The sequence below is a fragment of the Ruditapes philippinarum genome, unplaced genomic scaffold (genome assembly GCF_026571515.1).
Source record: "Ruditapes philippinarum isolate M1 unplaced genomic scaffold, ASM2657151v2 ctg2021_1_1_1_1, whole genome shotgun sequence".
Taxonomy (NCBI): domain Eukaryota; kingdom Metazoa; phylum Mollusca; class Bivalvia; order Venerida; family Veneridae; genus Ruditapes; species Ruditapes philippinarum.
In genome coordinates, this window is record NW_026854452.1 from 47,126 (window position 1) to 119,214 (window position 72,089).

The 72,089-nt window shown below is 33.0% G+C and overlaps 5 protein-coding genes across 11 annotated transcripts; 1 reads left to right on the forward strand and 4 right to left on the reverse strand.

Annotated features, from left to right (window-relative positions):
- Positions 1 to 2,197: 2,197 nt before the first annotated feature.
- LOC132740168 (dnaJ homolog subfamily C member 16-like) lies at positions 2,198 to 19,777 on the reverse strand. The gene is made up of 13 exons (XM_060728021.1): positions 19,539 to 19,777; positions 16,747 to 16,813; positions 13,829 to 14,034; positions 13,033 to 13,166; positions 11,537 to 11,721; positions 10,910 to 11,173; positions 10,444 to 10,574; positions 9,333 to 9,531; positions 7,999 to 8,184; positions 7,058 to 7,125; positions 4,990 to 5,136; positions 3,292 to 3,456; positions 2,198 to 2,888 (listed from the first exon to the last, which is right to left on the reverse strand). Exons 1-13 carry the CDS (start codon positions 19,691 to 19,693, stop codon positions 2,501 to 2,503), a joined length of 2,295 nt encoding a protein of 764 aa, XP_060584004.1. The 5' UTR covers positions 19,694 to 19,777; the 3' UTR covers positions 2,198 to 2,500.
- Positions 19,778 to 19,986: 209 nt separating this feature from the next.
- LOC132740169 (ATP-dependent RNA helicase DDX19A-like) lies at positions 19,987 to 45,192 on the forward strand. The gene is made up of 12 exons (XM_060728022.1): positions 19,987 to 20,045; positions 22,714 to 22,785; positions 23,537 to 23,747; positions 24,352 to 24,490; positions 24,979 to 25,071; positions 25,796 to 25,898; positions 26,332 to 26,446; positions 27,341 to 27,518; positions 31,000 to 31,240; positions 38,283 to 38,445; positions 43,425 to 43,619; positions 44,367 to 45,192. The coding sequence occupies exons 2-12, from the start codon at positions 22,729 to 22,731 to the stop codon at positions 44,426 to 44,428; spliced, it is 1,557 nt and encodes a 518-aa protein (XP_060584005.1). The 5' UTR covers positions 19,987 to 20,045; positions 22,714 to 22,728; the 3' UTR covers positions 44,429 to 45,192.
- On the reverse strand, positions 32,395 to 37,016 carry LOC132740165 (uncharacterized). The gene is made up of 2 exons (XM_060728017.1): positions 35,676 to 37,016; positions 32,395 to 35,114 (listed from the first exon to the last, which is right to left on the reverse strand). The coding sequence occupies exons 1-2, from the start codon at positions 36,637 to 36,639 to the stop codon at positions 32,395 to 32,397; spliced, it is 3,684 nt and encodes a 1,227-aa protein (XP_060584000.1). The 5' UTR covers positions 36,640 to 37,016.
- A 4,242-nt stretch (positions 45,193 to 49,434) lies between the features above and the next one.
- On the reverse strand, positions 49,435 to 52,613 carry LOC132740170 (uncharacterized). 2 transcript variants are annotated; one of them, XM_060728024.1, is made up of 4 exons: positions 52,506 to 52,613; positions 51,650 to 52,110; positions 50,590 to 50,697; positions 49,435 to 50,377 (listed from the first exon to the last, which is right to left on the reverse strand). In XM_060728024.1, the coding sequence occupies exons 2-4, from the start codon at positions 52,103 to 52,105 to the stop codon at positions 50,213 to 50,215; spliced, it is 729 nt and encodes a 242-aa protein (XP_060584007.1). In that variant the 5' UTR covers positions 52,106 to 52,110; positions 52,506 to 52,613; the 3' UTR covers positions 49,435 to 50,212. The 2 variants fall into 2 exon arrangements, with proteins under 2 accessions (XP_060584007.1, XP_060584006.1); XM_060728023.1 differs by lacking the exon at positions 52,506 to 52,613 and having other exon boundaries at positions 51,650 to 52,474.
- A 2,970-nt stretch (positions 52,614 to 55,583) lies between these two features.
- LOC132740171 (basic leucine zipper transcriptional factor ATF-like 3) lies at positions 55,584 to 70,937 on the reverse strand. 6 transcript variants are annotated; one of them, XM_060728027.1, is made up of 4 exons: positions 70,808 to 70,937; positions 69,972 to 70,432; positions 56,406 to 56,513; positions 55,802 to 56,086 (listed from the first exon to the last, which is right to left on the reverse strand). In XM_060728027.1, exons 2-4 carry the CDS (start codon positions 70,425 to 70,427, stop codon positions 55,925 to 55,927), a joined length of 726 nt encoding a protein of 241 aa, XP_060584010.1. In that variant the 5' UTR covers positions 70,428 to 70,432; positions 70,808 to 70,937; the 3' UTR covers positions 55,802 to 55,924. The 6 variants fall into 6 exon arrangements, 5 of the variants coding, with proteins under 5 accessions (XP_060584012.1, XP_060584010.1, XP_060584011.1 ...); XM_060728028.1 differs by lacking the exon at positions 56,406 to 56,513 and adding an exon at positions 67,606 to 67,713 and having other exon boundaries at positions 55,803 to 56,086; XM_060728025.1 differs by lacking the exons at positions 55,802 to 56,086; positions 56,406 to 56,513 and adding exons at positions 65,473 to 65,938; positions 67,606 to 67,713 and having other exon boundaries at positions 70,808 to 70,935.
- Between the last annotated feature and the right edge of the window lie 1,152 nt (positions 70,938 to 72,089).

Sequence of the window (72,089 nt, forward strand, 5' to 3'; positions counted from 1 at the left end):
CTGGTATTTACATATCCTGAATAGGGGGTGTGGGAAAGGTGTGAGAGGGGAACCAAATCTCTTTCACATATTAGAACCTGATAAATAAAAATTAATAAAAAAAAAATAACTAATAATAATAAAAAAACAAGAAACATGGCAATGCCATGAAACCAGGTTTTCAATTATCACCATTGTAGATAAATATGTTGTATTTGAAATACAAATACAAGCAACAAACAATGTAACTATGTGCAATGTAAAACATGAATAATGTAGGAGGAATTGCCACTGAAGAAGTGTTCACTATATATTATGTAAAAGGAAAAAAACAAAGGGCCATAATTAGGTAAAAAATTATCCAATCACAAAACCCCGACAATATGTACCAGGGTGCTTGATGACAAAGCTTCTGTGAAAGTTTGAACAAAATCCGTTGAGAAATGTAGGACAAGTTCAGCACAGAAGAATTTGTTCACTATAATTATATTGATAATTCTGTATAATGAAAAAAAACAAAGGGCCATAATTAGGTCAAATATTATCCAATCACAAAACCCTGACAATATGCGCCAGGGCACTTGATGACAAAGCTTCTGTGAAAGTTTGGTCAAAATCCTTTGAGAAATGTAGGAGAAGTTGCGCACGATAGAAATTGTTCACTATATATTCTGTATAAGGAAAAAAAACAAAGGGCCATAATTAGGTCAAATATTATCCAATCACAAAACCCCAACAATATGCGCCAGGGCACTTGATAACAAAGCTTCTGTGAAAGTTTGGTCAAAATCCTTTGAGAAATGTAGGAGAAGTTGCGCACGATAGAAATTGTTCACTATATATTCTGTATAAGGAAAAAAAACAAAGGGCCATAATTAGGTCAAATATTATCCAATCACAAAACCCTGACAATATGCGCCAGGGCACTTGATGACAAAGCTTCTGTGAAAGTTTGAACAAAATCCATTGAGAATTGTAGAGGGAGTTCAGCACAGAAGAAATTGTTCACTATATATTCTATATAAGGAAAAAAAACAAAGGGCAATAATTAGGTCAAATATTATCCAATCGCAAAACCCCGACAATATGCCCCAGGGCACTTGGTGACAAAGGTTCTGTGAAAGTTTGGTCAAAATCCGTGGAGAAATGTAGGAGGAGTTGCGCACAGAAGAAATTGTTCACTATATATTCTTTATAAGGAAAAAAAACAAAGGGCCGTAATTAGGTCAAATATTATCCAATCGCAAAACCCCGACAATATGCCCCAGGGCACTTGATGACAAAGCTTCTGTGAAAGTTTGGTCAAAATCCGTTGAGAAATGTAGGAGGAGTTGGGCACAGAAGAAATTGTTCACTATATATTCTATGTAAGGAAAAAAAACAAAGGGCCATAATTAGGTCAAATATTATCCAATCGCAAAACCCCGACAATATGCGCCAGGGCACTTGATGACAAAGCTTCTGTGAAAGTTTGGTCAAAATCCGTTGAGAAATGTAGAAGGAGTTGCGCACAGAAGAAATTGTTTACGCCCGCCCGCCCTTCCATCCGCCCGCCGACATACCTCAATCTAATAACCAGTTTTTTCCTTCGGAAAACCTGGTTAAAAAACAGAGAAGACAAAAATGAGAGAGACTTTAACCCTATTTAAATGCTACCTGTTGAAAATAACAAAACATTGCTAGCAAAAAAAAATGAACTAATGAATTTAATGACATCAAGCCGATTCGTAAAATGTATCCACAAATTTATCAAAATTTCCAAATTTAAAAACACATCCAAGACCTTTTACCTTATTTTTTTCAGTGACCTACTTGTAAAGAAAAATACTGACATTTCAGATTTGTTTAATGATTTGTTAAAAAAAATCTTGTGACTATACAATATTGTTCATAAAATACAACAGCAATAAAACAAAATTTGTATCAATTATAAAATTCACATGGGTTGGCAAGAGTTGTGTTTTTTCTTGATTTTTTTGCCCTCTCAATAATGGCTAAATACACTTGAAGCAGCATGCCTTCAGATTCATGCTCATTTTCATGAACATTTTGAAATGTATTTAAATATAAAATATTGTAATGTGAATTAAGAAAGAGATTTACATACTGCAAACAGTACTTAAAATTCACATAATTTACACACATAAATAGCCCTTACTGCTGTAGTCACGCAGAAGAAATAAGTTAATAAATACTACAAAATTAGTCATTAGTAAATCATTACTTGAACCTTAAATCTTTTTACTGTTCTTAAAACCTTAGTACATGTACATTTTTCTCAAGTTTGACTTTCTTGAAATATCCTTGCTCATCTGGAGGCATGCAGCTTTAAGACATATTTGAGTGTAAAATAGCCTCCCTGTCCTAGGTTTAGGAATCACTGAAAATTCTGTGCATCCTTAAAAAATATCCCTCAAAACAGTGTAAGTAAAGCAAAAGAGAAATTCGATACTGTAAACCATTATCATAACAATAATTTTTCTGAATACATTCCGGTGTTATATCGGTGCCACTCATTTTCTCAGCCGGTCATTTCTGGCCAGTTCGTTATTCTAATCCTTTTGATTGAGCCATCGAAAATCTTATCTAACCAAATCGTCAGTCCGTCCAAAACCTCATCAAGGAAAAAATAATCCTTGATATCGTCTTCCTCGTCAGATTTCTCGTCAAGATCGTGAAGACCGAGCGCCTCGGACACATTATTCCTGTGACGTATAAACTGCCGTGCTTTTTTTGCGCTGTATATATAATAGTATTTTCTGTAACCATTTAGGGCCAGGACGGTTCCTATACAGTTTTTAATGTTAATCTGGTCAAGTTTTACGTCGTCTATAGATTCCTCAAGAAGTGTGCGATACCAGTTGATATTGTATTCTAGTTGTAAGAATGCAAAAGTTAATGCACTGTACCTGAAAAACATTCAAAACAGACAATATGAACACAAAAATCATGACTTAAAAACAGTTAACTTTTTTTTCCATGTTTTACGTTGAACCAACACAGTATACATGTAGGTCATATAGCGATTTTCCAGCTTTCTGGTGTGCCGCTCTGTACATATTTTTGGCACAAACAGGCACCCGAGTAGAAGCAACTATGTTCCATAAGCTGGATAGCTTTTTATCATGTAGAATCCCACGACACATACATGGTTTGGACCTACAGTGGTTAGAGGCATGTGGTTTGAAGTCAACAACCTTAACCATTTTGCAAGGATGCCCCCTATCCCCTTCCAATCTGACAAACTGGACTGAAAATCTTTGAAACCAATTAAATATCAGACATTTTTTATTCTCATTTTAGAAACCTCACCTTGAGTATGGGTGTACAATTTTAGCAAACTGTTTCACAATCCTATCCTTGGTCTCCTTGTCTACAAGTATAGCTATAGTAAGTCCAGTATCTGCCTCGCTAACTAACTCCGCGTACGTTCTGTAGTCCAGCTCATACATATTGAGGTTCTTCGCATCATATGATCTGTAATATAAAATCATTAAACCTAACTATGTGTTGATTAAATATATTTTTAGTTAAGCTGGATAATGATGAAAGTTTATATTAATTAAAGCACTTCAAACTCAGTACTGGTGAAGTACGTGTATGAACAAACTCAGCCCTTAACAAAATTAGACTTGTAAGTACTACCTCAAAACTACTCACACTACAGAGTAAATAGGACACACTAACAGGACCTCAAACATGGGAAAAATATTCTTCACAATATTAAGTGTCAAAGGAGAGCTTTAAGTGAGATAAAAACTATTTCTTGAAATTAAAATTTCACTATGGATGATAGACTATATATTATTATATAAGTTGTACATTTCATTTCAAATAAATTTTACTAGAGACTCCTAAAACAAGAGCTGTCAGTAGGACTTGTCTTTACTTTGAATAGTCAAGCTGAAAATCTTTTTGTTTCAAAAGAGGGCATCATTATGGGGAACTATCTTAATGGGGTCAGATATTTATAGGAAAACCTTACATGCAACACACTGTCAACATAACTAAATCCTTACTAGATATGCTGAATACCTATCATATCCCCACCAATGTGCTTTAAGTATAAACTAAGTTTGATATATGTATAATTAAAGTTAATTCAAACCAAGAAACATTTCAGAGCAGCTAGTTAACTATGTTTGGTGAGGGTAGGAATACCGTAGGATTTAAGCTTACTCAAACCAAGGGACAAGTCAGGTAAAAGATAAATAGCTAGTTTCTGGATGTAAACAGGCTATAAATGTAAAAGGTCAAGGGTCATTACATTACATCTTAGGTTGTTAGGAGATGTGAAAACCTGTCAGTGGGTATGACTAAGTTTAAGGAAAATGTATCAAAAACTATTGCAAGATACTGAAGACAGTGTTAATATGTAATGCATAAAACATATGACTACATAGCCACCTCTGCAGAATGACCCGCTATACAGCACCAACCTCTTTACAACAATAGTATCAATTCTTCCAAAAGTAAGAATGAATGACTAAATTTAACCTGTCCAAAACAACCAAAATTATCGTCTCTCAAAGGACATTGCTCTGCAGAGGTTGAACTGTAATATTCATTTCTACAACTTTTTCAACAAGCATTCATCAATGACATGCAAACTCAGTCAAAAGAAAACCCAAAACAACTTGAAATTTTACTTGGAACTATTTATATTCTCAGATTTGTTTGATCTGAAAAATAAATACAATATTGTATTTATTATTTAAACTGTATGAAAAATTTCTATGTTTATTTGATATTATGAATGATACTTTTAATTTTAAAGGAAAACTGCATGATCTTAAATAATTTTCCAAAGGGGGTAGCTACCCTTAAATTGCCCCTACTGCATTTGGATTAAAAGCCCTGCAAAAATAAGCACAATTTCTCTTTAAGAAGAAAACATTTTACAATAATAACTACCTTTGGCAAAATTAGTAACACTTAGAAACTTTGTCAAAGAGCCAAGAAAATATATGGACTACAGAATAAACCAAAAGGAAAGAATATTTTACTGACCTAGATGAAGGTCTAGGGCGTGTTTTCTGTGGTGCAGTACTCTGTACCTGTATTTCCTCCAGGGAAGCCAGCTTGTGAACGAAGTATCCCATACCAAATACAAACATGAGAGATAGAATTGATGTCACCCATGTTGTACTGTCCACACTGAAATTACATTATAATCTTAGCATACATGTATATAATAAAACATCCCTGCAGTCCTACCAGACTCTATACTGTTGGTAACTCAGTTTTTGTACTTTGATCCTGAAATCCCTACAACTTTGAATGAACTGTTCCAAATTCAAAGCTGGGCCAATCCATTACCCAATGTCAGCAGGTAACGGGTTAATAACTAGCATATATATGATATAAATTCTTTAATATTTTCAATAGAAAAGTTGTAATGACAAACTTTGTGCATCATTTCAGGCACTAGTGGACACAGAGTTCAAGCAGAGGGTTCTAAAGCAAGCTGGATAGCTTCCCCACATGAAACAAGAGGGCCATGATGGCCCTGAGGTTGCTCACCTGTATATAGCCCCCCCCCCAACCCCCCCAACGTTGCAGAGCCAATTTAACCCAAGGGCTTTTATTTGCACAAACTTGGTAGACACCCATAAGAAGATGTTTCATGCTAAACATTTAAGCTCTAGCTCATTGGGCTTTTTAAAAGAAGATTTTTTTTAAGTTTTTACTATACACAAATAGTTAAAAACAATGACACCCCTGGGGCCGGGCCAGTTTTGACCCCAGGGCTTTTATTTGAACAAACTTTGTAGAAATTTACTAGAAGATGTTTCATGCTTAATATCTAAACTCTAGCTATTTGGGTTTTTTCAAAGAAGATTTAAAGTTTTTGCTAAACACATATAAAGCAAATCAATGACCCCCGGGGCGGGGCCAATTTTGACCTCTGGGCTTGTATTTGAACAAACTTGGTAGACACCTATTAGAACATGTTTGATGCTCAATATCTTAGCCATAGCTCTTTGAGTTCTTTAAAAGAAGATTTTTTAAGTTTTTACTATATGCATATAGGGAAAATCAATGACCCCCCGGGGCGGGGCCAATTTTCACCCCAGGGCTTTTATTTGAACAAACTTGGTAGACACCCATTAGAACATGTTTCATGCTAAATATCTTAGCTCTAGCTCTTTGGGGGTTCTTTAAAAAAGATTTTTTAAGTTTTTACTATATGCATATAGGGAAAAACAATGACCCCCAGGGGCGGGGCCAATTTTGACCCCAGGGCTTTTATTTGAACAAACTTGGTAGACACTCACTAGAAGATGTTTCATGCCAAATATCTAAGCTCTAGCTCTTATGGTTTTTTAAAAGAAGATATTTAAAGTTTTTTCTTTTGGTTGCCATGGCAACCAGAGTTTTGCATGGAATTAAATTCTTTGAACAATTTTTAAAGGTGACCACCAAAGGAACATTCCTGTGAAGTTTGGATGAAATTGGCTTAGTGGTTTATGAGGAGATGTCATTTAAAGTAAAAGTTTACGGACGGACGACAGACGGACGGACGGACGAAAAGCGATCACAAAAGCTCACCCTGTCACTTTGTGACAGGTGAGCTAAAAATCCAAAGTCCTTGTCGGGATTTAAACCTACAGCAGTGAGGGACAAGTGGTTTGAGATTAACAAACTTAATCACTCTGTCATACAGATAGCATGCACTACTATTCTTAGGGTGCCAGGTTGTAAAACAAAGGTTATGCAGGAACTTAAAATCACAAATGGAAATAATTTAGCAAAGATCAACGATAAGAGTTATGGATATATGAATATACAAGATATTAGTAGTATATAAGAAGTATTAGGCTATGGAATACAGAAATAGGTATGCTAGCTTTTAAATAATCAAAAATATTCTACTTACTCCCTTAAACTTGAAAATTTTCTGTAAAGGCTTCTGCCAAATAACTCATATTGAACAGAAATGTCAGGCAAAACAAATTATCTGACCTCTGTTTCCAATAACAAAATACTGCATTTGAAGACTAAGACAAATTTTATCTAATCTTTAAATGAATTAATTTTATTCTGTAAAATAAACAAACTTCAATATACAACTTACTAGGATACATAGCTCCACATTCTTTCACCCCAGTGTAATAACTTGTGACCTATTCGTGTAAACAGACCCTGAAAAATCAAAGAAAGAAATTTGTAACTTTACCTAATGATAAAAAGAACAGTGTACCATTCCATGTGGGTATGCATATTTAAAAAATTATTTTTAACTCTTAATCAATTTCCTCCTATAAAATCTTAGTCAAGATTATTTTTCTCATTTAAAGGCAAGAACCATGCAGATCTTTGAAGAGAAAGTGGTCGAAATATGGACTCAATGTCTTTCTCTCAACCATACTGTAGATCCCAAATCAGAGCTCATCCTCTACAAAAGCCATGGCTTTTTCCTTAATTATTTTGTCCAGTTAATTATACAGCCACACTGAAACTTTTAAGATAATATGCAGCTTTTTATTGTTTCAGTTGAGGATGAACCTCGATATCCTTCCCTCCCTGCATTATCTGTGGCATATGCAGAAAAACAAGTAAACAACTGATATTTTCATTTTAATTCTTATTTGTCTTTTTTATTGGGTTTTATGTGGCACCAACTCAGTAAGTAAAGGTCACATGACAGCTTTAGTGGTGGAGGAAGACCTCAGTTGCCCATACGTGCATTATTTCAGGCAATTGAGTAGAACAACCGATGTTCTATAGGCTAGCTTGATAGCTTCCTCACATGAATGAATCCAAAGTCCATTTCAGGATTCAAACCCATAGCAGTGAGGGGCAAGTGGTTTGAATAACCTTAACCACTCGGCCACAGGTGCTTCATTTTAATACTTTATATGGCTTTTGTACTAAAAGATATTAAGGAATCTATGTCAACATTTTAGAGTTACATTTATCTAACCCAATCGATGTTTATACTACAAATATAACATTGCATGGATTTGTACATCTAAAAATAACACATCTCTATATAATAATAATAAGCTATTATACCAGGCCATGCTCATTGAACAGTTGTGGTGGGGTAACTTTATATGGCATCACAGTATCGGTGGTAAGGAGTAGATTTAAACGTTTCTCTAGTGTAGATCCACAATGCCTCTCATTTTCCGGTTCCCAGCCCGTTTCCAGCCACTCATACTTCATCTGGTACTTCTCTATACGCCATAATATAGCCACCTGTAGAGAAAACACCTGACAAGTTTTAAAACATAGATGTCATTGTCTTAAATAACTAATGTAATTACAATTTAATTTGGTTGATTTTGAAAATCTGACTTTCTCATTATAGGTCATCACAGGGTCAAAGTCATATTTCAATGTTTTGTGCCAAGACTTATATTGTGTTAAAGTAGGAATTGATAATCTTATAAAATGGAAATGTGATGGCTACAGTCATTTTCTATACATATAGCAAGTGCTTTCCTTTTCCGAATACCCCAAAACATCAACTTTGTTTCAAGCTTTTCTTCACTGTATATTTTGTATGTTCTAAATAATACATAGAGGATATTCAAGTTTTTTCTATAAATACAGGATTTATTTTCATCGAGTGGTATGAAATATGGTAATTTTCATGCCACAAGATGAAAATAAATCATGTATTTATAGAAAAAACTTGAATTTTCTGTTTATTATATACATTTTTCTCTTTCTGGACATTAAAATTTGAAAGACTTTCCCTTAAATTTTAAGTACTGGCAGAATTTAAAAGAAAGTAGTCCGGCAAGACACCAGTGAAAATACGGAAAATATGTTTCACTGCAGTGAAAAATAAATTTTTACAGTGAAAATACGGAAAATCAAAATACGTATTTTATTTCATCAATATTTCTCAATATTTCATTTATAAGTATATAATAAACTGATTTATTATTCACTTAAAAATATAAATACATTTATAAACAAATTTAAGCTGTACAAGTATTGTTTTTTTTTTAATTGTTCACAAAATCCAGAACAAGTAGATATTAGCTATCATTTTTTTCTGCAGGATGTGCATTTAAGGTTAATAAGATATGTTTTATTTGATTTTACGGTGCACAAACACAACTTAGATAAATGACGCCAAAACAGGAAAAATGATTTTGGCTTAATCGAGTATTACAAACTTCAAGCAACAATGGGGTCAAAACAACCTAAACTACTGTAGCAAAGTGATGCATAGACTCCAGTTATTGATACCCAATTAGTCACCTGTTATGATCAAGCAGGGATAAAAGGTGACTGCAGTTCTTATGCCTCAACCCTTAAAGGCTACCCCATAGACACAAAAGAGAAACAAGACAAAAAAGTCATGTTCAAAACCTAAAGGTTTATAGTCTTACCTTAAGTTTATTTTCTCCGGATTGTAATTGTTTGCCTTTAGACAACGATCTGATAAAATCTTGCTGTGTATCCTCGTAAACGTATGCAAACTGTACCCGCGTCCTGTCAGAGAGTCCTGATCGTTGCGAGTACTTTCTAAAGCCATCACGATAACTGTCATGACTTTTTTCTTTCTTCGTGATAAGCACCACACACAATCTGTAATGTATTACACACAAAAAATCATATTTCACAGTTTCAAATTTTGGTATTGCCATGTGATATATTTAAGGTTTAAGATTTAAATAATACTGATTTTTTTCCCGCGTAAGTATGGATACTAAAATTATGCTACTACATATTAAAATAAGAATCTGGTCAAATATTTTTGAAAATTTTAATTCAAAATCTTTCTCTAAGAAAATCATATGAAAACATCAACCCTGTGAGATTTAATCCTATGAGTACTACTTAGGACAAATAATGTTCTATAAATTGTTCCAAAAATCATGCATATAGCAATGTTAGCATTCAGAATTTGTATAAGGTATAAACATTGAAAAAATTTGCTTTTTGTATTCAGTATATACAGACTTCAGAAATATTCCTCAAAAATTTCACCTGTGTAGGATTTTGTGCTACCAGTAGAGATCCAGTCTAGTTTACCGTCTTGACACTACTCTACATTACTGGTATTACATGTTCAATTTAAAACATTTGGCTACTGAAATCCCTTACAACTACAATGGACAGTTCCAAATTCATAGAATAGACAATGTATTGTACCACATAATTGGTCAAGCTGCATGCCTCCAGATAATGCAAAATATTTTAAGAATATCAAATTCTGGGGAAAAAAGTACCAAGCTTTTAAGGAATGTAAAAAAGATTAAAGATTTAAGTTATAACTTTCATGTTATTTATCATCATATTTCTACTGCATGACTAACACAGTATGGGCTATTGTTTCACATGTTGAACACTTTTCGGTAATTTAAGTAGATTGTAAGTGCTGTTTGCAATATGTTCATCACTTTCTTTGTTTACAACATTTTACTTTAAAATACATTTTTATAACTTTCATGAAAATTATCATAAATCTGGAGACACGCTGCTAACAGTTTAACTTGCCTTCTATTTTTTGCCTTATATTCTTCCGGGCACAGCTCTTCAAAGAATTTCTGGGAAGACAGTCTTGGTAAAGCTAGATGTTTATTTCCTTCGATCACCTCGTCAAAAGAGGCGCGGGACAACTGCTGCATCTGTAGTGTAAAGAAAACACATACATGTAGTTAAAACACATATAATTCAATACACATCATAGCACAGAGGTTTTTTGACATGACAGGCCTAAAAATATTCTTTCGAGATTTTTGTACCATTTGATATAGGTAGAGACCAGTAACCTGAGTCATTTCCTTACTTTGTTTTTCCAGAATTATTATTTTTAATGTGCAAAATGCATGGTTTTCATTTTTATCCAAGGCAACAGATGTGCCAGCAAAACAACCAATTTGGCCAAAAGTCAAAGGGGGATATTTCAATGTTCAGGCTGAAAATAATTCAATATTTGTTTACAAAAATTACTATAACTTACACTGATTGAAGCTACAGGAGATACAGATTCTTCATTGAACATCAGCAAAGTTTCTCTATTATTGTTGACATTGTATTTACTCATCAAGCCACCAGCCATGCCCAACTTGGTGTTCACGAATCCAAAAGCCACGTTGTCCTTGTAAGACAGAACAGATGCCAGGAACCGGACAGATTTCTCCTCTCGTGGACTGAAGAATATCGCCCGAACTTTATTATCCACTGGCCAGCCATCCAGAAAGTCGTGGACTGTGGAATCAGTTATCTGAGTTCGAAATATTACATTGATCATGAAACGAAGAGATATTTAAGGTCAAAATATTCTGTTTTTGACTTTATTTTTGAAAGATTAACAAACAATTTGAAGAATAGAATCTTTTAAGATACATGAATAACAAAACTTTCTGCAAAACTAAACTTACAAAACATTTACATACATGTATATGTTACATATGATATATAACATATACCTTACATACATACATGTAAAACAAATCCAACAGTTATTTGATTACCAGTAATTCCAACAAAAAATATCTTTAGTTATGGACGTTTATCGGAGTGTCTGAAAACTATGAATTCAGATTCCAGATCATTATTCCTTGCAGATTATAAAACATGCACAAACCTTTGTAACAAAATGTGTAGGGAATATATTTCTAATGAATTCTCTAAGACCCTGTATACTGACTGGTCCCCGGTAGTAACTGACCCTCTCTCCCATCACTCCAATGATGGATGGTACCTGGGTTACACGTAACCGAGCTGCCAGGTTACTGGCTCTACCTGCGTGGAATGTCGCCCCACAAACACCTGTGTAAGTTAAAATATATAAAACTATTAGATGTACTCCTATTTTAACAGTTTCAATACACACAAAGGAGAGGCACAGTTGTTATTTCTAAGCTATCAAACTTGCCATTCTTATTCCCTGTCTTTGACCTAAGCAACTTTTATCTACACATAACCATGTTATAACCAAAATACATTCAAAATTTAATTTTCCTTCTTAAATTTTATCATTACAGCCATACAACTGAGAAAACATTCTTTATTCAAACAAGGGACAATGTTGGAAAAAATATGAGTTTCAGAAAGAAATATTTTCCTGTCTTGAAAACAACATAATGAACATGAATATTAACATTAGATGGATTAAGACAAATAATCCCTGTAATTTTTAATTAAAGTGGGATTGGTCTACAAATGGAAGCATATTCCATAGACGTTCCTGTTAATTATTTCTAGGAGAAAAAAAAGTTTGAAAGAGTTCTAAATGATTGAGAATGATCATTCATAAGATGAAAATAATGTTTTGTATCTAGTTATAGATATGTTATATCGGATCATGTATCTAATACCTACCCTATCATTTATATATAATTGTTTTGCCCTTTGTTGTCATGTACAAATGTATGATACTAAATTATTATCTAACTATCAACATACATGTCATTATACATCATTACATGTATGTTATAACAGACCTGACCTTCTATTATAAAGCTGACATCATTATATTACCATGTACATGATGTATTTGATTAATATATTAGATTATATTGACATAGCAGAATTCAATTATCGTTTATTAGCTTATTTACTGTTATGTTAATATGACATGTAATTGACAATATTGACTATTTTTATATATGTTAGTAGTATTATTAGATGCTGTGGAAAATTTAGTGTAGAAAATATGTAACAGTGATGAAATAAGGCATTTACAGTCATGTACATGTATCTATTACACTTCCTTGTAAATTTATGACATTCTACAGTTTTACTGCTTACTTTGTGTATAATCTATAAATATTTTACGTATATTACAATGTTTAAAGTGAATTGGTCTACATGTATTGATCAATACAAAACCTATGTACTGGTTACTCTGAAGTATAGCTCTAATTCTATTATTATACACTTTAGCACATTTCAGTGCTATGACATGTTATCATGGATTGGGTAGAAGACAAAAATGATGTAAACTCAAAATTTACAAAGTTGCAGGCTAACTTCTTTAACCTATTGCCAATGGATGGAACAGTGTAGAGGACCTATAAGAAGCTATGCCCCTAATATGCCAAAGTAAGAACTAAGAAGAAATGGGGCTTGTCAACTTACCAACAGTTTTCAGTTCAGACAGGAACTTTTCAATAATACCCTCCATTCTCATACAGTTAAAACAGAAGTCTGTGTATGCGTATATCACACAGGGTCTAATATGACTGTTAGGTAGAATTGTTGTTTCATATTGTCTGAAATAAACAGCAAAATAAAACGGAGTGTTTACAACAAAATATATTTTCTAGTCTTTTTTTCACATTCAAATTATTTATTTCTTATGAACAGACTTAATCAAAATGAATCTGAAATTTTCATCTCTCATTTTCCAGAAGTACTGTGTTTCTTCTTCTTTTACACATGTAAAAAAAAGAGCTCTGGCTTGTTAAAGTTCCAAAAGACTTTGTCAAATTCAAATAAATGTTCTTGCTCAATGTTTCATCAAAGCATGAATAATGTGCCTTAATTATAAGTGCTTTCATTTTTACTGACTATTTTAATTTTGATACAATGTCCATTGAAGTACATGTAGCTAAGCAAATCAGTACTGCTTATACATGTATATATAAGAAAATTTCAAACATATTAAAATTAAAATAAACCCTTTGCCTACAAACGGTAGCTGATCCTCCTCTATGACAGATGCAGACCAAGATCAGTTGAAACATCAGTGCCATCTGACCATGGTCTGAACTGTTCTCCTTTCAGTAAGGTAAAAGTAAGAAATTTTCTCTTAAAATGTAGAATTGTTTTGTCTCGATTAAAAGATGGACAAGTCCATTTAAGACATTTAATGTGGAAAGGGTTAAAAATTTATCAAATTAGGTTCTACAATGTATTATATACATGTATATACCTCAGATTGATTGTGTGTTTGTCAATAATAGATTCTGTATTCCCGCCTCCACCACCAAAATTAAAGTTAAAATTAAAGCCATGTGGACCATCAAAAAACGACTCGAATGGATCAAACCCATGATGCTGTCTACTTGGTCTATGTGCATTAGACGAGGTATAACCAAAGTTATCATATTCACTCCTCTTCTCAGAATCACCTAGTGTCTGAAATAAAGAAATTTATTCATTTAAATTATATATACTATAAAGTTAAAACAATGTATTTTATAAACTTTATCAAATGATTGTTTAAGCATATAAGAAGACAGTTGACAAGATAATTTCTTGTGGTGACTTCTATACATCAAACCGGTGTAAATAATTATTTAAAATAAAATGAAAAATTTAATATGTACATTGTAAAGATGTTAAAACAGAACAACATTTTTCATTTTGCAAGTGGAATTAATATAAATACCAATTTAAGCTGAAAATTCTATTTGTGTCGACCCCTGAGAAATATTCAAATCTATAGTCTGCTATATTAGATCTACAAGTCATGTATGTTTATCCAATCTCTTCTAAAATCATTTAGGCCCCAACATGATATGGTAATGTTGTATGTAAATGTGGATTATTGTAACGGTAATGTTGTATGTAAATGTGGATGATTGTAACGGTAATGTTGTATGTAAATGTGGATGATTGTAATGGTAATGTTGTATGTAAATGTGGATGATTGTAACGGTAATGTTGTATGTAAATGTGGATGATTGTAATAGTAATGTTGTATGTAAATGTGGATGATTGTAATGGTAATGTTGTATGTAAATGTGGATGATTGTAACGGTAATGTTGTATGTAAATGTGGATGATTGTAACGGTAATGTTGTATGTAAATGTGGATGATTGTAATAGTAATGTTGTATGTAAATGTGGATGATTGTAACGGTAATGTTGTATGTAAATGTGGATGATTGTAATAGTAATGTTGTATGTAAATGTGGATGATTGTAACGGTAATGTTGTATGTAAATGTGGATGATTGTAATAGTAATGTTGTATGTAAATGTGGATGATTGTAATAGTAATGTTGTATGTAAATGTGGATGATTGTAATAGTAATGTTGTATGTAAATGTGGATGATTGTAATAGTAATGTTGTATGTAAATGTGGATGATTGTAACGGTAATGTTGTATGTAAATGTGGATGATTGTAATAGTAATGTTGTATGTAAATGTGGATGATTGTAACGGTAATGTTGTATGTAAATGTGGATGATTGTAATAGTAATGTTGTATGTAAATGTGGATGATTGTAACGGTAATGTTGTATGTAAATGTGGATGATTGTAATAGTAATGTTGTATGTAAATGTGGATGATTGTAACGGTAATGTTGTATGTAAATGTGGATGATTGTAATAGTAATGTTGTATGTAAATGTGGATGATTGTAACGGTAATGTTGTATGTAAATGTGGATGATTGTAATAGTAATGTTGTATGTAAATGTGGATGATTGTAATAGTAATGTTGTATGTAAATGTGGATGATTGTAATAGTAATGTTGTATGTAAATGTGGATGATTGTAATAGTAATGTTGTATGTAAATGTGGATGATTGTAATAGTAATGTTGTATGTAAATGTGGATGATTGTAATAGTAATGTTGTATGTAAATGTGGATGATTGTAATAGTAATGTTGTATGTAAATGTGGATGATTGTAATAGTAATGTTGTATGTAAATGTGGATGATTGTAACGGTAATGTTGTATGTAAATGTGGATGATTGTAATAGTAATGTTGTATGTAAATGTGGATGATTGTAATAGTAATGTTGTATGTAAATGTGGATGATTGTAATAGTAATGTTGTATGTAAATGTGGATGATTGTAACGGTAATGTTGTATGTAAATGTGGATGATTGTAATAGTAATGTTGTATGTAAATGTGGATGATTGTAATAGTAATGTTGTATGTAAATGTGGATGATTGTAATAGTAATGTTGTATGTAAATGTGGATGATTGTAACGGTAATGTTGTATGTAAATGTGGATGATTGTAACAGTAATGTTGTATGTAAATGTGGATGATTGTAATAGTAATGTTGTATGTAAATGTGGATGATTGTAATAGTAATGTCGTATGTAAATGTGGATGATTGTAATAGTAATGTTGTATGTAAATGTGGCTGATTGTAATAGTAATGTTGTATGTAAATGTGGATGATTGTAATAGTAATGTTGTATGTAAATGTGGATGATTGTAATAGTAATGTTGTATGTAAATGTGGATGATTGTAATAGTAATGTTGTATGTAAATGTGGATGATTGTAATAGTAATGTTGTATGTAAATGTGGATGATTGTAATGGTAATGTTGTATATAAATGTGGATGATTGTAATAGTAATGTTGTATGTAAATGTGGATGATTGTAATGGTAATGTTGTATATAAATGTGGATGATTGTAATAGTAATGTTGTATGTAAATGTGGATGATTGTAATAGTAATGTTGTATGTAAATGTGGATGATTGTAATAGTAATGTTGTATGTAAATGTGGATGATTGTAATGGTAATGTTGTATGTAAATGTGGATGATTGTAATAGTAATGTTGTATGTAAATGTGGATGATTGTAATAGTAATGTTGTATGTAAATGTGGATGATTGTATTACTATGCGTTTGAAATATGAATTAAATGCGCAGAAAAAACTTTATATGGTTAATTATTGTATAAACATCTGATGATTTAAACCATTATATATAGTAAATTCACATAAAGAAACTACAGTCTAAATGTTATCAGCTGCATCAACCGATTGGCAAGAAAAACCACAGGATGTGAATATTAAATCAAAAATGTAAATTGTGTAAGAATGACCATTAATGCAAACAGAACTTAATTTAAAAGCAAAAAGTTATAAACCTCATATGCTTCTGCAATTTTGGTAAATTTGTCTGTCGCCTCTGGATCATCATTCTTATCTGGGTGCCTACAAAAATAAAAAAAAACTCATTTAAAAAGTTCATGTGTTAGGTAATTAATTGGGAAGTCCGTATATTTACGCTTACCAATCGCTTAAGATGATAAATATTGATCATTCATGCATAATTGCATGACGTAATAAGCAAATCCTATTGTAAGTACATAGACTAATGATGTATTACACATCATTAGTAGGTCTCTACCGATTGAGCAATCCTTTTCTCAACCCTAATTTCTAGTAATTAGTAATGTTATTGCTCATAAGTGGACTTCAAAATAGTTCAGTGGTCAAAAAAGTAAATAATTTTTGAAATTCTTATGGTGGCTGATTTGTGCCATTTGTGTTTTTGCGCAGGGACTCCGCTGAGCGAAAAGTCAAGAATTAACAAGTTAAAATGACGGGGCACGGAACAAAAACATGCTAATTTAATACTTGGGGTGATGTGTTATTTATTAAACTTCGCCTCACCTCAGGCTTAAAACAAGTTTCGCTCCCCGTCATCGCTGTTTTATTTCTTAATCTCATTCCGCGCCCCAGTGGGCGAAGTATTATTAAACCTCCACCCAAGCTAATTAGGGTGTTTTCGTCCTTCGCCCAGCCATTTTATAATGTTTATTCTCTACTTTTCGCTTGGCAGGGTCGCAGGGCAAAAAAAAACTAATTACCAGGGGCCTGGGGCCAAGTTTCATTTATTAAACACGTCATTGCTTTTTAGCGTGTTTTTACTCAGAGCCCCCGCTATTTTAACTTGTTATTCTTGACTGTTTTGCTGAATCCGGGTCAGCTCGGCCCTAAAACGTACTCGGCCCCCCGAGTCAGCTCGGCCCTATTCCAACTCGGCACGGGTCAACTCGGCCCACTTTTCAATTATTAATATTAAGGTTTGTGTTAACACTATTCATTGTAATTATTGTAATTATTTTTAATACACGAATTGACAGTTTCGAACTAGCAGCTTATCTTATCAGTAGAATTGCGAGTAAAGTTAACCGATTGCGTATCTCATTGTATTTCTACATATTTTCTTTATTACTTTAACTAGATAATGCACAGACAAGGTCTTTCTATTTGGTAGAAGAAGAAAAACGTATGACAGGTGCAAATGAATTACGGCAGCAATCAATGCGCTTATACGGAAGATTTAATTAGAAGCTTATGATATTAAGTAAACACGTTTTTGTTTCATAATTTTTTTAATATTACTTTACAAACAAAATGCATCTAAGGAAACACATTTCATTAGAATCTATATTTATATTAATTTTATCGAATCTGCAAGACAGATAGGATAAATAACTTTTTTTTTTTAAATATACTTTATATCTGAAGATGTATAATTATATAATAATAAAATATTTCTTATTATTCATTTACCTTAACAACATGCAAAGCAAATTTAATTTGTTATATATGTTTTTGTAATGTGGGCCGAGTTGACCCGTGCCGAGTTGGTATAGGGCCGAGTTGACTCTTTTCCGTTTCGCTTGGTAGGGTTGCGGGGGTTGTAATAGAATGCGAAATGGACTCCATTTCGCGAAATGAACTTACCGCCTACGAAATGGACAATTATTTGTTTAACCGTGATGAGTAACATTATTTTTATTAATTTATGTTTAACATATGACATAAAACTACAGATTGAACCAATTAATATTACTATTTTCTTATTTTATAGTCATATTTCTGAAAATAATCTGGCCTCTACGAAATGGAGTTTTCGCTTACGGAATGGACATTTGCTTTACAAATTATGGTGCAACTGACATGTCAAAAAGGGTATCTTTTCTATTCACGTACGTTTAATCTGGGACGACAAAAATATTTTTGTCCCAGGTTAAACATATATGATATAAAAGAATCTTTCTATTTGAAAGTCCATACATGTATAAAACACTGAACTATGTGGCATTATTATACGATTATTTTGATTCCGGGTCAGCTCGGCCCTAAAACGTACTCGGCCCCCGAGTCAGCTCGGCCCTATACCAACTCGGCACGGGTCAACTCGGCCCACTTTTCAATTATTTATATTTAGGTTTGTGTAATCACTATTTTTTGTAATATTTGTAATTATGTATAATACACGGACTTAATTTTCAGCTTTTGACAATTACAAACAAATTAAATGAAATTGGTTAAAGACATTAAAGGGACTCTTATTGTCACAGGCTATTATTATCAATCAGCGTGTTCGTAAGGATACCGATTAATTAGGTGATAATTATGATTGACGCATGCATTTAAAATTGATTAGTGACCACCTGCAATTAATTAGAAGCTTAATTATGATATTAAGTAAACATGTTTTTGTTTCATTTTTTTTTTAATATTACTACGTTAAATATATTTTTTTAAAGTGGGCCGAGTTGACCCGTGCCGAGTTGACCCGTGCCGAGTTGGTATAGGGGCCGAGTTGACTCTTTTCCATTATTTTCAAATATACAAGCATAAATAATGAAAAATTATTACCAAAATTGTTTAAATAGTAATTTTATGTCATATATCACTTGTTCGTTATTAAAAATGATATTAAATAGTACACTTAAACCAAAATTTAAGAAAAAAATGTCCATTTCGTAGTCGAAAAGTTCATTTCGCGAAATGGAGTCCATTTCGCATTCTATTACTACCGGGGTTGCGGGGCGAAAACACAAATGGCACAAATCAGCCACCAAGAATTCTAGATTCGTTTTCCCAACTCTCATATGTTGCATCAGCAAAAAATCTTTACCATTCCCTCGCTAATTTCTTGTAAGCTCGTTTTATATCTGCTTGTGTAGCTGTCTTTCTCACACCTAAAACATCATACAAATTTTCCTCAGCTGCAGCGCAAATGCTATAAGAAAGGAGTAGAAAACCAGCATAAAAAAGAAAATCAATGTGCATTCTTAAAGCTTTAAGATACTCTCCCTCTCAATGTTTTGTCAACACTAACTTAGTTTTGATTTTGTGAATAATCAATATGACATTTTCACTGTGCAAAGCCAGGCTTAATGAACCGGTAGAATAGTTTCGAATTTGTAAAAGAATAAAGACTTGAAATATTATTGAAAATAGAAGTAAGTTTAGTATCAAATTATGAGTATTATTTGCACAGTTAGTTTATTAATTGGTAATTTTAATGAATTGTAGGTCTTAGCTAATAAATTTAAATTTCGAATATTTCAAATTAATGACAAATAATAGCTTCCGGTAGCGTGCGAAAAAACGAAAATAGAAATTATTAAAAAAGTTACCGGTAAAATATTTCATAATCATATAAAATACATTCATCTAAATTTGATGAAAGATCTTATGTGTTTTTTTTTAATATCTATTGATAAGAACGAACAGTATATGTACTAAACGAATCCGGGTCAGCTCGGCCCTAAAACATACTCGGCCCCCGAGTCAGCTCGGCCCTATTCCAACTCGGCACGGGTCAACCCGGCCCACTTTTAAAAATGGGTAAAGGACATCAAAGGACTCCTATTGTCACATACTATTATTATCAATCAATGTGTATGTTAAAGATGCCGATTAATTAGGTGATAATTATGATTGACTCATTCATTCAAATTTGATTAGTGACCACCTGCAATTAATTAGAAGCTTATGCTATTAAGTAAACATGTTTTTGTTAATATTTTCTTGAAAATTACTTTACAAACAAAATGCATCTAAGGAAACACATTTTTATTATATCTATATTCACAGGCACAAGTATCGGACCTGGGAAGAAAAAATATGAAGTTATTTTATCAATCTGTTCATATTTTTTCTTCCCAGGTTCGATAATCGTGCCTGTGTCTATATTAATTTTATCGAATCTGCAACACAAATAAATAACTTTTTTTCTAAATATACTTAATTTCAGCAGAGGTACAATGTATAATTATATAATAATAATAAGATATTTCTTATTATTCATTTACCTTAACAACATGCAAAGCAAAGTAAATACGTTATAGGCCTATATATTTTTGTAAAGTGGGCCGAGTTGACCCGTGCCGAGTTGACCCGTGCCGAGTTGGTATAGGGCCGAGTTGACTCTTTTCCGTACTAAACAGGAATCTGTGTTCCTCTGTTTTTTCTGAAATTGTCTTTTTTTCTGAAAATTTAAATTATTATTTTCTTTCTCTACAATTTGAGGGTTTATAAATGCGTAGTTATTATCATATTAATTCTTTGTAACTATTATCAGCAATGGTACCTAAAGGAATGAACTGAGAAATTTGTTGGAGTAATTTGAAATTCACTGTTTACAGTTATCAATTTTCTGTTTCACTGTTTACATTGTTATGTTTTACTTTTAACAAAATTTGTTCCAATTCTTTAATAATTTTCCATAAATGCACATGACTTTTCATCAGACAATGTGAACTGTAGATAGAGACATGGCAAATCGTCTTTTAGGACATGGCAGCTTGTGAATTGATAAATCATTAAATGACAGTTTGACATTAATTCACAGTCTGTCTTAATTATGGTCTGCCCTGTCCCAAACTATGGTCTTCCTTGTCCCAATTGACAGTCCATCCTGTCACTTGGTCCAACCATTCCCAGTCTGTGATATATTTGAATAAAGCAAAAACCTAAGGCTAGAAGAATCCGGGTCAGGCCTGTAAAATTTTCCACATAACTAGCCTATGTCAGTATGTGTAGGTCTATTTACCCCAAGACACCCCAAGACTACTCTGGGACAGAAAGGTATACAATTTTAGTCCCAGGACTACCCCAACAGCCCAAGACAGTCCCCAAGAAACTTATACAGGGTGTCCGTTTGACCCTTGAAATGACTCTTTGACCCTTCAAATTTCCAAAAAGCCTGATTTGACCCTCAGGATTTTAACTGGAGGGTCAAATTTTGTTAAAATCATGGGGATTGGGCCTTGAAGTCAGTAAAACTTAGTCAAAATGACCCTCAGGATTTCATGGCTAGTGAACACCCTGTTATATATTGTGTATATTGGGAAAGTGTTATTATATACAACAACTAATTATTTATGTGTCATCTTGTTAATTACTGTCTAATATATCAAACATTGTTAATTATGTATGGACTTCTTTCATCACTAAAATATTTATTGATATGCTCTTTAATATAAAAAAAATATTTTGATTAAAATTAACTTTACCAAAACAACAAGACTATGTTAATCTAGTGAAATGTAGGGCAGATGAAATAAAAAAAATCAATATTGTGAAACAAAATATGATCGATTTAATAATCAGGCTTCAAAAATGTGTCACTCATAAAATGACATTGTCGCAGAATTAAACTTGCTGAGTTGCACTACACCCAAATCCCGCATCATTGGCATTATTTCATTGTTCATGTTGTTGTAAACATATTTTGCACAAAAAAGAAAAAATACAGGGAAATTAATGAAGAGAGATTTAATGTGTAAATGTGAAATTCCTCCCGTAAAAAAGGAAAAATAAAGACATATTTACATGTCAGTAAAAGTGTCTTGGGTGGTGTTTGGGTGTCTTGACGTTGTCTTGGGATAGTCTTGGGGTGTCTTGGGGTAAATGGATGGACAGCTAGCCTACAAGTGAAAGATATGCTGCCAATGTCTGAAAATTAAATGACTGAATTTCAAATACATGTATTTTTACTGTCCACTTTCAAAGCTTAACATTTTTGGGCTTGTAAAAACCAAATACTGTAGGGCTAACTAGTAAATATTGCCAACCACTATTCCAAATGGTTCTCTGCAGTCCTAAAACATCATTTTACTTAATGAATTATTACTTCATATTAAATTAAGGGCATCTCTTGTGGAGTGGCTAAGGTTGCAAATTTCCTATCACTTGCTTCTCTCTACTGTGGGCTTGAATCTGTTGGGGATTTTGGATTATTTTGCTTAATTGTATACTTTGTGATTACTTATATTTTGAATGTACATGTATTTATAATTTAGACAAACAGATTAAGTATGGCTGATGATTGGGGAGCTATTGTTGATGAGCAGGAAAAAAATATAACCCAGAAGGTAATACTTTCATATTGAAAATTTCTTTTTTAATTCCATGGGAGCTTTTGCTTTTCTCAATACACAGATAAACAGTGTCATAACTAGCAGACATACAGGTTATTCTTATCAGTTTATATCAATATATGTTTCAAGTAAAGATAACCGGCTACATATCTCTCTGTATAAATCATAAGTAAAATGGCCCACAGGTGAAAAGTTCAACACTTAATTTAAGTACTTAAGTGTCAAAAAATATGTTGAAGTATTCATATTGATATGAAGCAAGGATCACAAGATTTTCATTGGTGTATTACTATAAAAAGTTTGGTAATAAAAAAATAAATCGCAAGAAACTAGCAGTTTAAAAATGGCCTTATGTGTATTGTTATAGCTCTAGTAATATCGATTTTACTCGCAATTCAGGACAGATAACTCCCCAACTTGGTTTTCGTTCAGTATTCCTTGGATATTTACGTAGTTCATATAGGCACCATTTATGGCATATTGTACATTACATTACTGTCATTCCTCACCTTGTTTTGGATAACTTTTGTGGAATTTATCAATTTTGTTAAAATTTTATGAAATGCTTTGAGAATATTGTATAGCCGTGTGTTTAACTTTTAAATCGTATCTATAGTGCCCTCATTACTATGAGAACTGGAAAAAATTTGTACATTTAATCAATATACATTATTATGTAACAAAATGTATCTATACAAAGAAAAAGGTATTGACTGACTGGTAAGTTTTCATTCATTTGTTGTAGGTTGGAGGTTTAAACATCGCAGCTGGCACCTCAGCTAGTAGTGGAGACAAGGCTGAGGGGAGCACTACTGTGACACAACCATCTGACTCCCAGGTTGCATCAGCTAGTGGCGGGGCTACAGGAGGGCCCACAGCAGGGGCTACAGCAGGAGCAGGAGATTCTGCCTCACCTAAAAAGGAGTCAGGAGCTGCAGGAGAAGAGGAGGAATCTAGTATGTTATTAAAGCAAATAAAACCAATTGTGATATCTGATTGATTGATTAATTGATTGGTGATGGATGATTGATAGATTGATTGATTGATTGACAGGTTGATTGATGGACTGACATTGGTTGGTTTGTTGGTTGATTGGCTGGTTGATTGACTGACCAACCGACCGACTGACTGATATTGAAGCATATAACTTGTCAGACATCTTTATATAATATACCCACCAAAGGTAGAAGTGGCACAAAGATTCATGGGATTGATTCCATACAAGTATTTCAATTTACATGTACTTTAGATCGTTTGTATAATCAGCATATAGACTGTATTGATATTTAATGCTAATCAATACCTACATGAACTTTATCTGTGATTTACCATTATCATGCTGATTTGGTATATGTCCTGTTTAAATTAGGAAGCATCAATTTTGAGTTTGAGAGATTTCAGTATCAAAAATATTATAACTTAATCTTGAGCAGTCTTGTTATAAATCCTGATCAGTTTTCACAGACACCAGGCGGGGATACATCTTAAGTCTCAGATAGTGGCATAGGGAACTGAGTATAGCCAATAGCACTGAGGGCAAAATATTTTGAAATGTTTCAGGTGCCTCAAAAGAAGAAGAATCATTGCTAAGGAAACTGCTTCATTCAAAGCTTGTATCAACAAAAGCTGATCTAGAAGTTTTACAGAAAGACCCAAACTCACCCTTGTATTCAGTAAAATCATTTGAAGCCTTAAATCTGTAAGTAATTCCTTGATATCTGCTTTGTTAAACTTTTAGCCCCCTTATTTAGCTTACTAGGAATGAAGGTTCAGAATAAGGTATCTAGCCTCAACTTATATCTTTCCCAAAAGTACTGATTATATTTACGTCAAATTTACTGCGAAGAATCCTAGTTTGCCCCTCTTTGCAATTGTCTCATGTGTGGTACCAATTGTACGTTTTTAGTGGCCACAAAGGCTGTTCGTACAAAAAGCATGAATTGCCTTTACATGAACCACGGATCCTCATGATATTTGGCCTATGATGACCTATAAATTAGTCTTTTTAGAAGTTTTCTGAAAGAATATGGTTGAATGCTGGTATGGGCTACCAGAGCTGTAAAAACTAGAAACTGAAAGCAACTTGTTTGCATGACATGAACTAATGGATAGATCAGTACCACTTTTCTTCTCTCTTACATTCTTTTAAACCAATTACGAAATGTTTCATTTTTGATAATTTCACAGAAAACCTGAACTGTTAAAAGGGGTGTATGAGATGGGATTCAATGCACCATCAAAAATACAAGAGACAGCTTTACCAACATTACTTGCAGACCCGTAAGTATATATTGATCAGTATATCTGATGAATATTGTGCATGACTATTTTACGTGCCACTAAATAATTTATATTGAAAAAAAAAGTAATTTCAATTCATGGCATAAAGAAATGACTCTTTATAGAGTCTAGGATTTAAACTTGAATTACTGTTGATTGCATAGGGTTCGCGTTAGTGTCAAACTTCTGACATCATGTTCTTAAGGTGTGCCTTTTTCCTGCGCTTTGATAGGAACACTCTGAAGTTGCTCAATTTTACTAATGTGTTGCCAGTTACAATTGGCATTATTATAAAAACGTTATACAAGTTACTGAGAATATAGCCTTGCTGACATTAATATAACTCTGGCTAGCGAGTCAAGTCATATTTATTTCATTCAGTCAACATTCTCCCGTATATCGCTAGTGATTTTTCACCTTATATAATAAAAGCCTATAAAAGGCCTCTTCCCAATGGAAATTTAATTGAAAAGTTATCCAGTTTTTTCGAAAATTTGTACTTACTGTAATACACAAGCTTTTTGTCTTCCCAAATTTGTAATTTTAACCATAATTCTTCCCAAAATCAAGAGGCTAAAGCCTCTGTCCAATAAGTGAGTGAAAAACTGATTCCGTAAGCAACTTGTATAACTAATAGTACATGTATGTAATTATTAGTAGATTGATACCAGTAAATAATATATATAATTCATCATTACCCAAACTTCATGAATTTTTTTTTCAGACCAACCAACATGATAGCTCAAAGTCAGAGTGGTACGGGAAAAACAGCTGCGTTTGTGTTGACCATGTTGAGTAGAGTAGATCCCAATTTCCCACATACACAGGTAATCACACTTTACCCATTGAGTTTCTTATGCATACCACTTTTACTATGAAAATCTGTGAAATCCTATGTCTGTCAGATTTCGTTATTTTCTAATATATGTTGAAATTATATGGCAAAGAGCTTTAAATTAATATTTACAGATTAAACTAAAATAAAGATTTAATATAGATTGTAAATTTTAGAGATATTCCTTTTCGGGAATTATTTCTTTTCAATACAATTGGGAATATATTTTTTTTTGTTCACAAAATAAAGCAATTGCAGGGAAAAAAATGAGTGGCTACAGTATGCAAATTTTTGCTTATTATTGGTACCATTTTAACAAAAAATAGGAATTTCTATCAATGGAAATAGGTGTGTTTAATATTTAAACAAAAGGTGTATGTTTCATTGTCAAGGAGTTAATACAGAGTGATATAATATTATTTCAGTGTTTATGTTTGGCCCCGACATATGAGCTAGCTCTTCAAATAGGAGATGTCACAGAAAGAATGGCTAAACATATGAAAAATGTCAAGATTGGCTATGCTGTGAAGGGTGAAAGAAGTAAGTTTTAAGTTGTGTTCATAGTAATATTTGTAGCAAATAGTATCTTAAAAACAGACTGATCACAAATGTTAAATTAACCTTAAATGTTCCAGCATTGATGGATAGATCGAATGGGTAGTATCATTTGTCTGATCACAAACAGCTCTAATCTTTGACATGTACCATTGAACATAATGGATGACCAGAGATATGATATTTATAAGCAAAACAGTTATACACTTGCACTTACTTAAAATGAAGAAAACTGGCATTTGATTCTAAGTTTTATTAGGGTAATAATTTACCATGACTGTGATGAAAGTTGAAGGTTTATCAGTGACTATTCTAGGAGGGGTGATGGGGGGATTCACCCATATTTATGAGAATTCCCCCCTATTTTTTCAGAGGCAGGGGGAAAATTTTACATAGAGAAAGAAGGAAAAAAATCAACAAATGTAATAAATTCTCACTTTTCGATAAAAATCCCCCCTGTTTTTTGAATCCTAGGATAAACACTGGGTTTATATGAAAATATGCTCAAGTCACATTCACATGAGTAACTGGTGCTGGTGTTTAAAGAGAGAACATGGTTATGAGTCATGTAGGACTGAAACCAACAATCCCTGGATTGAGTGGAAGACCTTTTCAATTATAGGGCTTCATGCCCCTTGATTAACAGCAACAGGGCTTCTCACCCCTTAACAGCAATAGGGCTTCACACCCCTTAACAGTAGTAGGGCTTCGCACCCCTTAACACTAAACAGTAATAGGGCTTTACACCCCTTAATTAACAGTAATATGGCTAAACACCCCTTACCTAATTAACAGTAATAGGACTTCCCACCCCTTTATTAACCAGATTCTTAACATAATGCTTTGTATGACATTTTATCCTATTGCTTGAATTTACAGTTGCAAGAGGACAGAAAAGTTTAGATCACATATTGATAGGAACACCGGGAACAGTGTCAGATTGGTGTACAAAATTCAAAAGTATCGACCCTCGAAAGTTGACAGTGTTTGTCCTAGATGAGGCGGATGTTATGATCGCAACACAAGGCCACCAAGATCAAAGTATTCGCATACAAAGGTATGACTTCCACAAAGTGTTATATATAAATTGTTATTATTAACTTTCACCAAGCTAAATATCTTAAATGAACTTGTCCATCTTTCAATATGGGCAAAACCGTTCATTATTCTTGGGGGGGGGGGATCTAAAATTTTTAACAACTGAATAGCGCAAACCGCAGACCATGATCAGACAGCATGCATGTGCCAGCAGATCTTGCCCTGCACTTCTCACTTTGTAAATAAAGTTGCTAAGTGTTGAACCATGTAAAGTTTTAAAATGACATGCCCATCCAAGGTATATAGTGCATGAACAGATGAAAGTTAAAATAAGGCTATATTTTGACAGAAGTCCTTTCAATTTCATAATTTACTTTGTAGAAAAAAACTGCTGTAATATCCAACAATATTTATCTGTAATGTTCATTTAATAAGAAGATTGGGGCAGTCTTCGTATTTTAGGCATATTTATATCTTATTCTAAACATTTTCAAGTATCAATTGTTGTTCAATCACCATTAGAACAGTCAATCTTTTGAAATATGTAGTCAGTTCAGCTCAACTTGATAGCATAATGTCACTTTAATTGAAAAATGTACAGTTAACTGTACTAAATAAGTTTCAAAATATTTATATTTAAGTTGATATGATAACCCTTATACTCGTAGTACCTTCTGAAAAAAAGCTTATAGTTATTAAGCGTGTCTCTATGCTTGTATGTACCCAAAGTTAATAGCATTAATTGTTCCTGAACAAAATATTTGATTTTCTGTAATGAAAGGGGGTGGGGGGTGACTTCATACATGCCATGCCAGTATTTTACTTCAGTTTACAGATATCATTCTTTAAAGTTAGAACTTTGAATTATGTTTTTTATCACAAATTATTGGAGATATGATGTAATTACTTAAACCATGAGATCGCTCTCTTACATGAACTATATTTAGAGATTATGATAATAGTAACTGTATGAATGACATTCCTGATGATATCATATCTATTTTTAGAATTTAGGTAATTTTATTGCATAAGGTCTTATTCTAGAATCTCATTCAAGTATGAGTATTTGATTTCGGAAAAACCTTTTATTCATCTACTGTGAATTCACTTAATTTTGTTGGTATGAAATTTTGTGGTTTTGTCACAAAGAACATTTTTGTGGGTTCTTAAATATGTGGACTATTTTTCCAAAATGTAAATAATGTAATGCAGAATTATCTTAAAGCAGACAAAATGAAATTTTGTGGGATCTTAAATTCTTGGATTGATCTACATGTACCAACAAAAATAAGTGCCCCACAAATAATAATGATGCTCTATTTATAACAGTTTGAAATTGATATTGATTGCTTAACATTTCCATGACTTAACCTACACAAGTGAGCCCATAACTCTTGAATGAAAGCAGAAGTGACTTTTGATCTGAAACGCTTTCCATATTTTCATTATATTTTTTGGCCAGAAAAGCAAAATCTGTTGAGTGGGAGTTGCAAGGGGGTATAGAAAAACGATTAGAACTATATATTTATTATATTTTTTATTAGCTCCTTTATTTTAAGCCAATGAGTTAAGAATATGAACCTTTGCTATAATACAATAAGAACAACAAAGAAAAGATGTGAAACATATTTACAAGGGTCCTAGGTTGGATTCCATTTATGCTGCTCATTATACCCCCAAAAACGAAGTTTGGGGGGGTATATAGGAGTCACCCGGTGGTCGGTCAGTCGGTCTGTCCAGCGGTCCGTTGCATTTTCCTTGTCCGGAGCATAACTTGAAAACTAATGGTTGTAGTCAATATAACTTCATACAATGGTCAAGCACATTGAGAGGAAGTGCAGTGCACAAGAACCATTACTCCATCTTGACTAATTACAGAGTTATTGCCCTTTGTTACTTTTCCTTGTCCGGAGCATAACTTGAACACTACAGGTTGGAATTCAAAACAACTTCATACAATTGTCAAGCACAATAAGGGGAAGTGCAGTGCACAATGCCCATAACTCTATCTAAAGTAATAACAGAGTTATTGCCCTTTGTTACTTTTCCATTGCATTCTTTTGTTTGGACCATAACTTGAAGACTAATGGTTGGAATTCAATATAACATCATACAATGGTCAAACACAGTTAGAGGAAGTGCAGTGCACAAGAACCATAACTCCATCTTGACTAATTACAGAGTTACTGCCCTTTGTTACTTTTCCTTGTCCAGAGCATTATTTGAAAACTACTGGTTGGAATTCAAAACAATTTCATACAATTGTCAAGCACAATAAGGGGAGGTGCAGTGCACAAGAACCATAACTTCATCTCGACTAATTACAGAGTTATTGCCCTTTGTAATTCCATTGCTTTTTTGTCTGATGCATAACTTGAAGACTAATAGTTGGAATACAATATAATTTCATACAATGGTCAAGCACAGATAGAGGAAGTGCAGTGCACAAGAACCATAACTCCATCTTGACTAATTACAGAGTTAACGCCCTTTGTTAATTTTCCTTGTCCGGACCATTACTTGAAAACTACTGGTTGGAATTCAATACAACTTCATACATTTGTCAAGCACATTAAGAGGAAGTGCAGTGCACAAGAACCATAACACCATTTTGACAAATTACAGAGTTATTGCCCTTTGATACTTTTCCTTGTCCAGAGCATAATTTAAAACGTACTGGTTGGAATTTAAAATAACTTCATACAATGATCAAGCACAATAAGAGGAAGTGCAGTGCACAGAAACTATAACTCTGTCCAGAGTTATTAAAGAGTTATTGCCCTTTGTTACTTTTCCATTGCTTTTTTCTTGTCCAGAGCATAACTTGAAAACTACTAGTTGGATTTCAATACTATTTCTTACAATGGTCAAGTATATTGAGAGGAAGCACAGTGTACAGAAATCATAACTCTTTCTGGACTCATTTAAAAGTTTTTTCCCTTTGTTACTTTTTATTGTCCAGTGCATAACTTGAAAATTAATGGTTGGAATTTATTGAAACTTTATACAATGGTCAAGGGCAGTGAGATGAAGTGCAGTGCACAAGAACCATAACTCTAATTGGACTAATTACAGCTATTGCCCTTTGTTACTTTTTTGTCCTGTGCATAACTTGAAAACTTGTAGTTGGAATTCAATACAACTTCATACAATGGTCAAGTGCAAAGAGAGGAATTGCAGTGTACAATAACCATAACTCCATCTTCAGTATTTATAGAGTAATTGCCCTTTGTTCCTTTTCCTTGTCTTTCTGGACTTATTGCAGAGTAATTCAATAAAACTTCATCAATGGCCAACCACATTGAAAGGAAATACAACATACAAGAACCACAACTATCTTTAATTGCCCACAACCATAACTGTATTTCAATTGTTTTACAAGGTATTCTGTTACTAGTAATATCCTCATTTCCGAAGCAGTCTTGCGGGGGTATTAATCACATTTAGTGATAGTTCTAGTTTTACTCACCCTGTCACATGATATGCTTATTTGTTTACAGACAGTTATCAAAAACGTGCCAGATGTTGTTATTTTCGGCCACATATGACGATGAAGTCATGAAGTTCGCACAAGCAGTGATACCAAATAATCCAGTTGTGATAAAGTTACGACGAGACGAGGAGAGTTTAGATAATATCAGACAATTTTATGTACAGTGTCGCGATCAGGAAGATAAATTCCAGGCATTATCAAACATTTACGGAGCAATATCTATAGGTCAATCAATGATCTTTTGCGCTGTAAGTTCTGTTTTTTGTGTCGTCTGGTACAGAGTAGCAGCAGCATACAGGGATCACCTCTCGAATGTTAGTCCGTCCGCCTGTCTTTCTGAAACAAAACTTGTCCGTAATACTCCACAAAAACCAGTGTTGCAATTTCATAATGATCAGCATCAAGTCTAGTTGTGCATATCGTTTTCCTGTTGAATGATTTATGGCTGAGTTATGGCCCTTGAATAAAGAAAGTGTTTTGGCCTAGTAATGATTTTCATGTCTCCAAAGTAGCTACAACCTGCTACAAAGTACCTGTAGATGTTTTCCGTTAAAAATAGTCAAGAATGCGCAGATTTCAACACTTTTCTTTATTCTCATTCATGGAATAATATATCAATGTGATACAACAATGCGATTCTCTGAAAATAATAAATAAACAAACTAAATACTGATTACAACGCATTTAAAATAAAATACAATAAATTGTCTAAAATAATAATGCTAATACAAATCATAAATATACGATATCACCTTTACGATTATAGACTTAATCTATTAAAATAATATTGTTATTTTATATTTCCGCGAATAATTCCGTTTATAATTTAATTCACGGCAAATATTGTAAAGTTCATCATCATTTAAACAATATTGAATTTACTATTAAAATTCATACATTATTAATAACTTGCTTACCGATTATGATCTACTTTCCATTGGAAAACATCAATAAACAAAACACATCAACAATTTAAGCACTTCCGCCCAAGGCAAAACAACATATCAAAGTAACGGTTAATGACGTCACCGTAAAACAATTTAATGACGTCTTTTTACGGGAAACAAATAAGACGTAACGTTTGGCGGAAATAGTGAAGCTATGTTAAATTGAATGAGTCAAACAATGTTTTAAATAGTAAATACTATCGAAACAATCAAACTATGAAAATTATGTGATTATAATAAATAAATTTACAATTAAGAACTATAATTCTTACACTCCCCACCATGAAACGTTACGATTTCATCTTATACAAACAATAGCTTATTGTAATGTATACCTTTACGATTTAAATAGAACATTCTAGTAGGCAAAGTTTTTAGTTATTGGTCTTATGAATTGTGACATACTAGTTTTGACCACACAGCTTCGGGTATGCCCGTCCCGACCACATTTATAGTTACAACCCTGCCAACGGCCACTGTCCCCTTGGTATGTTTTCCTGAGCCACGAGTACAATATCGCCCTCACGGATATCTCTTTGTGGTCTCAGCCATTTTTGTCGAGATTGTAGGGTAGGTATATATTCCCGAATCCATCGTTTCCAGAATATATCAGCAAGATACTGAGCCTGTCTCCACCTTCTCTTTGCATATGTATCTTCTTTTCTAAAAATGCCACCTGGAATACATGTATTGGACTTTAGTAATAAAATCATGCTTGGAGTTAGAGCTGGGAGGTCTTTTGGGTCATCGCTTACTCGGGTAATGGGTCTATCATTAAGTATTTTTTCAACCTCTGTTACAACAGTAAGAAGTTGTTCATCTGTCAGAAGCTGCTCTTTGACTAACGATCTCAAAATTGCACGTGTCGACCGTATCATCCGTTCCCATATACCGCCCATGTGACTAGCTGACGGAGGGTTAAAGTTCCATTCCATTTCCCGCTGCAACATGTATTGACCAATTTCGGATTGATTCCACTCTCGTATGGACTTGCGTAATTCACAATCTCCACTTACTAGATTGGTTCCGTTGTCACTATATACCTTTTCCGGTAGACCTCTCCGGCTAATAAATCGTTGCAATGCGGCGATAAACGAATCTGTACTCAAACTATGAGTAACTTCTAAATGGACGGCCCTTGATGTTAAACAAGAAAAAATACACCCATATCTCTTTACTTGTGACTTTCCTGATTTTACCATCAAAGGACCAAAAAAGTCTATGCCGATAAATGAGAACGGCGGTTTATCTGGTGTGATTTGCTCATCAAGTAACGGTCCCATTTGTTGCTTACAAAGCGGATTGTTCTTGCGTTTACATGGTACACAATTCCTTACTACCTGCTTGACAGCGCTATGTCCATTTATTATCCAGTATCTTGTTCGTGTAGCTGCTAAAACTTGTTGTACTCCGACGTGACCTTGACTTTCGTGGGAAAAACGTATCATTAAAGTAGTTAAATGATGCCGTTTCGGTAGAATGATTGGACATTTCGTTTCATCGTGGTAAATAATGCGTCCTTTTGTACGTATTAAACCATCTTTAAGTATAGGATTTAATGAAGCTATCGGACTTTCACCTTTAACATTAGTTCCTTTTTGCAAGTTTATTAACTCATCGGCAAAGCATTCCATCTGAACGTATTTTACAACTGCGCTAGAAGATGTCTTTAGTTCAGACAAGGTGAGATTACCTTTTTCAACCACTACATCATGGTGCAGATATCGCTGTTTGCAATAATCCTTGTATCTCAAAAACCATGCCACTGCACTTCTAAGTTTGAACCAATCAGAGTAGTGTTCAATTATCTTCCCAATAGTGTCACAAGTGGTAACGTTAACAGCAATTTCTCTTTTCACCTCAACATCATCTTTTATCACCTCCGGGATAATATTACCTGAATACTTAGGCCAGTGTTCCCTACCTATACCATGAAATGTTGGTCCATGTTGCCAAACATCTAATTTGTCTGTTTCAGAAACGTTGTATACATTTGTTTCTGGATGATGCGGCGTATACCAAACACGCATTTTCTCTGGTACCATGTGATCTACATCCGATGAATATCCATTTGCAATGTAACCATTTACAGTAGTTCTGTACATATCATGCAAATAATGGTCACTTGACAACTTGCACTTCAACTGCTGTAATCTGTCTTGAGCAAGCGGTATATTATTTACGAATGATGAATTTCTATCACGCCAAGGAAGACCAAGCTTGTAATGACCATCCTCGCGAGTTAAAGTTGACTCCATGAATTTCATTGCACTTTTATCTTCTACAGACATGCAGCTCTTAACTTGTGATTTATCATTAAAGTCAGTTGTCCACAAACGCTCAATTTGTTGCTGTAACAACATGTCACGTGACTCAAAGAAATTTATGTTAATATCGTTGGATTCTTGCGTAGTTGGAACTGGACCGCGTATAGCCCATCCAAGACGAGTGCGTATCGCGTACGGTTCATCGCTATTTCCGAATTTCACTTCTAGCGGTATATGTGCAACAGGTGAATCCGTCCCTATTAACATCATAACGTCATTAGTGTCTATATCTGGAATATTTATACCGGATAAGTACGGTAAGTTTCGGATATCTGCATATTTAGCTGCAGATCGAGTTGATATCGGTAATGACTTTACTGACCAGACTTTTCTTAGGGTAATACTTTCATTTCCATCGATAGGTTGAATATCTAAGTCGGCCTCCTGACCATGTATAATACCTTCACGTGAGTTTGCCGTAGACATCCGGAATGTGACGGGCTTACCGGTTATATTCAGGCTCCGTAACAATCTTTCATCACATAAAGTTTTATCGGCCCCATCATCTAGCAGGGCATATGTCTGACAAGAACTACCGTCCCCACCCCTAACTATTACAGGAATAATACCCAGACAATTTTTTACAGTAGAACCTTCTGTTGCTGCACAGTTACACGACGACTGCACTGCTGTGTGGCCATTATCGGGTTTTACCCAACTATGTAACAAAATGTGGTGTTTTACATTACAATTAGTAACATTACATATTTTTGGTTTTCTACACTTGTTTGTAAAATGTTTACCTTTTAAACAATTGTAACACAATTTAAGTGATCTTACCAGTTTATAACGATCATTGAGACTCATTGACTTGAACTTGTTACACAGTGATAACTCTGCACAGTTACCTGAACAACAAATGCATTTACTACTTTCATGACCGTTTTCTTCAGTATGTGTATTTAGAGTAGTAACCTTTGGTCTATCATTACTGTAATATTTGCCAGAACTGTTTCTGGTTTCTTTCTTGATAAAATCATTGTTTTTACAAAGATCATAGCTATACATGGAGTTAGCGATACGTGATTTTTCGTCTACAAATTTAGACAAATCTGAAAAGCGCGGCACTCTACCTGACTCATTTATATAATGTGCTACTTCTACCCATTTTACCCTTATATGTGTTGGGAGCCGCCTAACAATGCATCTTAAATTTTCTGTATTATCAATATCAGAGGAAAATCCTAACTGAGAAAGTGTAATTTCACATTTCTGCATCTCTAAAGATAATTTAGATAGCCCTTCAACATCGGACGCTTTAATCTGAGCACCATTTACCAAGTTATCAATGTAAGACCTTGCAATTAAATGTGGTCTGCCAAATCTAGACAATAATATTGACCTAGCACGTTTATAACCTTCTTCCGGTTCTAACAAAACACAATCTTCTATACTAGATTTTGCCTTACCTGTACAATACTGAATGAGATAACTTAGCTTTAAATTATTGTCACTTATTCTGCTTTCAATGTTTGTTTCAAAGTTTTTGATAAATTTGCAGTATCCTTCAGGCTTCCCATCAAATGTCAATAGTTCTGGCTTCGGTAAGTTGAATCCTTCATGAAGTGCTGACGCCAATCTTTGAAATGATCTGTCAATGTTCGATGTCTCACTGTCAACTTCCGGTATACACGATCTGTTTATTTCCGGTCTGGGCTGTGTCAAAGTTATATTTCTCACAGAATCTGTACGGTTGTTCACCTGAATATGATTAGTCATATTATTTTGTACGTCAGGCTGAGCATTTTGATTGTTAGATATGACCCCGGTTTCTTCCTGTGTTGTTTCTAACCACACCATTTCTTCTATCTCTGCTTCTTCTAATTCCGACTGCTGATCTAACAACTGTTGTTTCATTTCAAGATCCCGGCGAGTTCGTTCAAGTTCTTGTTTCTTTTTAAGTTGTTTTAATTTGTGTTCTGCTATTAAACGCTTTGCTTTAGCACTTTGTAATTTCCGGCGCGACGAGACTGAAGTACGTGAACTTCCATGGCTGACATTTGACTCTGCGTCATTTTCTAAAGGAATATTTTCTCCATCTTGCGGTCCAATAGCTCCCGCGATCCACTGAGAAAATCTTTCCCTGAATTCTTCAAAGTTCTTTAAACAGCTCTCAAAGTTCGCTTCCAAGTCTGCAACAACTTCCGGTTGCGCGCACAAATCTAAACATTGTAAATGCACTGATTTGAAATGTTCAAAGCGTTCACATAATTTATTCTTCAGTAGTTTAACCTCTTCAATATTATTGTAGGACATCATGCTCTTTTCAAGTTCATTATATAGTTTCGTCAGTTGAGCGCCATTTGCACTTTTTGATCTCTTCACACTGACAAACTCCTGATTCAAAGTTTCAGCACTATTTGTTGACGGCATTTTCGTCACAGCAGAATCGAGAATTGTAAAATCGAGAATTGTAGATGTCTTCCGTTTAAATAGTCAAGAATGCGCAGATTTCAACACTTTTCTTTATTCTCATTCATGGAATAATATATCAATGTGATACAACAATGCGATTCTCTGAAATTAATAAATAAACAAACTAAATACTGATTACAACGCATTTAAATAAAATACAATAAATTGTCTAAAATAATAATGCTAATACAAATCATAAATATACGATATCACCTTTACAATTATAGACTTAATCTATTAAAATAATATTGTTACTTTATATTTCCGCGAATAATTCCGTTTATAATTTAATTCACGGCAAATATTGTAAAGTTCATCATCATTTAAACAATATTGAATTTACTATTAAAATTCATACATTATTAATAACTTGCTTACCGATTATGATCTACATGTACTTTCCATTGGAAAACATCAATAAACAAAACACATCAACAATTTAAGCACTTCCGCCCAAGGCAAAACAACATATCAAAGTAACGGTTAATGACGTCACCGTAAAATATGAAAAACAAGATCAACAAGGAAAGGCGGCGTTCAATGAACGCAACCCCCATATGACCCAGCAACAAGAACCAATGGCAAGGAGCCCAGGCGGACCCCAAACATAAAAAGGACAGGGCAATAACACGTTAATCAATAAATGATAAATAATTTGTAACTGATTAGGAATTCAAAGAAAATAATAATAGGCCCACAGAGGGGAAGGGGACAGGAGACCGGGGGAAGGGGGGGGGGGTTAATCAAAGAAATAAAAACTAGAGGCAATGGGGAAGATACTTACCGTAGACGAGAAAACAACAAGGGACACAAGCAAAAGTGTCACCAAAACAGTATGAAACAACATAGACATACATCTGAGGAACACAGTGGGGCGCCGCCTTGGAACGGTCAGCAGCATAATAATGACTGCTGGGGAGTTTAAACCGGTTAATGGTGCACCAAACCTCGCTCTTAGCCCCACCATGTTCCTATAAACGAGACAGTGTAAATAAAATGAATCCCCGCCAAGTGAAATTCTAACAGTTGTCATGGTTACAAAAGGTTAAATAAGTAAAACACTAAAATGATCATGTAGAAACATATAAAAGTAAACCCAATGACCATAACAAAAGTACTCAATGTCCTAAAGGAATTAATGACGTCTTTTTACGGGAAACAAATAAGACGTAACGTTTGGCGGAAATAGTGAAGCTATGTTAAATTGAATGAGTCAAACAATGTTTTAAATAGTAAATACTATCGAAACAATCAAACTATGAAAATTATGTGATTATAATAAATAAATTTACAATTAAGAACTATAATTCTTACATTAACATTGACATATAAGGAACAAACTGGTCAATCATCCCTCAATACAACTGCTTAATTGGCTATCACTAGGCGACACATGTGATCACCGATCGCTCTTGTTTGCGTTAGGGATCTCTATATATGAGAAAGTTTCACAATTAGATCTGAAATGGATAGTTACTTTGGTATGTTATGTTTCAAGCCCTGCTAATCTCTTTTGATATCATCTTTTTTCTGATATTTTCATTCAAAATACATGATAATAAATTATCAAGATACAAGATATCATTTATTTACGATTTCAGACGAGAAGGACGGCTCATTGGTTATCGGAAAAGATGACAAAAGACGGCCATGCTGTAGCGTTATTATCTGGCGACCTTGAGATTGCTCAGAGGGCGGCCATTATAAATCGGTTCAGGGACGGCAAGGAGAAAGTTCTTATAACAACAAACGTGTCTGCCCGAGGTAGAGATAAATCTTTAGCTCAATTATTTGTAACTTTTACTTTGGTTTATACAGAATTTATTTTAGTCTCATTGTATAGGAAGCTTTTAGACTTAAATACTGAACAATGAGTATAAAGTTTCTTGCTCAAGGAGACAATGACTTGCCTCTGATGGGTTTTAAACCCATGCAACTAGGGGTCATTACTTTTTTTGATAAAACCAATAATCGGCTGCCTAAAATCAGTACTGCCTAAAATGCAAAACCTTAGAAAAATTGAAATGACTAGCCAGGGTCTTTTATGGATTCATTATTAAAACTAAGATGAAATTTACCCCCTTGTTGCTGAGGGGTTACCTGCAAGGGTTGAGATATCAAAATTGCAGCCACCGTTTATCCCTGCGTGATCATAAGAGGCAACTAAATTGCTGGAGTCTATGCATTTCTAAGGTCCAGCTGGTGAAGTGGTTTTGACCACAGGTGTTGCTTAAAGTTTGTTACACCCTAGAGTAGCAAAAATCATATTTACTTTTTCGGTGCCATATGATAACCTTAATTGTGTTGGTGCATCGTAAAAAAGAAATGAAAAAGATGAAAATTTAGATTTGTATCAAATCATTATCATAACTAGATTAAATTTTGAATATCAATCAGACTTTACATGTTTGCAAGCTGGCATATATACAAACAACAAGCTGACCTGGCTCAAGCAGGAATGGACTGATCACTATTGCCACAGTTAAATTACACAATGTACATTGGGCATTGTATTCTTACTCATATATGTACATAGAATTATTCATAAGAATTACATTTGGTTCAGTTTGGAAAGTTGTATACTTTTACTAGGACTGAATTTAATTATGAACAAGAAATTTTGTTGAAATCTTGTCATTATTTCAACGATCATATGGATACATATTACAATGTTGCATGTAACAAATTGCATGTTGGTCATAATGAAAAATCTCTTTAAAATTCAGTTTATTTCTTTTTTTGAAAGTAAAGACTACAAAATGGGATGCAGAGATTGGTAAAATATGCGATTTTGATATATTAAGTATTATTTAGAAAGTTCCTGGACTGACTATTTCTCCATCATTTCCACACAAATTTTGATGAAAATATACAATATGAAAGATAAAATGTTACACTTTTAAATTGTATTATTGAAACAAAATTATATATTACAGAGGTTTATATTTTTGCTCTAAATTATTTTTAAATTATTATATAACTAAATGCAAGAAATAATCTTGACTTTAATAATGTTACATTTGACGTCACGTATAGATTCATACCGCATTAATGCATTGTAAATTTATAAGGAAAAGGCCTTTATAAGCTCAGCTTTCGGACCCAATCTTCTTCAACAATGCATGCCTGTATTGTATATGCTGGTGCTAGGAGGCGTGAGGGATGTTGCACGTATTCATTATCCCTCATGTACAGACTCAATCAAACCAAGTCTGCAATTCTCTTGTAATTTTGTTGTGATTAATGCTTCCGAGGGATCACTTTGTTTCCAGATTTTTTTACTGGTAATATTTGTATACATACTGTGACGTTGTTTGAAGTAAGCGAGGTTTAAACTAAACAGGGTTTATTATTATGTATGCATTTTAGGGTCATTTGATATTGTCGTTAAGAATGACGTTATGCTTACTTCAAGCCTGAGATGCTCTCTAGTACTGTCTTGATTAAATTGAGCTGTGTCACGACAAAACCAACATAATGCGTTTGCGACCAGCATGGATCCAGACCAGCCTGTGCATCCGCGCAGTCTGATCAGGATCCATGCTGTTCACTTACAAACTCTATTACGTATAGAGAAACTGATAGTGAACAGCATGGATCCTGATCAGACTGCGCGGACGCAAATGCATAATGTTGGTTTTGTCATGACGCGGCTCATTTTGCTTTCCAAGTTGGTGAGACTAATACGGCTTAAACAACTTGTGTTTCCAAATCAAACCATAAATACACTTTATTATAAAAGTCATAAAATGTTTGTGAGACCATAGGGTTAAGCAGCTTGTATTTCCAATCCAAACCAAAAATAATCTTATTAAATTTTATAGAGTTGATCATAGTTAAGTATATTGTGATATGCTTGTTGATAATCGCTCGCTGTAAGAGTGGGTCAGTCTTTTTAAAGATTAGGTAGTTTTTATATATCGTAAACAATTTATATCATCATTTGTTGGTCAATCACAATAATAATTCCTTAAAACTTTAGTAAAAACAAATACATCAAATTAATGCATCAAGCAATGCAGATTGATAGAAATTGGCACTATGTTAAGTTTTATAGTAAAAGAATGTCAAGGTTTTGAAATACAAAATATACCCAGTCCGGGAACTTTTTGACTATACATCGTATAAATTATAACCATTCTGACATCAGTTTCTATTGCTTCTTAAAATATCTTTCAGGACAGCATCTTACTTTTGTCACTTTTACAGTTTCTATAAGTGCATTCATTTTAAGACCAATACATAAACTTTTTGGTACTGGTATGTAGGAACCTTGCATGAAAGGTTAAATGCTCAATGGATAAGAGGGATAGGCTAAAACTAGACTTGCATGGTGGGGCATCTGTGGCTTAGGGGTAAATGTTGTTTACTTCAAATCACTTTGTCCTTACACAGCTGTGGGTTCGAATCCCGACAGGGACTTTGGATTCTGTTATTTAAGGAAGTTAGCTAGCTTACCTAACCTAGGTGGTTCTACTGAGGTGCCTATTAGTGCCTGAAATAATGGACAGAGGGGCACCTGAAGTCTTCCTTTACCAGTAAAGCTGGACAGTCACCATATGACCTTTACTGTGTTGATGTGACATAATAACCCAATCAATGATGTGACATAATAACCCAATCAATGATGTGACATAATAACCCAATCAATGATGTGACATAATAACCCAATCAATAAAAAAGAAAGTTGCATAGATATACATATATGATTATGAAGGCTGGCCTGGCTCTATACTTGTAGCAAAGGCTGATCAGGTTTTGTTCCAGCAAGGTAAAACCCAAATGTTAGGTATGGAGTCCTAATCCCAAGCCCACATTCCTTTATGTTTTCATGAAGAACAAAAAAGGTTAAAACCCAAGATTAGGGAAATTTGTTACATAAATTTCAGGAGAACATTGTGATTTCTTATTCTGATTGAATTTTGTATACCCTCCTATTCCCAACAATATAAAGGCTTGTACATGTAGAATATAGTGGTAAAATGGGAACATGTACATTAAAGTGACATTGTGCACATTTTTTCAATGTCGAGCTGAGATAAATTAGTTGGATATTTAAATTGATTTACTATTTTATTGGCAATTGAACAATAATTGATAATCACAAATGTTAATGATTAAAATTTAAAACTGCCTAAAAAGATTTCCCCACTCTTTTTATGAATTGGGCATCACCAATATTTTCTGAAGGATATTTTTCATAGATATTTATGTGAGTCACAGGGGTTATTGGTTACTCAGGTGGTGGTAATTATAAAAATTGAAAACAAATTTGACAAAATGTAAAGTTATTTTAATTTTACCTGACCACTCACAATTTTTACACTTAGATGGGCATTATGTCACTTTTAAAAAAAATCCTGAGGGTGTCAAATCGAGGATGTCTCTAGGTTTAATACTCATTTAGTATTTAGTCATTTTTTTCAGTCTAAAGAATGAATTAGTTAAGTTTATAGTTAAGTTTCTCTTGATTTGCAGTCTGTTCTTTTTTTAGGCATAGGAAGTTTCCATCTTTGTTTACTTTTTCTCTTTTAATTGTAATAATTTTGTAGTTATTCTTGAAAAATTATGGCATTTAAAGAGTAATTTATTGGTACTTTATAAATTACTTGTTGAAGGTTAGACAAGCTTTATATCATAACCTTAGTGCAGTAGTGGGTTAACTTTGTTTGAATTGTAGAAGGAGATAACCAATGACTGTACTAAGATGATGTGGATTACACCTTACATATGGCATTCTGACCTACCAGACTATAAGGATGATCATGTACTTAAATTCAGGAATTCCATCTTAATTCCAATTTGTCTTTTGTTAAACTTTGCAAAAAATTTTATGTCGGCTAGTGGGGATTGAAAATAGCCATGTAATCACTGTGCAGAATCTAGCCATGAAACCACTGTGCAGACCAAGATCATTCAGCACATTCAGGCTGTCTGATATGGTCTGCACTGTTTGCAATTGTGTCAGTTTTTATTTCGAAATACAGAAAAATTGATTTAATTTAAATGATTTCATCTAAATTGAAAGATTGAAAAGTCTGTTTATCATTAATTATTAAAGATACTTATTATTTAGTGTGGTAAGCAAGTTATTGACTCTATACATTGTTTGTAAGTGCTCTCTGGAAAGGAAGCTTTGAGCAATGTCAAAGTATATATATATTTAAGAACTAACATGATATTAATCATAGTTTTTAAGCCATACTATTTGAAGAATATTGAGAGCTATTATGCTCATTCAATAAGGCCTCTTTGTTACGCATTGGTTAAGTTTTTGCATGCAAGTTGGTATCTCTAAGACTGCTGATGGGAATGGGTTGAAGTACTATTTAAGTATTCAAAAGCATAATAGGTCAGTTTCTGAAGCCCATTACTCTTAACATGGAATAGGAGATCCCTGTCCAAGGCCTTGTAACTCTTACATGGATTATGACAGAATTATGGCCCTTTTTGAAATAAGACAATTCTATATCATCCATTCTCTTGTTATACCATCAAGCACTGAGAATAGTCGAGCACGCTGTCCTATTGACAGTTCTTGTTCACCATTGTTTGGAAAATCCCAATGTCCTAAGCAGTTTATGAAGACTCATAAATGTTGTACCACATTGTATTGTTTGAATATATTTATTCTAGGTTTATTGTGATGTCAGTGTGTTTAAGAAGGGTAAGAGTAAAATGTATCAATTCTCTGCAAAAGTTTTCAGTTTGAGCTATAATCATATAATTTTTACATGATAAAGGAATCGATGTGGAGATGGTAACAGTCGTGGTGAACTTTGACCTCCCAATCCTCCAGGAGAGTAAAATGGCTGACTGCGAGACCTACCTACATAGGATAGGACGAACAGGAAGATTTGGCAAAGCTGGTCTTGCAATCAACATGATCGACTCCAACAAATCCCTCCAAGTAATGAAAGCAATAGAAAAACATTTCAGTATGTATTTTGTTTATTTTTATGCAATAAAGACATTTTGCTGTCTTAAATTTGCTGTCTTAAAATTATGTTAACATTTCTGAGATAATTCATCTTTTTTATATGTCCGAAAAAATGTTTTTATGTATGTGGTAGTCTGTCCTTCAGAAAATTAGTGTTTGCTCTGTATCTTTTGAACCGATTGAATGAAATGGAAACTATTTGGTAGAAATGATAACTATAATGAGATGATGTTCATGCATGTAGGTCAAGGTCACACTTAGTGATTATACCCACAATAATGACTATGCCACCAGGTTGAGCCTAGCCGATCTATAGGCATACATTCAAACCAAGCTCCCATTTTGTAGGCAACGCAAAATTATTACTTTGATTTTAGCTCAGTTTTACTACTTTGATTTTGACCTATATTATTACTTTTATAGTTTTACTACTTTGATTTTGACCTATATTATTACTTTTATTTCAACAAAATGTGTTTACTTTGATTTTAACCCAACTTTATTTCTTTGATTTTAACCCAACTTTATTTCTTTTATTTTAACCCAACTTTATTTCTTTGTTTTTCAACCTGATTTTATAACTTTGATTTCAACCGGATTTTAAAACTTTGGGAATCTGATCTTACTCACCATTGACAGTTCCAAATTTAAAGTAAGGTAAGTCCATCGCACAGATTTGGTATGTTAAGTGTTGAACGCAGATACTATATGAATCTTCATGTCGTTAATTTTCTTTAAATTACAGATCGTACAATTCATAAGTTAAATGCAGACGACATCGAAGAAATCGAGAAGATCAGTACCTGAGAACGAGAGTGAGAGCAAAAACTGCGGTCAAAATAGTGTTATAAAATGTACATAATACATCTCGAATCAGCATCGTGTTCACACATTTTGCCTTATCATTTAAACCCATTGCGGAACTCTTGACTTAATAATAATTATAGGATATTGAAATTGGTAGAATGTCGGAATAATTTGAACTTGCTTAGAGTAAGCAGCAAGAGTCTTTTTGCCAAAGTACATTTTTAATGTTGTTACAGAAGCTACAACTTTTAATGACAGTGAACATTAGTGAACTTTTAAGAATTATGTTTAAGGAATTGAAGGAACGTTACTTACACAGTGCTATCTTTTATTTATTATGTCTTGATTTATACTAATTTTTGTATAGAGAAATCTCAGATGATGTCCAGTCTTTTTGTATGTCAGATAAAAAAATTCATACTTAGGGTTTTAATTTGAAAATTTTGTTCTTAAAGAATAAATCAAAGGATAATGGCAGAAATTTTGTATTTGTATCAAAAACAAATAAAGTACAAAAGTTATGATGATGAATGTTCTTTAATAAAGCTTGCCTTTAAATTCAGTAAATACATGTAGTTTGATATTTTATTACGCAATGACCTGAACACATAAGATAGGGATTAGAAATGAAAGTACATGTACATATCACTGTAGAAATTTACAGGAAGTTAAATTTTATTTTTAATGAAGGGATTAATTCTATGATTTATATCCTTATCTGATAACAGCTCATTCGGTATTTTGACAATTTTTTGGAAATGGTGTGAATAAAGAAATTAAAACAACCTTTTGACCTTTAATCATTAGTTTCCTGATATAGGCAAATTCTATCCATGTGACAAGTGCAGATCAAGATCTTTCAGTTCACCAATGCCCCCAGATCATGGTCTGCACTGTTCACTATTCAGTCAGTGCAGTACCTATTTTGATATTTTCCATAATGAAAAAATATTTTCCATAATGAAAAACTATAAATGGCCTCCCTGGCCAAATTGTTAAGGTCTTTTATTTCAAAATACAAAGGGACACCTGATAGCAACGTTTCCCCCGTCCACCAGTGAAACTTGAAAGTTGCCATACGACCAATACAGTTTTGATATGACTTAAAATCCAGCAACAACAACAACAAAAAATTCCATGTGGGCTAACCAGGCTCTAAACTGTTAGGTTCTAGATTAAAGTATTTTGTTATGTGAAATATCTCACATTGCTTATGACGATTGATGAATATTTTGTAGTTACAAATTTATATCTAAGTTTATGATGAAAATTTACAAATTTATATCTAAGTTCATGATGTAAATTTACATTGTAAGGATAACCTTTTACTGCAAATACTGATACTAAGTCATTAGTCTTGTACTAAGTTACAGAAGGTTGTTGTGTGGTTTAAGCCAAGCACTATTTTAATCTTTATTTTAACTTTTGCAAATGGTATTTTGTTTTTCAAATTTTGTAAAAATTGTGTAGATGATACAAAATTTTGAAAGAATCTGTTCATGATTGTATAAATGTATTATAAAATATGAGTTGTACATGTAAACTGTGAACATTTGTAAAAAATTGTCTTGAAATAGATATTTTATTGGTTTACAAATTGTTGGTTTGTTATTCGATGACCTGAAACCAATTACTGTAGAAAGTGATCAGCCTTTATTTACAAATTTAGGGGATATTAAGATGAAAATTTAAAGTCTGCCAATTGTTTAGAGTCTAAGCAGCTGCACAGATGTACAGGCTGGCCAGGTTCTGTACTCTTAAGGCAAATTTAAGGCTGATCACTTTCAATTCTAGAATGTTTAAGGTTAAAACCTTATAACCTTTATGTTATCTTTCACTGCAATAAACATAATGATATGGCTTTCTTACGATTAAAGTTTAAACAGGAAGTTTTTTATATACATTTTGTATTCAAATAAATAAATTTTCTTTTCTGTTCTTGGCTATAAATGAAGGTATTACTGAGCTTGGCTTTAAAAGAAGGTTTTTCAGTGATTAATGTACTATGAGTAATATGAATTATATCTCATTGTTGGTAATTAATATTATTAGATAGATCATTAAATTGTTACTTAAATTTTTAATAATTTACTTAAATTTTTAATAATTTCTTTCTTTCTCTCTCTTTTTTTATAATTTTTTATTTTGCCTTTATGCCTTTAATAAATATTTTGCACTACCTGTACTTTCCATGACATTAATTAAGATATGTCAATGTAATTAAAGGGGCTTTTTGTCTTTCCCTATTTTTTAAGAAAAACTAAAAATAAGTACATGTATTAGATTAGTCAGATGGATTTTGTAAAGTAGGATTCCTATTGTAAAGTTGCCAAATTTTTTGAGTCAGAGTCTTTTCAGGGTTTTTTTTTACTGCAATACTTTCTAAGTCTTTATGATTGAAATTAGGTCTTTTAAGAGGGAATTTTCGAAGTTATTATTAATTATGTAAAAAAATCTAGAAAACACAATTTACTAATTACGACTTTATTAAATATGTCTCCATCAGAAATGAAAAACAATAACATACAAAAAATGATCAATCAAGTGTATGTAAAAATAGATCAAAATTGATACTTTGAGTTGTATAATGAAATTTAATTTTTCAATACAGAATTATGAATAGTTGTAATAAAACCAAATACATTTACATGTATGATAATAAGGTAAAGGGGAGGTAATAAAACTAAGAAATATTATGAAATCTTTTTAAAAAAATCAAAATACTCCGCACAAAATATTTAATAAAATTTGAAAAAATTAACATAAAATAGGCTTTTTATTGAAAAATTTAGAAAACGGGAATTAAGAAATAAAAAAAGCTATTGTTAGAACATACAGAAGTGAAAATATCTTGTCTTTACCCCTCCCCTTGCCCCCAACAGGTCTGACCCGGGGCCTAGCCTAGACAACCATGTAGGCTACTTAGACAAAGAACTGTTGGGTACACATTTATAAACTCTCAGCCCAAAATTTCTTACACTTACATTAGTTTCAAATTCAAAGCATGACAACCCCCTTGTGATCATAAGGTCGTGACTATAAGGGGTTCCCTTTACCGGTTGAGGCATCAGAAATACAGCCATCGTTTATCCATGCATAATCGTAAGAGGCCACTAAATGGGTTTGAATAACTGGAATGTCACAAGTACAATTGATTATTACGGATTATTTACACAGGATCCTGAAATTTCTATATTTGGTCTCTGAAAAAGAATACAGGTTACATAAATATAAACAATGTAAAATATTTGGTCCATTGTTTTAAAAAGTAACTGTAATGAATTTTTAACATTCAAGAATTTGTGTGAAATTCCCATATTATATTCAAATATATTTTATCAACTATAAAATAACATGTAATTCATGTATTGTATTACACCATTTATGCATTTAACATTTAAGGTTTTCTTTTCTTTTTTCCACGATTTTTTTTTGGATTTTTTTTTTTTTGGTTTTGTTATTTTTGTGTGTGAATTGAAAAACAACCAACTGATTGATTATATACATGTAAATGTTTAGGTGGCCTTATGACTTGGAATCACATGTTTGTGGTCAATTCATATATTTAAGAATTTAATCATTAAATCTAAAAATAGCACTACAAACCAATTGTGACTAAAATAGTCTATTTTGCAGAGGGTAAATCACACTCAAAGCCTATTCAAATTTAATGTGTACCATGCTTTGCTTTAAAGCTGCATACTTCCAGTTAACCCAAAATATTTTAAGAAAATCAAACTTAAGAAAAATGTGCTTACATTTTAGGAAAAGAAAAAAATCAGATTTCAAGTAAGAATTTCAATGTGATAAATGACTGATTTTGCAGTATTTATTACCATAATTCTGTTGCTTGACTAACGCAGTAAGAGCTACTGTTGCTTAGGTTGACATCTTTTTTGTAATTTACGTTGATTGTAAGTGATGGTTGCAATGTGTAAATTTGATGGTTGCAATGTGTAAATTAGTTTCTTTCTTCACTTCACAATATTTTACTTTCAAATTCTAACAATCACTTGCTACGATGTACATTGTACTTCCGGTCACTGTACATGGCCCTACCTTTCTTATGAAAACAGGAAGTAATTTTGTTTATCCACTTTATATTTGTATTAAACAAGTAACCCATAGTGTTTAATCATTTTTAGAAATGAAGATTCATATAGAGTAGAGAAAAACGGAACTCCTATTAAAAATGTTGCAGACCCGGAAAAGTGAGCTTAAAATAGAGCATGCTCGTCGATTGGCTCAATTTTTTCCGGGGTTTATTATTGTGACGACAGGGAAGGCATAACGATAGAAAAGTCGTATTCATATACTCGTACAATAGTTATTTTCTCTAGGGCTTCGTATTGGGGCGACAGGGATTTTTTCCTATGATACAACAAAACACTCGGTAATCTGATTTATACTCGGGGGCTACACAAGTCCAAAGGCTGAAATAATGCTTTAACAATGTAAGAATGATTATAAGTCATTTAAATACGTTAAAATAGTCAGATATTTATTGTCGAAGTTATTCATATATAGGCATACTGTGAAAATAATTAGTGTGACCACCACAGAAAAGAAAACAAGTGATATATATTTAGCCTAACAATAGTTGAGTTAAGTGCCTCTTGTAGATATCATAATTTTTATTAAAGTAACTCATTCAATGGGTGTTCCAATTGAATGAATGGAATTCTTAACTTAAGAACACGAGAATCGTCAAGCAATCCGAAACTTGCTATTATTCAAAGGCCCGAAAGACTTCAACGAAAAGGCGCGAGAATTCGATGGGCACGAATAGGTAAAGGATACGATTCAGTTAATCACTCTATATCTATTTCTGGAACTATCACTTGTTCTTGACACAAAGTAGGGAACATTAGTTGCACGACAGGCTCCTAAACCAAGAGGTCTATTGACCGCATTATATATCGTACTCAGTTAAAAACACTACTAGTCTTTTCCCACAATTTCAGTAAACAGTAAAGATAAGTTGGTCAGGAAATAGATAATTAACAAAAGAATAAGTGTTCAATTAAAGATTTTTTTTTTAAAAAGTAACCCGCAGTATAAAACACAACAATGGATTTCATAGAGTATTGTAATGAACGATCAATCAATAACAGTGCAGTGAAAATAATACTGGATGCGAAGTTTCAAATCTGACTATACACAAAATGAAAACAGTTTTAAATAACATCGATATATAAATATATAAAAAAATGTATACTATACATGTATTTTGAAAGACAATGAACATCGATGAAAAACATACATTGCATAAAATCTAGTAATTAAAACAATATGTTTTGATTAAAACGATCAACACGGAGGTATATATGGCATATTCGATACATTCTACTGTCAACAGAGTCTTAATGAATATATATATATATATGTGTGAACTTTCCATAGAAAAGTGCGCACATGTGTCTCAGATCACTGTTTTATTTTACTCATCTGTTTTTTTTTCTTCAGAATGACAAATAATCATTTATCACTTAGAATCCCACATAAATTTATCCGTCACTGACACACGCACGTGCTCCGGATAGCATTGTTTATTAATTCACTGTATTAAATGTGCGCGCAGTCAACATTTCACCGAAAGTTGTCTATAAGTTCCATATAAGTCTCCACTCCCTACACTAATCAGTACAGTTTCGATTTAAATAGGTGACTTCTGAAGAAAGCTCCTGTTATATAAAGCTATGTAAATGATAAATTACAAAACTTTTTTTTGGTTTAGTTTTCATCTGTTTTTTTGGTTGGATGATTCGCGCACTTACTATTTATTCACCCTGTGCTGTTTTGCTGACTGTAAAATTGCGTAGTAGTATATCGCAATGGACATATTGCGTAATGGTCCTGCAACTTTTGTTTCAGCTCGTCGCGTTCTTTCTTTACCTGGGAAAGTTCGAATCTTAGTTGAGTCTGTACCGACTGTAGCTTCAGACATTCCTGAAAGAGAACAGCACTTTGTTAAATCAGTTATCCGATCAAACTGGAAAATACATGTGTATGAAATCACTTCTAGGCGTTATTAAAGTTCGTTTTCTCTTATAACAAAAACCACCAAACGGGAACCATGCAGTTCATCAATTCATACATTTAAAAATTCAACTGAACCCTCCGTACTTTACTGGTACTAGGTCCAGATTCAGCCACCTTACCTTGTGTAGCTGGTCCCCTCTTGTTTTCTGTTTATTACGGAACCTTTGCGCTGCTAACCGATTCTGGATTTTTCTTTTTTCTACCTTCATCTGCTCTGTTTCCGTTAACTGAAATAAAAATAAGAATTTTAACTTCCAACTCCATTGAGTGTAACTAATTTATTGTTTATAAACTATGTAACCACAGACACTTGGGTTGTGAAGCCCTATGCAGGTATACTCCTTAAAATCCAAATAAATTGTAATGATTGTAGTCGGTTTTTTCATAGAATAAAACTTGATAACAAAATTGATATCTACTTTATTAACATTAAATTATCTGAAAAAGAACACGTTTATTTAAAAGTATATGATAAGTTCTAGAACACTGTTTTTCCGAAATTCTGATGAAATACATCCCCTTTGTTGTCATTTTATTCAGAAAAAAACACATTTAATACATTACATTTAAAAATAAAATGATATGTATAATCATTGTAATACATGTATAGAGGTCTACCAACAACTCAAGATGTGGCATTGCTAAAGAGACTTCAGCGAACAGGTTTTATAGTACTGTCGGACAACGTCAAAATACAAGCGACATATTATAAGAATCTTACACCGGCGGCCGGTACAGACTGGAATATCTTAGCTCTCGGGTAACTGTTTACAGCGGTAACGAGGCTCTGCCAAGTTTCCGCTAAACAGTAACCCGAGAGCTAGATATTCCCGTCTGTACCAACAGCCGGTGTTTGATTCTTTTTCTTGCATGTTACATATCAATTTCTTTCGGAACAGAAATTACGAAAACTGATATTCTCATTACGCACTTTTTTCTTATAGAAGGTATGAACATACAACTTCATTCATAACGGAATAATGACGTCATCCTAAGAACGTGATTCATAAAAGTCGCGCGTCAATGACGTCATTTAAAGCACGCGACTTGTCTTACATGGGGGGTGTAAGACAGAGTTTTCCAGCACCGGTGTAAACGGTAGATAATCCTGTCTGAGATGCAAGAAAAAATTATGGAAACCAGAACTAGATATGAAAAAAAAAGGAAAAAAATGCTAACCTGACACGGTTCTGGATCTGTGAATTCTACTTTCAGTTCTGGTTTTCCAGCTTTAAATCTCTTTGACTGAATGGAGCACTTAAGTTCTTCCTTAATTAAAGGCATCATATTGCCGTCTACCATAGCCTTTGCCGCAGCATCCGCTAGGTCTTTGTCCTTTATGTTGTACATTTCCATAATCGAAGACGGGTCAGCAACTGTTTGTACTTGCTCGTACCCTGTAATGTCCATTGCATCAGCGCTTAAAAAGTTTGTAGCACCGCTGTTATATGCGTTGCTGATTTCAGTATCATCTACAGTGTCACATGATGTAACGCACGTGGGTATTCCGTGAATATATCCATCGGTATCTATTGTAAGTGTGCCGGATTGATTCGTCGGCACAACTTGCACTGTATTTTCATCCATTGTAAATAACAAATTTATCTTCGAGTTTGAATCCTGTAGCTCAAACATGTTTTCTGTAAAACAATTTCAAAAAAAGTGTTAATAACACTCGCACATATATTTTTCTCTGTTTCAATGTTTCAAGTATACGTTTCAAGCAAAAAAATGATATTAACAAATCATGTGAACACTGTACTGTCTTATGTTATAATAAGCGTATACTAAAAAGACTTCGACTTATTTATACCAACATTTCTGTTTCCAATTTCTGTTTTCATAGAAGTACAACGTAGAAAATATGTTTAAATCGTCATCATCCCTAAAAATGAGCGTATGACATATGCCAGATCATTCGTGGTTGTCTGGAAGTTTAATTTTCGTTATAGTAAAATGAATTTCAAACCTAATATTAATTAACAAATATGATACAATTTTATATAGAAATCTAATTATATTAAATATATTTTACTTTAAAATTATTAACAGCGTTCAACGTTTTCATCTACTTCTTACTCGAATGATAAAGCAAAATTGAACAACGTTGTGAAATCATCTATATTTAAATGATCGGACAGGCAAGTTCGTACTTGTAGTTGGTCTTTTTACACGTAATATCTATATATATCTTCACGGAGGCTTTCGGAATATTTCGGCTATTTCCGCCATCAGTTCAGTTCAGTAGGCACAATATTGATTGTCAATCGCTACTTTCGACCTTTTCCGTCAAACTACTGATAAGGATGATCGAGAGCATTCGGATATTTCCGTATACATAGTCAGTCAATTTACTTTATTGCCGATATAAAGAAGCATAATGGGAAAATTCGAAAAAGCAACAACAGCGACAACAACAACAATTATACTTATAATTTAATAAAGCGTATGTTCAGCCTATTTTGTACATATCATAACCACAAAAAGGGACAAAGAAGTTTACTCCTCATTTAATTAAGACAATTTTAAAATAGTTGAGAAATATAGAGTTTTAATGATTACGCATATAAATAGATCTTTTCCTTTAAACGTAACTACTTCAGCCCAAAATTTCTTTCACTTACATTAGTTTCAAATTCAAAGCATGACAACCCCCTTATGGCTAAGGGGTTTCCTTTTCGGGTTTAGGCATCAGAAACACAGCCATCGTTTATCCCAGCACAACAAAATGGGTTTGAATAACTCGAGTCTATGTATCTCTCAGTAATAGAGGTTGTTTTGACCCCTATTGTTGCTTTAAAGTTTGAAACACCCATGCTGGTAAGCCAAAATCATTTTTCCTGTTTCAACACCATATGACCTAAGATGTATTGGTGTGCTATAAAAACCAAAAAGCAAATAATAAAATCAAACAAACAATGCATGACAAATGTATGTCACAAGTTTGATTGATTTATAATGAAGGATCATTTACACAGGATCCTGAAATTTCTATATTTGGTCTTAAGTATTAAACAATGTAAAATATTTGGTTCATTTATTTGACAAGTAACTGTAATGAATTTTTAACATTCAAGAATTTGTGTGAAATTCCCTATATTATATTCAAATGCATTTTGTCAACTATAAAATTACATGTAATTCATGTATTGTATTACAATATTTCTGCATTTAACATTCTTTAAGGTTTTCTTTATTTTTTTTTATTTTTTTTTATTATTTTTGTTTGTTTTGTTTTGGGTTTTTTGTGTGTGAATTGAAAAACAACCAACTGATTGATTATCTACATGTAAATGTTTAGGTGGCCTTAGTTATGACTTGGAATCACATGTTTGTGGCCAATTCATATATTTAAGAATTTAATCATTAAATCTAAAAATAGCACTACAAACCAATTGTGACTAAAATAGTCTATTTTGCAGAGGGTAAATCACACTCGAAGCCTATTCAAATTTAATGTGTACCATGCTTTGCTTTAACTTTCTGCATACTTCAGGTTAACCCAAAATATTTCAAGAAAAGCAAACTTTAGAAAAATGTGCTTACATTTTAGGAAAAGAAAAAAATCAGATTTCAAGTAAGAATTTCAATGTGATAAATGACTGATTTTGCAGTATTTATTACCATAATTCTGTTGCTTGACTAACGCAGTAAGAGCTACTTTTGCTTAGGTTGACATCTTTTGTTTGTAATTTACGTTGATTGTAAGTGATGGTTGCAATGTGTAAATTTGTTTCTTTCTTCACTTCACAATATTTTACTTTCAAATTCAAATTAGTTTGAATCCGAGGGCATGCTGCTTTAACAATCATTTGCTACGATGTACATTGTACGTCCGGTCACTACATGGCCCTACCTTTCTTATGAAACAGGATCCACTTTTTACTTGTATGAAACAAATAAAATAAATAATGGTGTTTAATCAGTTTTAGAAAGGAAGATTCATAAAGAGTGGAGAAAAACGGAACTCCTAAAGAACACCAAAATTAAAAATGTTGCATGCCCGGAAAAGTGAGATTAAAATAGAGTATGCTCGTCGATTGGCTCAATTTTTTCCGGGGTTTTATTATTGTGACGACAGGGAAAGGCATAACGATAGAAAAGTCGTATTCATATACTCGTACAATGGTAATTTTCTCTAGGGTTTCGTATTGGGTCGACAGGGATTTTTTCCTATGATACAACAAAACATTCGGTAATCTGATTTATACTTGGGGGCTACACAAATCCAAAGGCTAAAATAATGCTTTAACAATGTAAGAATGATTATTAGTCATTTAAATAGTTAAATTCTTCAGATGTTTAATGTCAAAGTTATTCATAGGCACACTGTGTAAATAATTAGTGTGACCACCACAGGAAAGAAAACAAGTATTATATATTTAGCCTAACAATAGTTGAATTAAGTGCCTCTTGTAGATATTATCAGTTAATCATTCAATGTGTGTTCCAATTGAATGAATGGAAGACTTCACTACATTTTCAATGAACAACATGAAGATCCGTCAAGAGCAATCGGAACTTGGCTATTATTCATAATAACTCGAAGACTGACGGAAAGGGCCGAAAAATGCGATTGGCATCAATAGGTGAAACATTCTTCCGTGTTTTTATTCTCGATTTTAAAGTCAATCACTACCAAATCTGATTTCTGGAACTATCAACGTGCTCTTGACACAAAGTAGGGCTCCAATCCACGAAACATTAGCTGCACGGCAGGCTCCTAAACCAAGAGGTCTATTGACCACATTATATACCGTATAATTACTCAGTTAGAAACACTACTAGTCTTTTCCCAAAATTTCGGTAAACAGTAAAGATAAGTTGGTCAGGAAATAGATAATTAACAAAAGAATAAGTGTTCAAAGATTTATCTTTAAAAAAAAGTAACCCGCAGTATAAAACACAACAATGGATTTCATATATAACTGGTCATAGAGTATAATTGTAATGAACGATCAATCAATAACGTTAACAGTGCAATGAAAATAATACTGGATCATGCGAAGTTTAAAATATGACTATACATGAAAACAGTTTTAAATAACATCGATATATAAAAAATGTATACTATACATGTATTTTGAAAGACAATGAACGCACATGTGCACATGTGTCTCAGATCACTGTTTTATTTTACTCCTCTGTTTTGTTATTTTTTTTCTGAATGACCAATAATCATTTATCACTTAGAATCCCAAATATATTCATCCGTCACTGACACACGCACGTGCTCCGGATAGCATTGTTTATTAATTCACTGATTTAATTTGCGCGCAGTCAACATTTATAACCGGAAGTTGTCTAAGACTCCACTCCCACCACATATTAGTACAGTATCGATAAATAAAAAAGCTCCTGTTATATAAAGCTATGTAAATGATAAATTACAAAACTTTTTTTGGTTTAGTTTTCATCGGTTTTGGTTGGATGATTCGCGAACTCTCTATTTATTCACCCTGTGCTGTTTTGCTGACTGTAATATTGCGTAGTATATCGCAATGGACATATTGCGTAATGGTCCTGCAACTTTTGTTTCAGCTCGTCGCGTTCTTTCTTTACCTGAGAAAGTTCGAATCTTAGTTGAGTCTGTACCGACTGTAGCTTCAGACATTCCTGAAAAAGAACAGCACTTTGTTAAATAAGTTATCCGATAAAACTGGAAAAAAATACATGAACTTACTTAGACGTTATTAAAGTTGAAAAAATACATGAACTCACTTAGACGTTATTGAAGTTGAAAAAATACATGAACTCACTTAGACGTTATTGAAGTTGAAAAAATACATGAACTCACTTAAACGTTATTGAAGTTCATTTTCTCTTAATATAACAAAAACCACCAATATGGCGGGAACGCTGCTGTTCATCAATTCTTTTAAAATTCAACTGAACCCATCTTTACTGGTACTCGGTCCAGATTCAGCCACCTTACCTTGTGTAGCTGGTCCCCTCTTGTTTTCTGTTTATTACGGAACCTTTGCGCTGCTAACCGATTCTGGATTTTTCTTTTTTCTACCTTCATCTGCTCTGTTTCCGTTAACTGAAATAAAAATAAGAATTTTAACTTCCAACTCCATTGAGTGTAACTAGTTTATTGTTTATAAACTATTTAACCACAAACACTTGGATTGTGAAGCCCATCACTCCTTAAAATAAAATTTCAACATCTATATTATTGTAGATGTTGAAATATGATTTTTTTTTCAAAACGGCTTATATTAAGTTTTTTTGATATATATGATCAGTACATGTGCTGGGATTGACAAATATGCATTTTATTTGGATTTTAAAGGCGTTTTGAGCTCCAAACCCCAAGTGTCTGTGGTTTTATAGTACTGTCGGACAGCGATAATAAAATTATGGAAACAAGAACTAGATATGAAAAACATATTTGAAAAAAAAAAGAAAAAAAAATGCTAACCTGACACGATTCTGGATCTGTGAATTCTACTTTCAGTTCTGGTTTTCCAGCTTTTAATCTCTTTAACTGAATGGAGCACTTGAGTTCCTCCTTAATTAATGGCGTCATATTGCCGTCTACCATAGCCTTTGCCGCAGCATCCGCTAGGTCTTTGTCCTTTATGTTGTACATTTCCATAATCGAAGACGGGTCAGCAACTGTTTGTACTTGCTCGTACCCTGAAATGTCCATTGCATCAGCGCTTAAAAAGTTTGTAGCACCGCTGTTATATGCGTTGCTGATTTCAGTATCATCTACAGTGTCACATGATGTAACGCACGTGGGTATTCCGTGAATATATCCATCGATATCCAGGCGCGTAGCTGCCTATACGCGAGTACGCAGCTGAATCCACATTATTTTGACCAAAAAAAAAAATATCATTAACGAGTTTGCGGCCAGCAAAGGCCGCAAGTTAGACTTGCTGTGAAATGTAGACTAGTTGAAATAAACGAAAGTAAAGCTATTCATCTCCATTTTTATGCTAAAATAAATGGATTTTCGTTGGTCAAGAAAGCTCTCCGGAGGCCCCAAAACGCACCAAATTGCACCATTTATTTCAAAAATTTCAGGGGGGCATGCCCCCTGACCCCCTAGATTATTTTGAATCCACATTATTTATAGGCTAGCTACGCGCCTGATATCTATTGTAATGGTGCCGAATTGATACGAGGGATGATCAAAAATTAACCGGACTTTGTAAATGATTCTTAACCTGTTAAATGAATTTACATAACAATACACGGAAAATAAATTGGAATCTATCCCCTAAATGATACAAAAAATACCAACAAGAAATATTAACAAAGAAAAAAGTTATGCTGTTATTGGCATGGGATTTAACTCAATACAGGATTGGAGCAGTACCTTTAGACGCTTGTAAAAATCATGATCACAAAATAGACAAATATCGTTTTTTTCGCCGGTTTTTACATTTTTCATGCATTATCATACATAAATCGGTGTGAAAAGATGAATTAGACCTTTTAAAGTTCATTCCGTTGGGTGAAAAGGCAAGATTTTAGCATTTTATCATTCAAGCGTCTTGTCCGGTATATACCGGAATATGGTATTTAGTGTGGTGCTCCAATCCTTTTTTTAGTCACACTCATTGGCATGCACATGTAAAGCAGTGCGGCGCACGGTATAACTTTAAAATTGACGTTAACGACGTCACAAGCGTATTGTCCTTAATGGAGCAGATTTTTACTCATTCACGGAGTAGGCCAATATGTGGTACAGTCATGCTATTGATGCGGCGGTTCCCCTGCCTATATATATTTCTGTACAAGTGGGTATCATATTGTAGTGTAATAGAATGAATGGTGATAAAGAGCTCCTGTAATGACGCAAACTTCCGTTATTTCCTTATGTAACTTGATTGTTGAAAAAATCGCACATGCAATTAACTATATTATGTATTACAAATAATGTAAAATAATGTTGCTGAATGATAATGTATCATACATACGGAAAAAAACAGAATAATACAACTATGATCAAAATTGTCATTATTTTAAAATGAATAAAATGCATAGCCAATTTGAACAGTGGCTGTTAAATTGTTGACACAATTTCTCCATAAGACTACTGCGTAAAATAAGAAAATAATTGATACAATTGTAAACCAAGAATACAATACATGTAATTAATGCGTTAACTATTATCATTTTAATATCCTCAGAGTTGACTGCACCGTCCCGTAGTTACTGTCGAACATCGTTGACAATGTCCGCAGTCAATCGACTGTCATTTTTCAACGTCTTGGCGATTGACGTCACCAACGTCCTTGAAAATGTCTTTTTTCTGTCTCTCCCTTACTTGTTTCTATTTCTCTATTATCCTTTCTTAATCTTTTAAGCTAATCAAAAAATATGCTGTGGCTTTCTGGAACTTTTCCCTTGATAGCCATAATCTTTTTCTACGTTTTAAACAGTTTCTCGTCTTACATTTGACAAATCTTTCCTATTGATCGATTTTCGAGACATTCCGACGACATAGTTTTAACGCGAGTATTTCATTAACATGTGACGTTTGAATTGTGATTGTAAATATAAATATGGTTTAAATGAAGTCATTTTTACTGACAACGTCAAAGATATGGTACATGACGTTTTGACGTATTTTGAAATCTAAATGTGCCATATTGTAAAATACACGCAGCATAAAGCGCCTCATGTCAAGGCGAATTTACGCACTGCGCCGGGTGTGCGTTACCATGGTTTTTATTTGTTTGGGTCGTCAGACCAAACAAATAATGGTAGCGAAATTTCAGAGTCTAATGCTGTTAATTGCAAATGCCGAAAGTAGTCCACTTTTTGAAGCGGTTACTTCCCTTTATATGTACACTAACGCCGAAAAATTCAGGGGAGATCACTGCGTAAAGATGGTCAAAGACAGGCACATTAATTTTCAAGCAAAATAATTCCCGAATGGTCGAAGATTTCATATATTGTTTTATTGTATTTTCTGATCGAAAATAAGTAAATACAAAGCGGACATTCAATCTCTGACACAGAAGTTTACGACAAACCTAACAACAAGTAGTTCTCAAAACAGCTTAAAACTGGCGATTTAAAAGAAAGAAATATTTTTATTTTGTTACAAGTATCCAACAAATTACAACGCATTCAAAGTTAAAAAATAGCGTTGGCTTATAGAATTGTCAATAAATGCACAATCACAAATTACGCGGATGAATATGATTTTATCAATGAAAATACTATTTTTAGCGATGCCGAATACTACACAAACCGAGTAGTGGAATATATAGATTCTACATGTCGGACTGTTTGGGCGAGAAGATTTTCGCTAAATTATTCACTTCAATTTTAAACAACAGGTTTATCCTGAACAAAATACCTCGAAATTAATAAGGATTACAAACCCGAAATGCAATGGTAGTTCTAAATTAAGAATGACCTGATGTTATTCAGACTACTTATAACTACTTCGTGGTGCAGGGGTAACGCGCTCGCTTAGTAAGTGAGAGGTCTGGAGTTCAAATCCCAGTCGGGGAAACTTTTTTTTTTAATTCTTTTTTTCTTTGTTAAGGAAGTAGCCATGATATGCAAGGATAAAGTGTAGCTGTCGTAAAAAATGAACATAACTGATATTTTGATGCAATTCCAGTTATGCAGAATTCCGTATGTATCAAACTCTGGTGCCTTGCAAAATGAATTATTATACATAAAAATAAACTTATACAGGAAAATACATACAGATATACAGTACGATTTAGATTGCAAAGATCAGAAAATACCACAGAACTTGCAGCCCTTTGATTCTTTATAAATATACTTGCTTATAGTATGCTCCAGGATTATTTACATCTGTGTTAAACAACAGTTAAAGTTGTTACAAGCCCTGATTTAGAATAATATGGTTTTCTTCAGGCCGTTCACATATAAATTCACCGTGGCTGAAGGGTTTTCGCGCTCGCTTAGGAAGCGAGAGGTCTGGAGTTCAAATCCCAGTAAAGGCAACTAATTTTTTTCCAAATTGTTTAAGTCAAATAAACATTGGATTGAAAATCAGTGTTGCAATTAGTTTTATAGCCAATTTACTACAATTAAAACGCTGGAAAGCATTGGTGGCACTATACATATAATCTCACAACCTGTACCTTTCTTACATTCTGAGACCCAAACAAATTCAGCGCCTTCTGTGCTTTGATTGAATTCGCTGTTACGGACAAGCTATTTATGTTATCAGGTTAGATATAGTATCAGTTTACAGGTATTGTTTTCCGATTAAGTGTGATATATAACAATAAGTGATAGGATGAAAATTCTTCAATTGCCAGTCACAGTCCGGTTTATTTTTGATCATCCCTCGTACGTCGGCACAACTTGCACTATATTTTCATCCATTGTAAATAACAAATTTATCTTTGAGTTAGAATCCTGGAGCTCAAACATGTTTTCTGTAAAACAATAAAAAAGTGTTAATAACACTCGCACATATGTTTTTCTCTGTTTCAATATTTCAAGTATAGATCTACTTTTCAAGCAAAAAAAATGATAATAACAAATCATGTGAACACTGTACTGTCTTATGTTATAATAAGCGTATACTAAATTTAAAAGACTTCGACTTATTTATATCAACATTTTTCTCCGATTTCTGTTTTCATGGAAGTACAACGTAGGAAATATGTTTAAATAAGTACAACGTAGAAAATATGTTTAAACCTAAAAATGAGCGTATAACATATGCCAGATCATTCGTGGTTGTCTGGAAGTTTAATTTTCGTTATAGTTAAATAAATCATTAACAAAATGCTATAAATATGATACAATTTTATATAGAAATCTAATTATATTAAATATATTTTGCTTTAATATTATTAACAGCGTTCAACGTTTTCTCGATCTTTCCAAACGTAATATCTATATATATCTTCTCGGAGGCTTTCGCGATGTTTCGGCTATTTCCGCCATCAGTTTAGTTCAGTAGGCCAATCCAATCTGTCAATCGCTACTTTCGACCTTTTCCGTCAAACTACTGGTACTGTAAGGATGATCGAGAGCATTCGGATATTTCCGTATACATTGATAATTGTACAGTAATTCAATTTACTTTATTGCCGATATAAATACGCATAATGGGAAAATTCGAAAAAGCAACAACAACAACATTTAATAATACTTATAATTTAATAAAGCGTATGTTCAGTCTATCATGTACATATCATAACTACAAAAAGGGACAACTAAGTTTACTCCTCATTTATTTAAGACAATTTTAAAATAGTTGAGAAATATAGAGTTTTAATGATTACGCATATAAATAGATCTTTTCCTTTAAACGTAACTACTTCAGCCCAAAATTTCTTTCACTTACATTAGTTTCAATTCAAGGCATGACAACCCCCTTATGGCTAAGGGATTCCCTTTTCGGGTTAAGGCATCAGAAACACAGCCATCGTTTATCCCAGCACAACTAAATGGGTTTGAATAACTCGTGTCTATGCATCTCTTAGTAATAGAGGTTGTTTTGACCCCTCTTGTTGCTTTAAAGTTTGAAACACCCATGCTGTTAGCCAAAATCATTTTTCCTGTTTCAACACCATATGACCTAAAATGTATTGGTGTGCTGTAAAAACCAAAAAGCAAATAATTAAATCAAACAAACAATGCATGACAGATGTATGTCACAAGTTCAATTGATTTATAATGAAGGATCATTTACACAGGATCCTGAAATTTCTATATTTGGTCCGTGAAAAAGAATACAGGTTACTTAAGTATAACACAATGTAAAATATTTGGTCCATTGTTTGACAAGTAACTGTAATGAATCTTTAACATTTAGGAATTTGTGTGAAATTCCCATGCATGTATTATATTCAAATATATTTTCTCAACTATAAAATTACATGTAATTCATGTATTGTATTACACTAGCTCTGAATTTAACATTCTTTTTCTTTAAGGTTTTCTTTTTTCTTGTTTATATCAAATATACCATGTTTAAGAATTTAATCATTAAATCTAAAAGTAGCACTACAAATCAATTGTGACTAAAATAGTCTATTTCGCAGAGGGTAAATCACACTCAAAGCCTATTCAAATTAAATTTGTACCATGCTTTGCTTTAAAGCCGCATACTTCCAGTTAACCCAAAATATTTTAAGAAAATCAAACTTAAGAAAAATGTGCTTACATTTTAGGAAATTAAAAAAAATCAGATTTCAAGTAAAAATTTTAATGTTATGTGATGAATGACTGATTTTAAAGTATTTATTACATGTACCATAATTCTTTGGCGTGACTAACGCAGTAAGAGCTACTTTTGCTTAGGTTGACATCTTTTTTTTTTGTAATTTACGTTGATTGTAAGTGATGGTTGCAATGTGTAAATTGGTTTCTTTCTTCACTTCACAATATTTTACTTTCAAATTCAAATAAGTTTAAATCTGTGGGCATGCTGCTTTAAGAATCACTTGCTACGATGTACATTGTACTTCCGGTCACTGTACATGACTCTACCTTTCTTATGAAAACAGGAAGTAATTTTGTTGATCCACTTTATATTTGTATGAAACAAATAACCCATATTGTTTAATCATTTTTAGAAAGAGAGAGAAAAAACGGAAGTCCTAAAGAACACCCAAATTAAAAATGTTGCAGGCCCGGAAAAGTGCGCTTAAAATAGAGCATGCTTGTCAAGTGGGTCAATTTTTTTCCGGGGTTTTATTATTGTGACGACAGGAAAAGGCATAACGATAGAAAAGTCATATTCACATGCTCATACAATGGTTATTTTCGTAAGGGTTTCGTATTGGGATGACAGAGATTTTTTCCTATGATACAACAAAACACTCGGTAATCTGATTTATACTTGGGGGCTACACAAGTCCAAAGGCTGAAATAATGCTTTAATAATATAAGAATGATTATTAGTCATTTAGATACGTTAAACTCGTCATATGTTTAATGTAGAAGTTATTCATAGGCATAGTGTGTAAATAATTAGTGTGACCACCACAGGAAAGAAAAGTATTATATCTTTAGCCTAACAATAGTTGAATTAAGTGTCTCTTGTAGATATTATATTATAGTAACTCATTCAATGTGTGTTGAATGAATGGGAGACTTAACTACATTTTCAATGAACAACATGAATATCCGTCAAGAGCAATCGGAACTTGGCTATTATTCATAATAATCCGAAGACTGACGGAAAGGGCCGAAAACATGCGATTGGCATCAATAGGTGAAACATTCTTCCGTGTTTTTATTCTCGATTTTAAAGTCAATCACTACCAAATCTGATTTCTGGAACTATCCACTTGTTCTTGACACAAAGTAGGGCTCGAACCCACGGAACATTAGTTGCACGGCAGGCTTCTTAACCAAGCGGTCTATATATTGACCACATTATATACTGTATAATTATAATTACTCAGTTAGAAACACTACTAATCTTTTCCCACGGTTTCAATAAACAGTAAAGAAAAGTTGGTCAGGAAATAGATAATTAACAAAAGAATAAGTGCTCAATTAAAGATTTATTTTTTTTAAAAGTAACCCGCAGTATAAAACACAACAATGGATTTCATAGAGTATTGTAATGATCGAACGATCAATCAATAACAGTGCAATGAAAATAATACTTGATGCGAAGTTTCAAATCTGACTATACACAAAATGAAAACAGTTTTAATTAAATAACATCGATATATAAATATATAAAAAATGTATACTATACATGTATTTTGAAAGACAATGAACATGGCACCAGAATAGAAGCTAGATAAATTCTGTTTATCTGTACAGAAGGTAAGAAAGCTGTGTGATAATTAACAAGACTCATCAAATTATAGAAACATAAAAATATGTCAAGTTTTTAGGAAAGAAAAACATACATTGCATAAAATCTAGTAATTAAAACAATATGTTTTGATTAAAACGATCAATACGGAGGTATACATGGCATATTAGAAACATTCAACTGTCCAATCAAAATTTATCAGCAGTCACATGACAGAGTCTTGAATATATATCCCCGTACTGCCTCTTTCCGATCAGCTAACAGATTTTTCAACAATAACTGACAGTGAAATTATATATATAAAAAAAATCTCTTTCAATTCTGCAAATATTATCATTTCAGCTAATAAATGCACCAACTTTTTAAAATTTTACTTGAATTATTACTATGAATCGAGGACAAACCATTACTGACCCATTTTCCTGTTCTTCAAAATTTCACAACCACTTTTCAATCAGTTAACAAAATATAAACTGTACCACATAAAAAATGTCATACAATGTTAAAATATAATTAGTTCTGTATTTTGGATAAATGGTAATAAACAATTTTAACCTAATTATAATGCCGTTTTTCAATCTAGATATCTATATGCGGTGGTAAAGCTGACACAATTGGGGTATGGATGTACATTTCAATTTTCATGATAGAAAAAGCATGTTCTTGTGAAATTTTTAGGATCTTAGAGTCTATATGACCCCATTCTAGTGACTGCTTACTGAAAAGTTATCACAGAGAATGTTTTTCCTTGGTTAAGTGACTGTTACTTTACTGATGTATTACCTTCAAATTAAGAACTGTATGGTAAAATATGTACATATTAAAATTACAGCTTTTGAAGTGCAGTATACATTATGACTTCATGATACTGAAACAGTTGTCCAACTTAATATCCATTTCTGCAGACTGACAAAAACTGAGTCTGTATATCAATTATTTTTAGAAAATTATTGCGATTTGTAACTGTGTAAATAAAGGATTAGTGGAAAATACACGTTTTACATATTTTGAACTAAAATGCTAGCATTTTCTTTTTTTATCGCCTAAATTGACATTGCTGCTGATGAATTTAGTCAAGGGGAATGCAAGATGTGCTTACAGTTTGGTTACATGACAAATAAGGTCAAAAATAAAAAAATTCTAGGGGTGATTGAAAAGTGGTTGTGATTGAAAACTGGCAGTGTGTGGATATGTGAACTTTCCATAGAAAAGTGCGCACATGTGTCTCAAATCACTGTTTTATTTTACTCATCTATTTTAGTTGTTTTTTTCAGAATGACCAATAATCATTTAATTATCACTTAGAATCACACATTTATCCGTCACTGACACACGCACGTGCTCCGGATAACATTGTTTATTAAATGTGCGCGAAGTCAACATTTTTAACCGGACGTTGTCTAAGACTACACTCCCACCACATATCAGTACAGTTTCGATATAAAGGTGACTTCTGAAGAAAGCTCCTGTTATATAAAGCTATGTAAATGATACATTACAAAACTTTTTTGGTTTAGTTTTCATCTGTTTTTGGTTGGATGATTCGCACACGTTCAATTTATTCACCCTGTGCTGTTTTGCTGACTGTAAAATTGCGTAGAAGTATATCGCAATGGACATATTGCGAAATGGTCCTGCAACTTTTCTTTCAGCTCGTCGCGTTCTTTCTTTACCTGAGAAAGTTCGAATCTTAGTTGAGTCTGTACCGACTGTAGCTTCAAACATTCCTGAAAAAGAAGAAAGTGTCAGTTATCCGATAAAACTGGAAAAAATACATGAACTTACTTAGACGTTATTAAAGTTGAAACAAGAGCCACCGCCGGGCGGGGGCAACGCTCGACTTTTTACTTTTTCTAAACGCAAACACAGAAAAGTTTGAACATATCTTAACGTTTCCTTTTTATAAATTTAGTTGGTCTGTCTTGTCAAATTAGTTTTGTTTATCTATTATATATATATATATATATATATATATATATATATATATATATATATATATATATATATATATATATATATATATATATACATATATATATATATATATAAATAGAAACATGACGCAATTTCTAAAAATAGAAACATGACGCAATTTCTAAAAATAGAAACATGACGCAAATTCTAAAAATAGAAACATGACGCAATTTCTATAAATAGAAACATGACGCAATTTCTATAAATAGAAACATGACGCAATTCTATAAATAGAAACATGACGCAATTCTATAAATAGAAACACGTTGTTGTTGTTGTTGTTGTTGTTGTTGTTGTTGATGATGATGATGATGATGAAATATATACTAAATTATGGTCATTTAATGCACAAATCTGAGAAAATTCAGTAATTTAACCTTCAAGGTCAAGGTCATTAAAGAGCCCAAGCAAATTTGGGTTTGATAAACTACAAGGTCTGGCCCTTAAGAATGTTCTGTTATAATATGAAGTTGATCCCTTCAATAATAGCAAAGTTACAGTCAGTCAACGCCAAAACAATGAAAATTTCAATAATTTGACCTTCAAAGACAATGTCATTAATGAGTGAAGGTCAAGGTCTTTCGGTATATTTTTAACAGTTATCTTTGAAACTTATTATGTTCAAGTTTCAAGACAATCCATTCAAAAATAACAAAGTTACAGCCAATAATAGCCAAAAAAATGAATATTTCAATAATTAGACCTTCAAAGTCAAGGTCATTTATGAGTGAAGGTCAAGGTCTGTCTAGTTATTTTTAATGGATATCCCTGAAGATAATTATGTTCAAGTTTGAAGACAATCCATTCAAAAATAACAAAGTTACAGCCAATAATAGCCAAAAAAAAATGAAAATTTCAATAATTTGACCTTCAAAGTCAAGGTCATTTATGATTGAAGGTCAAGGTCTGGCTGGTTATTTTTAAGGGATATCCTTGAAGATTATTATGTTCAAGTTTGAAGACAATCCATTCAAAAATAACAAAGTTACAGCCAATAACAGCATGAACAAGCAAAAATTGGACATTTAACCTTGAAGGTCAAGGTCATTTATGGATGAAGGTCAAGGTTAGTGTGGTCTACTGAAAGGTCTTGTCCCAACGGTTGTTGTGGCCAAGTATGAAGACAATACACCAAGAAATAAAAAAAGTTATGATCCAGGCGGCAACGGCAACGCCGACCCGACTATAACAATACCTTTACTTTTTTTTTCAAAAAAAAAAAGTCGAGCTAAAAATACATGAACTCACTTAGACGTTATTGAAGTTGAAAAAATACATGAACTCACTTAAACGTTATTGAAGTTCATTTTCTCTTATAACAAAAACACTTAAATGGCGGGAACGCTGCAATTCATCAATTCATTTAAAATTCAACTGAACCCATCTTTACTGGTACTCGGTCCAGATTCAGCCACCTTACCTTGTGTAGCTGGTCCCCTCTTATTCTCTGTTTATTACGGAACCTTTGCGCTGCTAACCGATTCTGGATTTTTCTTTTTTCTACATTCATCTGCTCTGTTTCCGTTAACTGAAATAAAAATAAGAATTTTAACTTCCAACTCCATTGAGTGTAACTAATTTATTGTTTATAAACTATTTAACCACAGACACTTGGATTGTGAAGCCCAACACTCCTTAAAATCCAAATAAATTGTAATGATTGTAGTCGGTTTTTCCATAAAATAAAACTTGATAATAAAATAGATTTACACTTTATTAACATTAAATTATCTGGAAAAGAACACATTTATTTTAAAGTATATGATTAGTTCTAGAACATTGCACTGTTTTTCCGAAATTCTGATGAAATACATCCCCTTTATTGTCATTTATATTTTCAGAAAAAAACACATTTAATACATTACATTTAAAAATAAAATGATATGTATAATCATTGTAATACATGTATATGGGTCTACCAACAACTCAAGATGTGACATTGCTAAAGAGACTTCAGCGAACAGGTTTTATAGTACTGTCGGACAGCGATAATAAAATTACGGAAACAAGAACTAGATATGAACAAGAGCCACCGCCGGGCGGGGGCAACGCTCGACTTTTTACTTTTTCTAAACGCAAACATAGAAAGGTTTGAACATATCTTAACGTTTCCTTTTTATAAATTTAGTTGGTCTGTCTTGTCACATTAGTTTTGTTTATCTATTTTGTATATATATATGAATAGAAACATGACGCAATTTCTAAAAATAGAAACATGACGCAATTTCTATAAATAGAAACATGACGCAATTTCTATTAAAAGAAACATGACGCAATTCTATAAATAAAAACATGACGCAATTTCTATAAATAGAAACATGACGCAATTCCTATAAATAGAAACATGACGCAATTCTATAAATAGAAACATGACGCAATTCTATAAATAGAAACATGACGCAATTGACGCAATTTCTATAAATAGAAACATGACGCAATTGACGCAATTTCTATAAATAGAAACATGACGCAATTTCTATAAATAGAAACATGACGCAATTGACGCAATTTCTATAAATAGAAACATGACGCAATTGACGCAATTTCTATAAATAGAAACATGATGCAATTGACGCAATTTCTATAAATAGAAACATGACGCAATTCTATAATTAGAAACTTGACGCAATTTCTATAAATAGACACATGACGCAATTTCTATCAATAGAAACATGAATCAATTTCTATAAATAGAAACATGACGCAATTTCTATAAATAGAAACATGACGCAATTCTATAAATAGAAACATGACGTAATTCTATAAATAGAAACATGACGCAATTCTATAAATAGAAACATGACGCAATTCTATAAATAGAAACATGACGCAATTCTATTAATAGAAACATGTTGTTGTTGTTGTTGTTGTTGATGATGATGATGATGATGATGATGATGATGATGATGATGATGATGATGATGATGATGATGATGATGATGGATATGTATGTATATATATATACACACACACACACACACCAAGTAATACATAATTATGGTCATTTAATGCACAAATCTGAGAAAATTCAGTAATTTAACCTTCAAGGTCAAGGTCATTAAAGAGCCCAAGCAAATTATGGTTTGATAAACAACAAGGTCTGGTCCTTAAGAATGTTCTGTTATAATATGAAGTTGATCCCTTCAATAATAGCAAAGTTACAGTCAGTTACCGCCAAAACAATGAAAATTTCAATAATTTGACCTTCAAAGACAATGTCATTAATGAGTGAAGGTCAAGGTCTTTCGGTATAATTTTAACAGTTATCTTTGAAGATTATTATGTTCAAGTTTCAAGACAATCCATTCAAAAATAACAAAGTTACAGCCAATAATAACCAAAAAAATGAATATTTCAATAATTTGACCTTCAAAGTCAAGGTCATTTATGAGTGAAGGTCAAGGTCTGGCTGGTTATTTTTAAGGGATATCCTTGAAGATTATTATGTTCAAGTTTGAAGACAATCCATTCAAAAATAACAAAGTTACAGCCAATAACAGGATATGAACAAGCAAAAATTGGACTTTTAACCTTGAAGGTCAAGGTCATTTATGGATGAAGGTCAAGGTTAGTGTGGTCTACTGAAAGGTCTTGTCCCAAGGGTTGTTGTGGCCAAGTATGAAGACAATACACCAAGAAATAAAAAAAGTTATGATCCAGGTACAAGTTTGCGGACGGGAACGGCAACGGGCCGACCCGACTATAACAATACCTCTACTTTTTTTTTTCAAAAAAAAAAAAAGAGCTAAAAACATATTTGAAAAAAAAAAATGAAAAAATGCTAACCTGACACGGTTCTGGATCTGTGAATTCTACTTTCAGTTCTGGTTTTCCAGCTTTCAATCTCTTTGACTGAATGGAGCACTTAAGTTCCTCCTTAATTAAAGGCGTCATATTCCCGTCTACCATAGCCTTTGCCGCAGCATCCGCTAGGTCTTTGTCCTTTATGTTGTACATTTCCATAATCGAAGACGAGTCAGCAACATTTGGTACTTGCTCGTACCCTGTCATGTCCATTGCATCAGCGCTCAAAAAGTTTGTAGCACCGCTGTTATATGCGTTGCTGATTTCAGTATCATCTACAGTGTCACATGATGTAACGCACGTGGGTATTCCGTAAATATATCCGTTGCTATCTATTGTAATGGTGCCGGATTGATACGTCGGCACAACTTGCAATGTATTTTCATCCGTTGTAAATAACAAATTTATCTTCGAGTTTGAATCCTGGAGCTCAAACATGTTTTCTGTAAAACAATTTCAAAAAGTGTTAATAACACTCACTCATATATTTTTTCATTGTTTCAATGTTTCAAGTATACGTTTCAAGCAAAAAAAATGATAATAACAAATCATGTGAACACTGTACTGTCTTATGTTATAATAAGCGTATACTAAAAAGACTTCGACTTATTTATACCTTTCAAATTAAGAAGTACAACGTAGAAAATATGTTTAAATCGTCATCATCCCTAAAAATGAGCGTATGACATATGCCAGATTATTCGTGGTTGTCTGGAAGTTTAATTTTGGTTATAGTAAAATGAATTTCAAACCTAATATTAATTAACAAATATGATACAATTTTATATAGAAATTTTATTATATTAAATATATTTTACTTTAATATCATAAACAGCGTTCAACGTTTTCATCTACTTCTTACTCGAATGATAAAGCAAAATTGAACAACGTTGTGAAATCATCTAAATTTAAATGATCGGACAGGCAAGTTCGTACTTGAAGTTGGTCTTTTCACACGTAATATCTATATATATCTTCACGGAGGCTTTCGCAATATTTCGGCTATAGAAATTGCGTCAATTGCGTCATGTTTCTATTTATAGAATTGCGTCATGTTTCTATTTATTGAATTGCGTCATGTTTCTATTTATAGAAATTGCGTCATGTTTCTATTGATAGAAATTGCGTCATGTTTCTATTTATAGAAATTGCGTCATGTTTCTATTTATAGAAATTGCACCATGTTTCTATTTATAGAAATTGCGTCATGTTTCTATTTATAGAAATTGCATCATGTTTCTATTTTTAGAAATTGTGTCATGTTTCTATTCATATATGTATACAAAATAGATAAACAAAACTAATGTGACAAGACAGACCAACTAAATTAATAAAAAGGAAACGTTAAGCTATGTTCAAACCTTTCTATGTTTGCGTTTAGAAAAAGTAAAATGTCGAGCGTTGCCCCCGCCCGGCGGTGGCTCTTGTTTAGAAATGGTGTGAATAAAACAATTAACACGACCTTTTGACCTTTAATCATAAGCTTCCTGATGTCAGCAAATTCTATCCACGTGACAAGTGCCGCCTGGTCATGGTCTGCACTGTTCATTATTCAGTCAGTGCAATTTTGAAATTTTCCATTTTGAAAAACTATAAATGGCCTCCCTGGCCTAAGTGTTAAGGTCTTTTACTTCAAACCACAAAGGGACAGCTGAGAACCACGTTTCCCCTCCACCATTAAAGCTTGACCAATACAGTTTTGATACGACTTAAAATCCAGCAACAAAAAAAAACAAAAATTTTCATGTGGGCTAACCAGGCTCTAAACTATTAGGTTCTTGATTAAAGTATTTTGTTATGTGAAATATCTCACATGCCTTATGACGATTGATGAATATTTTGTAGTTACAAATTTATATCTAAGTTCATGATGAAAATTTACAAATTTATATCTAAGTTCATGATGAAAATTTACAAATTTATATCTAAGTTCATGATGTTAATTTACATTGTAAGGATAACCTTTTACTGCAAATTCTGATATACTAAGCTATTAGTCTTGTACTAAGTTACAGAAGGTTGTTGTATGGTTTAAGCCAAAGCACTATTTTAATCTTTATTTTAACTTATGCAAATGGTATTTTGTTTTGAAATTTTGTA

Excerpts from the sequence above, each read along its gene's own strand:
- LOC132740168 (XM_060728021.1), bottom strand. The coding sequence starts at position 19,693 with ATGCACATTGATTTTCTTTTTTATGCTGGTTTTCTACTCCTTTCTTAT. Across the intron at positions 7,126-7,998 it reads TGTTCAATGAGCATGGCCTG|GGTCTGTTTACACGAATAGG; the intron begins GTATAATAGCTT and ends TTGATTTTTCAG. Across the intron at positions 2,889-3,291 it reads ATTGTACACCCATACTCAAG|GTACAGTGCATTAACTTTTG; the intron begins GTGAGGTTTCTA and ends AATGTTTTTCAG.
- LOC132740169 (XM_060728022.1), top strand. The coding sequence starts at position 22,729 with ATGGCTGATGATTGGGGAGCTATTGTTGATGAGCAGGAAAAAAATATA. Across the intron at positions 26,447-27,340 it reads TGCTGTGAAGGGTGAAAGAA|TTGCAAGAGGACAGAAAAGT; the intron begins GTAAGTTTTAAG and ends TTGAATTTACAG. Across the intron at positions 43,620-44,366 it reads AGCAATAGAAAAACATTTCA|ATCGTACAATTCATAAGTTA; the intron begins GTATGTATTTTG and ends TTTAAATTACAG.
- LOC132740165 (XM_060728017.1), bottom strand. The coding sequence starts at position 36,639 with ATGCCGTCAACAAATAGTGCTGAAACTTTGAATCAGGAGTTTGTCAGT. Across the intron at positions 35,115-35,675 it reads TCTCATTCAGTATTGTACAG|GTAACTGTGCAGAGTTATCA; the intron begins GTAAGGCAAAAT and ends TTTGTTGTTCAG.
- LOC132740170 (XM_060728024.1), bottom strand. The coding sequence starts at position 52,105 with ATGTTTGAGCTACAGGATTCAAACTCGAAGATAAATTTGTTATTTACA. Across the intron at positions 50,698-51,649 it reads CAGATCCAGAACCGTGTCAG|TTAACGGAAACAGAGCAGAT; the intron begins GTTAGCATTTTT and ends TTTTTATTTCAG. Across the intron at positions 50,378-50,589 it reads GAGGGGACCAGCTACACAAG|GAATGTCTGAAGCTACAGTC; the intron begins GTAAGGTGGCTG and ends GTTCTCTTTCAG.
- LOC132740171 (XM_060728025.1), bottom strand. The coding sequence starts at position 70,427 with ATGTTTGAGCTCCAGGATTCAAACTCGAAGATAAATTTGTTATTTACA. Across the intron at positions 67,714-69,971 it reads CAGATCCAGAACCGTGTCAG|TTAACGGAAACAGAGCAGAT; the intron begins GTTAGCATTTTT and ends TTTTTATTTCAG. Across the intron at positions 65,939-67,605 it reads GAGGGGACCAGCTACACAAG|GAATGTTTGAAGCTACAGTC; the intron begins GTAAGGTGGCTG and ends CTTCTTTTTCAG.